Here is a 70,390-nt window from a genome sequence, read left to right on the forward strand (position 1 = left end):
CTTGAATGGTACAAAATTATCTCTCAAATTAATACAAAATTATCTCTCACAAATGGTACAAAACCAGCCAAAATAGACTCAAATTCCCTAAATAAACTATATTCGGTTTGATCCAGTCAAGAGTATTTAGGCAATCTATACTTAAATTTAGGTTCAACCGCAACTAAGCCAAATCTGTTCAAATTTCTCATAAATTAATTTCATATACAAAAATTCTGAATTAATTTCTCAAATCAAACCCTAGGGTTCTAAACCCTATCCAAATTATTCAAATCACTACCCAAATTACTTACATCACTTAAATGGGTCACTTACCCATTTAATTCCCAAAAACTTAAAAATAAGTGTGGTTTGATCCCGCAATGGGTACGTAGGCAACCTAACAAGTGTGGGTGCAACCGCAATCACTAATAAATCTTACAAACCTCTAAATGTCAAACACTTAACCAAATATTCATTTCAATGGGTCATTCACCTATTGAAAATCCAAATATCCATAAGTGATCCGTTGATTTTATTATAGTTAGAATCAAAGGGTTGTTCCTTGTACCAAGGAATCGTAATTGAGAGATACACTTATTCTTAAATAGGTCGTACCCAAAATAATAAAATCCCTATTTTTTAAATGAATTTTGGTAATATTTTTCATTTGTCCGTTACACAATTTTGTTCAACAATGTTCAACTGCAAATTTGTGTTCTTTCATGATGATTGTTTTCCTCTGAAGACCAAGTGAACATATGCATGCTACAAGTTAATGTTTGTTTGCTAAGACATGTCCTTGGAGATCTGTGCCCATCAGACCAAGCAAGTTCCTTGTGGAGTTGTCCTTGGCCGGTTATTATAAGAGGTTATGGTCTAACAACCGTCTTTGACAAGTGTTCTGGTTTGAGTAGTCAGGCCTGCCATCTTTAGTCCTCCCATAAAGTCATAAACTCTTCCCAAATTCAAATTTGATTAAAAACTCACTCTTCTCTAAACCTTCCCTAAATTTGAGATTTTCTTTTAACATTTCCCCAAATCAAGGTGTTTGAGTTCAAATTTTGATTTTACCTCTTCCCAAATTTGGCTTTATAATTCCCATTTTATCCTAAAATTAGGCATAATTGTTAAAGAACAAAAAAAAAATTATTTTTCCCTCCGATGTTAGCCAGAGGCGTTTACTATATCTTTATGGTGTCTGTAGGAGGAAAAAACTTACATAGTTACATATTACATCCATTAGGCACTTTTGTTGAGGTAGTAGTTTGTGAGATTCACTTTACATTGTAATTCGATAATTAGAGTTGCTTATTTTCAAAGTCTCTATACCATAATCACTTCAACAAAAATTTACACAAATTAGAAACCATTAAGACATCCAATTATGACCAAATAAATAAACAAATATAATAATTTTGATAAACACTTGAAATGATGATCATTTAATCAAATGATTAAATAATTTTTCATTCATCTAATTTTCTTTTAATTGAATTGAGATTTAGAAAATAGACAATTTTGATCATCAAACTATAATGCAAAATAAATTTCATAAGTCATATCTCATTATGCTTAAAATAAAATATACCTCATTATGTGTTGAGTCTATATAATTTGAAATATAGACATGTAAGGAGTATACGCTAGTTCCAAAATTATACTCATCTATACAAATGAAGTGAAGTGTGCAAGAAAATTGTTTAAGGGTACAATTGTAAATAAACAAAAAAAAAGAATATTCGGTCAAAAAAGAAAAGAGCAAATAAAAAATCTCATATATATATATATATAGCTAGTAGCTACTGTCCCACGCTGCCATCTTGATAAACATTTGTTTTGTTCTCGAGACAAAATCCCTAGCTCTATGTCTTAAAATCCCCACCCAAATAAACCCTCCTCAACCAGAAGAAGACCCCAAAACCCTCCATGGATCAGCTTCTGAAACCCCCCATGTTCCGGCGCCAGAGGGACCGAAGATGGGAGGACCTCGACGCCGACTGTTTGGTGAACGTGTTCGCAAAAGTCGGCATGGAGTCGCTGCTCCTCTTCGTCCCCTTCGTCTGCAAGTCGTGGCACCGAGCGAGCCTCAACCCGGAGTGCTGGCACCGCATCGTCTTCCCGGACGCCACCGCCGGCGCCGCCGATCCGTGGACCCTTGACCACGCGGACGACTGCGATCCCTGGAGCTACGAGAACCAGATGGAAGGCCTCGATTTCGACCACTTCGCCAGAAGGTTCGCGCGCGAATTCGGGATCAAGTGGGAGGATTTCTCCGTCCCCGGGTTCGTGAACAAGGTGATCGATCGCAGCGCAGGAAACGCCCAATTTCTCAAGCTACCCGGGAGGGTTACTCACTACACCGCCGCTGTGGAAACGGTGCTCGAGCACGTCGGCAAGAACTGCAAGAATTTTCTGGGGCTCCACGTGTCGAATGGGTGGATTGGGAACAGCCAGGCGGCGGCAATTGTGGGCTTCGTGCCGAAGGTGAAGTACTTGTGCTTGAGGAAGGCGAAGATCGCGAGGGCAGATCTGGTGATTATTCTGCAGGGCTGTGCAGACCTTGAGGTTCTCGATGTCAGGGAGTGCCGTGGTTTCGATGAGGGCGATCAGGAGATTCTCAGGCTCGCTCGTCGGATTCCCAAGTTTCAGTGCGGGGGTTCCAGAGTCCGCCCCGGTGCTTGTTTTGAGGCGGTGGTGGTCATTCAGCTTGAAGACGACGATTTTGATGAGTGACACAGAGAGAGAGAGAGAGAGGGTAGTTTTGTAATTTTATATCATGAAGAATCTGTTTCTGTTTTGGTTCTGCATAGACTGAGAGGGTAGTTCGAGTGTAGGACACACTGCATTTTGGCAGGACAGGAGGGCTGGTTCAGTACGTTGGTTCAGTACTTTGGTTGTATTGTCTTCGAATGTGGTCGGTCGTGTTCTTACAGCAAAAAGTAATTTTCTTTTAGAATAAATTAATAAGTAAAATTGTTTTTTTAGGATATGACACGTAGATTTGGGCGAGCAATATCTATGTGACATGGCCATGACCCATGGGCTTTCATCGTCCGACTTTTTCTAGTACATTGCGGGGCCAGAGGCCCAGAATGAAGAAACTAAGCTCAAATTGCAGTGGGCCTACAACTTTGCACCTCAAGCTCTTGTGTTCTAAGGACAACCCAAAATGACATGTGGTGTGTACAATGGAGCTAAACCACTTAAAAAGTTTAAAATACACTTTCTCGGACGTGTTACATGCTATTTTTCTAAAAAAAATTGACCAATTTAAGGATGTGCCTTTGATAGTCCTCCTATGAGCATGCCCTCATTTAAGAAAAGTTAAGGCAACTTTGTTGGAGTGCTTCTATGATCTAAACTATTCATTTTTTAGTTAACCATCTAAGAATCATCCATACAAAAAATCAACTAATTTAAAAATGGTTTAGCCTTTTGATTATCATTTTGATCATTTTTATGTTTAATCGAACTGTTATATTTGTCCATTTGTTTGACAATAATTAAAGAGCATTGCTTAGGTACTCATAAATAAGTATAAGCTTATCCTCACAACCAATCACATGAGCCCATAAAGGGGTATTTATTTCTGAATACCCAAGCATTTTCCATAATTAAATGACTAAACAATTTTAGATTTTGTTGAATTTTTACAACAATGATCCTCGATGGTAAATCCAAAACATAGATGGTTCGAATACTCTTGCTAAAATACATTGTAGGAGTGGTCTTACAATAATATCCTTACTTTTCTTAAAATGAGGACATCCTCATTAGAGAAGTATATGTGTCTTTGAATTGCAACAATTAATAATAAACTACGGGCCCTTGACATTGAAATTAAACTATAAAGATGATAAACGTAATGTGGTCGACATTAAAATGTCATTCATTATTATTTTTTCTATGGGACTGGATCAAACTTTTTATATATCTTAATCGTGAGTTTGTAACTCTTTTTTCACCTTCCCTCACCATTTTTTCCTGATATAAATATATATTTTTTTAAATGGAGTGCTGTTATTTGCACACCATATTTCCTCTCTCTCTACACATCCCTATTTCACTACACACCCTTCTAATGTTTTAAAATTTCTAATTTCTCATAACACACCCCTCACATTACCAAAATACCCCTATTTCGTTCATTTCACTAAATTTCTCATTACACACCCCACCCCCTAACACTTCCAAACACCACACACTCCACTCCCTCAACACTACCAAACTGCTACCAGCAACACAACAACACAACACACGCCTTGCTAGTATTTTGCCGTCATCAACACATGCCTTAAATTTTTTTTTATTCAAATGTAAATTTAAGGTTTTTTTTTTTTCTATCTAGTTTCAATTGTTAAATCCATCCCAACCCTTTTTTTTTAGATGATTTGGACCGTGGGTGTTTAAGGTTTAAAATTAAAATTTTGTATTGGGGGTTAAACATGTTCATGGGTCATTCGGCACTCGTTTGCTGAACCAATAGAAAGTGGTTCAGCAGGTATCTATTGAAATTTTTAGAACCATTCGGCCCTGGTTCGCCGAACGAATCGTGACCATAAATGAAAGAACACGAAAAGAATTAAAAAAAAAACTCAAAATTTTACTATCATATCTCATTTGAAGACGAAAAAGGGACGAGTGAAGGTTACATTCATTAAAATTGATATACTTTTCTACAATATTATTACATATATAGAATAAAGAGAGAATGTTTAGGGTTTAGTAAATGAAAGATGAAGAAGTTGGGATATTAGAGGAGGGGGTGTGCCTTAAAGATTGGGGTTGGGGTTTAGGAGTGTTAGGTTTGGGGTGTGTAAAGAGAGTTTTCTTTTTTTTCAAATAATATGGGTTGTCTTTAAATGTCTTTTTACTTTGTGTCAATTATGTCAATTCACAAATTAAATAAGAAAGGTGTGTAGTGAGAGGAAATTGATTATTTTTAATATGCAAATGGTAACACTATTTTAAATTTCTTTCCTGGATTAATTTCTCAATCGAAAGAGTAAATTATAATGAAGTTGGAGGCTGATGGACTTGGGCTGGGGCCCATTGCTGAATCTGAGCAGATAAAGTTGGTCTTAGCAGCAAAGAAGGAAAGCTTACATAGCTTCATTCCTCTTTTAGCTCTGCTTCTCACAGACATAGCGTTCATCCTCACTGTAAGTAGTCTTTTAGCTCCCAATCTCTCTTTATATAATGCCTCCTTCGCCTTCTTCACGCCTTTAGGTTGACATTCATTAGATAATTCATGTTTCTATTATGCTTGTTTCAATTTTCTATGCTTGTAGAATTCGAGTTAGTGTGCGGTCTTGTGCTTCAGTATTACTACTCTTCTGTATATCAAATTTGTCCATCTCAAAAAACATTTCTCGATTAGAAATCGAATGATTGAGTTGTTGAGCATAAGGTGTTTGTTGGAATGCCCAGTTGAAATTTTGGGTCAGACTTATCTTAAACTCTTACCATTTTTCTAACTAAACTTGTCTGAGCCCAAGGTGGTTGTGTTTGGTCTCTAGAATCTTCTTCCAACAGCACCCATATTTACTTGTTGAGTATGTTGTTGTCATTATCTGGTTTTCAATATAGGCCAAGTAAATTTAATGTTTTGTGGCCTCTACTTAATCTTGCAATCTGATATATACATATATATCTCCCATTTTCCATTTGGTCTGAACTATCTCTAACTTTCTTGCAGATATGGCTGTTCCTATTCAATTGTAGAGTTTCTTCCCAAATTTACTTAGCTAATCCTATATAAATACAGGGTCAAAACTTCTACAAACATTTCACACTATGCCCTGTCCCCTTTCGTAACTATTAGAGGTCTTAGACAAACAGTAGAGCTAAAATGTTATTTGTAGTCACTTCATCCTCCATGGTCACCTCCTCTTGTTTTGACCGCCGTAGGGTTTCTGAACTTAGAGCTTGTGAAAATACTTCTAAAATTCCATACTTTCCCTTTGTTCATTGCAAAAGTCCATTTTGCATTACTGAAAATATCCATACAACTTTGAAGAGAAAACCAAATGGTATCTTAACATCCACTGCAATGAATCGCACCAAACCTAATTATCAGTCCATTACTGGAGAAGACACGGTTTTTCTTGATTTGGGTGATCAAGAAAAAGAAGATATTGAAGACACAGAGTCACCCTGGGAAGGGGCAGTTATTTACAAGAGAAACCCTTCGATATCACATGTTGAGTATTGCACAACGTTAGAGAGGCTTGGGTTGGGAAACCTTTCAACAGAGGTCTCTAAATCTAGGGCTTCAGTGATGGGATTACGGGTCACCAAAGCTGTGAAGGATTATCCACATGGCACACCAGTTCAGATCTCCATTGATATAACAAGGACGAAGCAAAAGTTGAGGCTCGATGGGATCATTAAAACTGTCATTTCACTGGCTTGCAGCAGGTATGCCAATTGCTTGTTTGAATGGTGCTTGCTATGCCAATAATGTACTATATTTTTGTTGTATTTCATTGTTGCACTCATATTATGTTTACTTTTTTAACACATATACGTGTTTGTGTTTGCAATTTTTTTCTCCTTTGTTTTTTACATGATTATAAATTCCTCTGTCAAAATTACTTTTGTTATTGCTGTTTTCTGCCCCTCTTGATGTGTTATATAGGATATATTCTGAATCAAATACCTGTGTGTTGAATCGCTTTAGTTTAGTATGGTAATAATAAAAGTACATTTTGGATCTAGAAAATAGGGGGTGTGTCCATCTGAAAACACAAGGTATGTTTGATTAGATGCCCCACTCTTCCATTAGATCAGCTCTGTACATACAGATAAGTGCAAATAGTGAGGTGATGATTCACTGTTAGAAACCTACCATTTTCCTTGGTGGGAAGCCAATCAGCTTTAGATGTTACATCAGAAAAGGGGAAAAAACTAAAATAAAAAGACACCAGGACCCACTAAGAGCTCCTGTTGGACTTCTACTTTTGCATTCCCCTCTCCTGGCAATCAATGTTGGTCCTATTTTCCAACAACTGAGACTGGTTCTATGTTTTATGCTTCTTTTAAGCAGGTTGGTGGAAGTATTGATAATATTGATTTTTCTCTGATTTAAGATTTTGTGTTTATGTTGAAGGTGTGGTGAGCCAGCGGCTGAGTGCATCTTCTCCAACTTCTCAATTCTCCTAACCGATGAACCTATTGAAGAACCTGAGATCATCAACATGGGAGTGATATATGGGGACAAGGTCAGAACTTATACCGGAATTGGTGATGCAGAGGAGGAAGATGATGAAGCTGCAATTGATTTTGAGGATCAGCTGTATTTTCGCCCTGAAGAAAAAGAAATAGACATTTCAAAGCACATAAGAGACGCAGTGCATCTGGAGATTACTATCACTGCCACATGTGATCCAAGTTGCAAGGGCTTGTGTCTCAATTGTGGTACAAATTTGAACACTAGCAGTTGTAATTGTAGCAAACAGGAGGTAAAGAAGAAGGGCTTTGGACCTCTTGGAAATTTAAAGAAGCAAATGCAGCCAAAATGATATATATCTATACTTTTTCTTTTTGAAAATGCAACCAAATAATTTTAGTTGAAGCAGTGTGAATTCTAGTAGTATTTCCATTGTTTAAATCATTTTAGTTTTGGGCTTTGGGTGATCTGAAGGAAAATTCATTTCTTTTTAATTTTTTAATTTCTTTAATCAGTACATTCAGACTTAAAAGAAATTTTGGAATTTTTTTTGAATGGTGGGTGTACTAAATAAATTCTTGGCCTTCGGACTCAATCCCCAGAAGAGGTGTGTCATGTGGGGGGGCCTTGGTTGATTTGGGCCTATTTTGATCCGGCCCAGTGGCAAGCCCAAACATTCACACCCGTTTCTCAGGCAGAGAGAGAAATTTAATTTGATCCTAAATTCCTAATCCCAATTCCCAAATGAAGAAGCGGTGGATGATGGCAAGCGTGGTCTCGACAGCGAGAGGAGGCGAGTCTGTGAAATCAACGTTCAAGAGGTGGGGGAGGAGACACCCATTTATCAGATACGGCCTTCCGATGATCTCACTCACTGTGTTCGGCGCGGTCGGACTCGCTCATATGATACAGGGCACCAAAGACATCGCCAAGGTGAAAGATGATCAGGAATGGGAGATTATCGAGTCAAGAAAAGCACTTTCGAGAACAGGACCTATAGACGCCTATAACCCAAAAAAGACAACACTGGAGGAAGAGCTCAAGGTATAAATAAGCCATAATAAGTGCTTTTGTTGCTAACGCATTGAATTATTGATATACCCAGATGCCATTTGTAGCTTATTTGTGTTGGAATTTGCACTTGTTTCTAGGCTTTGCAGCAGAAGGTGGACATAAACAACTACGACTACAAGAGAATTCCTCGCCCAAATGAACAAGGCAAGTGAGGTGTTGTGTGGCATTTTGAGCATATGCCATCATGTAATTTTGTAATGACTCATTGTAGGGGATACAAGTTTCCATGAATAACAGTTAACACCATGTTTACATGCATGTTGTGCAAGCCTGCAAGTGCATTTGTTTACATAAATAGACCACAGGTTGTGAATAAAAAGAAAACAAGTAGAAATTGACATTGTAGTAGTAAATAGCTTACCTACCATGACCTCTAAAGGGGTTCGTAGCATTTAAGGGATTAGCCGGCCTCTAATAAGAAAGGGCAAAATGTGCTGGGTTTCTTGCTTGAAATGTTTAGTCAGCTGCTCGAATACACCGGCCACCTTCATCTTGTTGAAGAAAAAATAAGTGTTTTTCTTAGGAGACCCCACGCTCATGGGCGTCTTCCAAGCGCAATGCATGTAGATCTCATTGTACAGTTAACATGTTTCAATGGCTAAAAGTCTCGCATGCACGGAAACATTAAGTTGTTGCTAACATATCCCATAAAGAAATGCACCGTTAAAATCCTTGAAATGTTGTCTGGTTTGACCTTCTAAGCCTTCTATGCAGCTAGCGCTATATTTTCGGGTAAATAATTAGATCCTCAAATGGCTTCCAAGTCACATTCTGTGGCGTGCCTTGGGGTAAGAAACATGGTAAACAAGCGCACAAACTAGTATGGTCATTCCATGCATACTGCACACACACACAGACTTCAAATCAGAGTTGCACACGAATTGAACTAGCAAAACTTTCTCCAATGAATTGAGAGCAGGTCAATTATACATAAGGTGAAGAGCTCACCCAAACCATTTTGGCAATTACAAACTTGCACCCATTGCTTTCAGAGGAAAACTTATGTACACCACCCCCACAACACAATAAAAAAAGGGATATGTTATAAACCCTACCTAATGTTCCTTTCTTCTTTCCTTCCAATATACCCTTTACCACCATGTCATCTTTTTCTTATTGATTTACATATATAAGACAGGAGCAAAATCACAGCCAAAAAACCCTCTCCTCATCTCTTTATCTCCCTCTCCCAAATAAAAATTCAAAATAAAGGGAAAAAAGGGTAAGCACCATAAAAGCTATTTGAGTATGACTCCCCACAGCAATCCTATTTGATCACCTTGGCCTTGGTTGTGAACATAATGGTCGGACAAGCCTCTGGGCTGATGGACTACCCAACAACATAGCCTGAGATCGAGTAAGCATCTCAACCATTGATGGGGTTTGATAGGCCTGAACAAGACTTGAACCATCAGTGGAGTCACCTCTTGCTGTTGCTCTTTGCCATGAGTGTGAGCTCAGTCCTGAAAGAATATATGCTCTCCCAGATGCCTCATACACATGCCTGCTTGCCATCCTCTGTTGCATTTCCTTGAGCTCGGCATCCAAAGCTATGCACAGGCGGTCATGAGATTTTGCTGACACGGTCTCTGACAATTCCCTTCGGCAATTTTCAAGGGTTGAAACTGCACCGGCTAAGTCTCCCTGCTCAGCTGCAGCTCGTGCCTGTGCCATTGCCTCAGCTGCTTGGAGCCTATTACGTTGCCTGTCCACTTCTATTGACACTACTGCTTGTATAGCCAATTCAGGTCTTTCAATTATAACTTCTTCACTTTCTAAGGTTGTCGTTTCTTTAGTTAAGGGATCCTTGTAAATGCATCTCACCTTTATCAATGATGTTTGATTGTCAGAAGACTCTGCTGGAACATTAACTGAAACCAGAAAATCCCTCTCTTCATCAGCATACAGATCTCCAACATCAATAAACCCTTTACGCCCATCAACCATCACACGACTCGGGTAACTTCCTGCTTTTAGTGAACCAAGGCAGAGACTTGTGTTCACACACTCAACTACCACTTGCAGCTCTTGCACCACAACACTCAAAAGCCCCCCAATGCACTGTGCAAATGCATCCTGGATGACAGCTTCAGTCTCAATGAAAGAAAAGGTCCCTCCAGATATCTCTGAAATTGAGTGCATTGATGAAGCATCGTGATCTGCACCAAATCCAAATGCATGCACTGGAATCTGGAAGCCTGTATTGTCACCACCATGAATAGACAAAGGGAGAAGCAACTGATAATTCGGTTGTGGTTGGTTAGCCCCAGAGCCACTGACAGTATAAGTGTCCTGCCCATCAGACAACAGTATTATACTGGCAACGGGATTCTTTCCCCTTCGATCTTCCAATACCTTGCCACCCTTTCTTAGGCCCTCAGCAATGTTGGTCCCACCATTTGCAACCAGAGAGTTTACAGCTTGCAGTGCCTGCTGGCGTCCAGTGTCAGTCATTCGGCGGAGGGGAAAGAGGCGACGGGCTGTTGAAGAGAAAGCAATAACTGAGAGTCTGTCATTGGACCCAAGATTCTGTATTACAAATCCCATGGCCCGTTTTAGCAGTGCAAGCTTGGTTCCTGCCATGCTACCACTGATGTCAAGCACTGTGACTAGGTCTACTGGAGCACGGCGAGTCTGAGAAAATTGTGGCAAACTGGACTCGTTTCTGCTAGGATTTTGTCTTGTAATTGAAGTAGCAGCTTTCAGATGGACCAAAACAGTAAAATTGTCGTAGGAATTGGATTTTGGAACAGCTGAAACCTCTGGGTATGTTTTGATCTCCATCGTTCTAAAATAATTGTCATCTGCAACATTTTTATTGCAAGAGCTTCTCTCAGCAAACACAGGTTGGTGATCCAAGGTTTCATCATCATTAAATACGCCTGGCTCGGGGCCCTGAAACAGTGGCACGATGTGCCGTTGATTCAAGTCTCTTCGAGGAGGAGGTAAATGGCGGACCACAGTCATCAAGGCATCATTTTGAGGCCAACCTACTGGACCAACAGACACCCTTCCAGGGGGAGGATCTAGACTGGGACCCTGCACTGGGATTTCTTTCCATTTTGCCCTGCAAACTGGGCATATTTGGTTGCCATGTTTTACATTTGATGTGATGCAGTGGAAATGAAAAGAATGTGAACATTCCGCGGTGAAAATAGCATGGCCACCTCCTTGTTTCATTTTGGTTAAGCATATCGAGCAAGTCTGCTGAAATAACAAAACAAGTGCAAGAAAGTAAGCATAAGTAAGACATATCAATCGCAAACCATACACTATGGTGTTCTGGAAATTAAAGATTTAATAACAACCAACAACATAAAAAAAAATTTCATTTATCATCGCAGTATAAGGATTCCTAATAAATTTGAGGTATTCAACAGCAATGAACCAAGTACAAGAACAAGCTATAGTGTTGAAATACAATCATTCCAGAAAATGAATTAATTTAGTAAAAAATTATTTTGTATATATACTGTAGTTAGATAAGTGAGTTAATGCCCACCTTATAAAATAATAAAACCTTTTTCTTAGTTCTTATGTTAAGAGTGTTAACACACATATATCTACATGCATAAGCATACTCAAACAGACACAGAGACAGGTTTTTTTTTCATCAGTTTTGTGGTGCGTCTGCTGCTCATTGTCATAAGAGGTGCCTTTTAATAAAGGGTAGGCTAAGCAGGTAGAATTATCACATAACGACAAGAAAAAAAAGGGAGTGATAGACCTTGGTAAGCTGAAAAAGTCAATGTTAGGTATCCAATATAGAAGGGGTATAATGGGAAAGAAGGGAGTTAGAATAATCATGGAACCAAGTGCAATACAGGGTGATTCTATTTGAATTCCACCAAAAATTTGATCATTTAAACCCCACTTTGTTTTGTTACTTTTTAATTTCGATGTTTACTCCTTAAAAAAATCAAAACACAAAAATTAAAGAAAAAACCTCTACTTTCTATTTTCAATTTTTGAACTTTAAAAAATAAAATAAAAATTAATGAGGGGATTACAAGAGTAATCAGCAACCAAAAGAAGAAACTAACTAAACAATTTTTTGGGTTTAAATTTAAAAAAGACAAAAAAAAAAAAAAAAAACAGTTTTTTTAAGATGCCATACTATGGACCTTAGCTTTCAAAACCGCCAGAGAAATCAGTTTACCAAATAAGTTGCTTTATGACAATACTTTCCCCTTTCTTTTACTTGTTTGATGAGAAATTTACTGCCAGAAAGCTTGCAGATTAGCAGTCAACAGATGAGGCCAAACAAGTTACTTTCCTCTCTTTTTTTCCCTCTCCATGGGGAGGAGGAAAAGGAAAGGTAAAATCTTTAGTCTTCTTTTACTATTAAGGCAAACAAGAATGGCCCCGATTCCTGATAGGGACTTGTGCATTAACCCCACATGCTCAAAGAGAGGAAAACAGCATGACATAAAATTCTCGTCTATAACTTATGGTGCTCCTCAGAATCTGCTAAAATATGATCTCATCAAAGACATGATGTGTAAATTCTCGAAATTTTTGTCCTCAACATATGCAGGTTAAGAAGCATAAACCATGGACAAGGAACAACATTATTCGTGAAAGCTCATGTAGTTTCATCTATATGTAGATGAAAATGATACATCAATCATTATTTTTTGAACCAAACTCCAAATCACATTTAAACTTTAAAGTCAGAGCAGAAAAGAAATGGAAGCGATTTCTAAGCTATCTCATCTTTCTATGCCATTGGAAATCACAAATGAATGCTCTAAGAATCCTAAGCTCCTGATTGGTTGCTCAACCATGTTGGGAAAGACAGGAAATTAAATTTATGAAACACAGATTGTTCATTTATTTGAGCAAAATGAACACAAAGAAACCAAATAAGGAACCATAAACTAAATTACATATACAACCATATATGACCAATAGTAACCATTTAGCTCAGCTGAGCTGAAATTTCTGCTTTACTTCTAAAAAACCACAAAAAAGACACAAAACTTCATTTTCTTTTTTGCATCATCCATTTTCTCAGCATATAAACAGAATCAAACTTAAAATGATCAGCACCCATCAATTATAAACACAACCACAAAAGCACAGAACCCATTTTCGTTTTGGATAATAAGATGTAAAGACAAACCTTGGACGATTTGCTCCCACTTCTAGAGAGCTTCAAACTATGAGAGGATGGCGTTGGCGTGGTGGGCCTGGACGAGCCCATGGCCCAATTGGCCGGTGAGAGCAGAGCAGCATCGGACAATCTCTCAGCTGAGTCCAGAGAGGAGGGAGGTGAGTCATCTAGTGTTCTTGGAAGATACACACACAGATTCAGTCCCAGTGCCAGCTTTGCTTTCCTCCATTTGCTTCCCATTTTTCACTTGAAGATATCAAGCTCAAAACCCAGTAGCCAAAAACTAAGCTTTGAGCTCCTTTGCTAAAGAAATTTAAAGAGGAGAGCCAAAAGACTAAAACGAAAGCAAAATTCACAAAACCCAGATCTCAAAGTGCTTAAATTAAGCTGCTTTTGCTCTTTTCTCAAGCTGAGAGAGTTCTTGGAATGAGAGAGAGAGAGAGAGAGAGAGAGAGAGAATGGGCTTTAAGAAAAGTTGAAATGGAGCACGAAAACAGAGAGAGAGGGGTTTAATGGAGGTGTTTTAGCTAGAGAGAGAGAACAAGAAGAAAGGGAAAATGGGGTTGGGTTATTCAAGCTGAAATGTCAAAGAAGAGGAACTAGCTAAGTCGAATGGGAAGTTTGAAACGTTGAGACTTGTACTAGTAGTCTTCTTCATGTTGCTGCTCTTGGCGGCCATGGGAGCTAGAGAGAAAATTGAGTGCTTTGCTTGGTCTTAACATAAGGTAGTGTGTGTGTGGGGGTTTTTGAGGATGTTGACCTTGGAATTGGATGTTGGGTTGAAGTAGAAGCTTTAGGCCTTTAGCTTAGCTGTAGACAACGGTAAAAGCACATTAATAAAACCACGTTTTGGTTGAATACAGAAAAGTTGTTTCTTTGTATTTCTCTCACTTTCTTTACTTCCCCTTTGCATTTCCATCGATTTATCATTAATGAACACTTTTTTTTTTCCTCCCTCTTTCTCTCGCTTTCTTATTTTTATTCTATACTTAATTAGTTAAAGGCATAAATTCAATTTAAACACATAACTATATATATTATTTCAACAGGGTCCACGAATTTTCAAATATTTCAAATATACACCTAATTTATTATCTAAATTGAAAAATGGACTTCCGTCCATCGATTTATTGAGATATCAGTTAAATGTCAGCTTGAATTTTACTGACAGAGATTAATTAGCGACGTGGCGCCAACTCAGCATACATTTCCCGCCAAATGAGCGACACATGTCTGTTGAGAGTAATGTGGAGCAATGTCCCACATCGAAAAATTAGAGTGTAGCATATGTATTTATAAGTCTTGGGTCTCTCCACCTATTGCCAATTGGTTTTGGGTTGGATACTCTAATTATATCATGGTATCAGAGCTTGGTTATTCGCGTGTAAGGCCCAACGGCCACACGTGCTCCCACGTCACCCAATACAATTTGTTCACGTGTAAGGCTCAAAATATCGCCACACGTGTGAGGGCGTGTTGAGAGTAATGTGGAGCAATGTCCCACATTGGAAAACTAGAGCTTAGCATATGTGCTTATAAGTCTTGAGCCTTTTCACCCATTGACAATTGGTTTTGGGTTAGATACTCTAATTCTATCATGGTATCAGAGCTTGGTTATCCGCGTGTAAGGCCCAACCGTCACACGTACTTCCATGTCACCCAATACAATTTGTTCACGTGTAAGGCTCAAAAATCTCGCCACACGTGCGAGGGCGTGTTGAGAGTAATGTGGAGCAATGTCCCACATCGGAAAACTAGAGTTTAGCATATGTGCTTATAAGTCTTGGGCCTCTCCACCAATTGCCAATTGGTTTTGGATTGGATGCTCTAATTACATTAATGTCCACCTAACACAGGCCCACACACCCATCATATTTTTTCCGCTCGTCGAACTTTCTTCTGACTATTTAGTCTCCAAAAAACATCACGTTTTTCCCCAAATTCGAATATAAATCTCTCACCTGTGTTCGACGAGCGAGAAAGAGATGATGAGTTTGTGGGCCCGTGTCAGGGGTTAGGTGGACATGTGTCACCGTGTCGCTCATTTGGCGGGAAAAATTTGCTGAGATGGCGCCACGTCGCCAAGTAATCTCGATCAGCAAAAGCTAAGTTGATATTTAACTGATTTCTAACAAATCAATGGATGGAAGTCCATTTTTCAATTTAGATAGTAGATCGGGTGTATATTTAAAACACGAACCCCGTTGAAATGACATCTGTAGTTATGTGTCTAAATTAAATTTATGCCATTAGTTAATTTCCTTCTAGTTTCTACTTGTTATTATTCATGAGAATTTTCCGCAAAAAAAAAAAAGGGGCAAGAATCATAGTTAAGTCCTAAACATGCCAGGCTAAGTTAGGCTCATTGTACTTTCATGTCATGCTCGTGACGGCTCATATAACTAAGACTTAGACCCGACATAACCTGCAAACCATTTTTGCTCGTGTTGTGCCTTAAACGAGTCAAACAACATGCTTTTTTTTTTTTTAGGGTGATAAAACTAATCTTATGATAATTTTTATTTCTTAAAATTAAATATTAACATCTTTTTCTTAAAAAAAAAAAAATCAAATTTCCTTGTTGAAAAGTTTTCTAAAAATGAAAAAATAATATTAAATGAGCCGCGCCTAGTTCAAGCTCATTTCATGCTCTTGCCATACTTGGTTCATGTTGTGTCATGTTTGATAGACTAAAAACTTCGGCCTGGCCCAACCCATTTATTTGTGTTGTGTTGTGCTCGTGCCGGTCCGAACCGTTTGAAACCTCTAGTCCTAATACATTTTCCTTAACAATAATGGCAAGGGATGATTTGGAAACTATATGATGTATTTGTAGTCAGCTTTACATAGACTTTCATATATTTCTTAGGGAATGATTTTTGCTTTAAAAGAGAAAAAAATAGTACACAGTTATAACTATCTCTAATATCTTTTAGGAAAAATGTTAGCAAAAGAACTTTAACTATACCCCTATTTTTAGTTGAGGATCTCGTTTTCACTTTAATTCAATAAATGACTATTATTAATAATTTGTTTCAATCAAGGATTTCTGTCAATTCCGTTTTAATTTTCGTCAAAAATTGGTCAAGTGCAAAGCATGTGACTAATTTTTAGTTGAAATAACGAGTTTAGCCCTAAAAATTGGTTACTTGCTTTGAGGATATGTAAAGAGTTACACTCTATTTTATTATGATGTAGTATATAACTCTTGTAGAGTTACACTATATAATTTTGTAGAATTACACTTTGTTGAATGATGTAGTATTTTTTTAATGTTTAAGCATTTAGAGTTTATGTTTTATGACTTCATATTTAAGGTTTTAGTCTTTTAGAGCTTTAGCCCTAAATTTTAAATATTATACCATAAATCCTAAACTCTCAAAAGAATTTTTTAAAAATTAAACTAAAACTTGGGTATGCTTGAGTTTAAATAGTATTGAATGTTGCATATTTGATTTTTCTTGAATTGTGGCTTAGAAATATATTTTTTGGTTTAAAAATAAATAGATTAAAAGTTTGGATTTATAACTAAAAATGTTGTATGTTGTGACTTATTAATAAAAACTCAAAAAAAAAAAAATATACTACCAAAAATTAGTTGATATATTTGAAATTTTAAACTCTAGAATTCATCGTTTGGACGATGTAAATTGACATAATATTATCAGGTAATCACCATTACTTAGGAAGATAACTTTTGTTAAAACTCTATCGCTCCCTCTAATTATATTACTCTTAGTAAATAATACAAACTCATGATGTCTATCCTGCTGCCTTATTTGATAAATGTTAAATTTCTTAAAATATCATATATTTGATATTTCCTAGTATAGACAAATAAAGTAAGTATTATGTGGTCCTCCCTGATTCTTTGTACCCTTGCCACCTAGATCATATATATATATATATATGATTCACAGTATATATATAAATCATATCCACAATAGTAAAATTCTATAAATTAATTTATGTTGTGAAAGAAGAATCACAAGGTTTTGTTGTCTCTCGTTATGTCAATTTGAGCATTAATTTGGTTGATTGGTTCTGCATGATACGTGGTTTTAGTGGAACATAAAGGGTCTGCTTCATTGCATAACATATATACCAGATAATGATAACCAGTATATATATTATTGATGCTATCACAATGTGTATAATTACCAGTTCCACACTTCCACCTTAGTGTCAGTGGCTGGTTGTCAAATCTCCCTTTCTCTTTACTTTGGCCAATAAATAATATTCAAAATGTTCAGTGGATCATGCCATAATCCTTTATGGAGGCCCTCATGATCATAATTTATTTGACAAAAAAGAATACCCCATTACAAGACATGAAAGCAATATGTATATATAATATGGTAAGAATTTGTTTACTTACTAAATGATGTTTTAATATACAAGTTAAAATTTTATATGCTAAAAATAAATAAAATTTAAAATGAACTCAAACTCGAATAAATGACATGTCATTTTGTTATTAATTTGATGAATGAAATTGAGTAAATAAATTTGATGAGTGTAGCACTACTCTCTTGTATATGGGTGAGTATAAATGTATTAGACATGATGAATGGGTTGGGCAGATGGCCCCTGTGGTAGTTGCTATGCATCATGATGATGAATGATTGTTGGGCATGCATGAGTCAAATGGTGCTATTTTTCTAATGATGCAAATTGAATTTCTTTAGAGTATTCTTTTCCCCCACTGCCCACATGAGGTGATCATCATGATAAGGTTGCCACACGTGCACATCATCACAGCAGTCGTTTTGTGGTTCCCATGTCAACCCTGTTGACATTACGACTCGCTAGATCTTATCACATGCATCACTTTGATTCATTTCCCTTTTGTTTTCTATTTCTATTTTTCTATATAATATATTTTCCAAATATTAATTGCTTTTCCTTTTTCATTTTTTCCTCTTTGACTTTTAAGACCCAGGAAGAATTAGCACAAGTGAAATTGAAATCTAACTACAACAAACAAAGACCACCATATAAATGATCTTGGGCTTTTGAGTTCATCTGGGTACTTGATCTTTTGATGACATTCCATTTGGATATTTCAGAAAGTAAATGGTACATTTTTAAGGAAGAATTTCAAAGACAAATTTGGAAATATTCCCCAAAATGTTTCATTTTCCTAAAGATAGTAGATCCCTTTCAAAACCAAATGGGCCTTCGAGGACTGTTTTTTTTTCTTTCTTCACAACCAAAACAGAAAAAAGAAAAGGAAAATAGGAGTAACTTTGCAGGACAAAAGGCTTGGCTATGTCTATAGGTAATCATCTAGGGCTTTTCCATTTCTTAAAAAAATAAAAAACCCTTGTTTAACTTTCCTGGTACAGTAAAGAACTGTTAAATTAATTTTCACCTAAAACCATGTGTTCAAACCTTGTACTACTATAATAATGAATAGGGGTGGGCGTGGGTCGAGTCGAGCTCATATCGGTCAAACAACCGACTTGATCCGACTAACCGATTTGACCATTTCTCACAACTAACATCGGACTCAATCATTGTAAGTTGGTTACAAGTCACTTATCGATAATGCCGATATAAGTGGATCGGTTGAAATTATTAAATCAACATTTGATCAATTTCAAAACTAACATCCAAACTAATTTTGATGGATCAGTTGGTATTATCGGCTTGACTTAGTAGATCGGTTGTTAGTAGAATTATCAGCTAGCTAAAAATGGGTCGGTTGGTCGGTAATGACCTGTAAAACTAAACCATGCCTACTAATGACTGTGATATGTATTCATTTTACATTTTTAAATGTTCCTAATGATCTTGGTGCTCTCATCTATGTTTTTCATAATCTTATATTTACTTGGTTTTGTGTGCATTTTCAAAACATACAAAATCTTGGGGGGATGAACCATGCACACATATGATATATCTATATATAATTATATATATATATGAGCCTCAGAATTGGCATTACTCAAATTCAATGGTCAAAAACTTGCACTTGGGAATTGTCAACATAGCCTACTATCTATAACCACCATGGGTTGATGAATCTACAACGACTAGTAGGCTATGGCCAACCATGTGTTCTTCCAGAAAGCTCGTGCTTGAAAAGTACAATGATGCTGCTGCAAATGCATAATAAATATTTATATATGTATATACTCTTCTTGGAAAGCTACTGAGTTGACCAAGTCATTTGTCTTGATATGCTATACCCTTCATTTCACTATAGGGAAATTTTCTCAAGAAAATTTTGGGTCCGTGAGAAAGTGTAAAAAATTCTTTGATGCCTATTGGTTTGGTGGGAGTGCAACCAATAAGAGGGGGGGAAAGGGTTAATATTAGATTACATGCAACATGTGGAGTGTTGGTAATAGGACAATTTTTGAGAGGAAGAACAGAGGATTATTTATTCCCAAATTAATGGATCATTAAAATCAATGAGGTTTACTAATAGAGTGAGAGAGGCCTTGGTTGAAATTGGGTCAAATATTCCTTCCCATTATGTTTTGGAATAGTATAGTACTGTAGGAACATACAGAACAACTTTGTTCTCATCAAATCAAATACATTCTTCCATCTCTATCTAATCTAGAGGCAATTGGGGATTGGAGGTTTGAAAATGGGTTCCACAGAGGGCTGAGTGAGTGGTGAAAGAATTTCTCTCACTCTCTCTCTCTCTCTCTCTCTCTCTCTCTCTCTCAATCACATCAATTCACAAGAGAGAGAGCCTTAAAGCCATGACACCAAAGCGTTGTTCCTGAAATTGAGAGTGCACACTGCACTGTCCAAGCATATGATCAATAAGCATCCATACCAAACACTAAATCCAAATCTCAAGACATTATAAGGATCCTAGTGAGGAGTGAGGTGAGTGGAGTTCCCTATTCCCACTTTAATTACTAGCTATTACCCTCCCTCCCTCATGCACATATATGATATATCAGAAGACAATAGCTTTTAAAAGGAAAAATGCTGTAGCTTTTTAGAATGCAAAAGTTATTCCTCTCCCCCACAAAAGAACATCAACAAAGAACCAAGAAAGTGACCCCTTTTCATTTCACCCCTCCTTTTGAGAGCACACATGCCTCACACAACTCACTCAACTAGCTACCTATAGTGAGAAACAGAGAGAGAGAGAGAGAGAGAGAGAGAGAGAGAGAGTAATGAAGGCTTCCTAGCAATGAGTGGAGATCCATTAACAAAGAATCCTCATAAAAACCCTTTGTGGGGAGGGGATAGGATTCCCTTTACTACCTCTAAATTTGCCAGACTTTCTGGGATAAGTCAACCACAAAGCTGACCCTTTTTTTAATTATGTTCAAGGGAATCCCTCGTAACTCTTATGGTGCTCCCCACTTTGGATGTGAAAGTGATTAAGGGCATGCCAATGTCTAATATCTTGCACTTCGAACTACTCAAAAATCATGCATGCATTTCTTAAAGAAATAATTAATCTGTCTCTAATTGCATAAACTAACTGAAAATCAACGGGTATTAGACATCACGAAAGATCAAAATTCCTGATTAATCAAATCTAGAAGGACCTTATCACTAGGAAACATTATGCTGGAACCAGGTTTCTTCACCTCTCATGGAGCACACAAACACATATTTATTTTTGTGTAAACTAGACTATAGAGAATATTTATAATGCTCCATATACTTTAGTGGGGAGACAGATTATGTAGCTAGCAATATATATATATTATACAAAAGGTAGATAATTTTTTAACTTGGAAGAATTGGAACATTTTTTTTTTGGCCAAGGGAAGAATTGGAACATTAATTATTTACATGTATGCATTTCTTTTGCTGTATACTGTTTGGGATATATTATCTAACCAAGCATATCCACTACAGGGAACAAGTAGCCAGTAGCTTTCCTTAATTATGATGTCACATGTGTTGATCATCAGCAAGTCAAACCTAATCCATGCATCCACTGGGCTCCATATGTTTAAGATCATCTTCTAATTGGGGTTTGTGCAAGTCACTTTCTAACTTTTTCTCTTCTCTTTTTTTCCTTTTTATCAATTTTTCATTTTTTAATTGGACCACTTGCAAATAAATCAATAAAACTTTTCACAATTATATATTACTCAATACACTTTTTTTATAATTTCATTTTAATCATTATTGATCCAAATAAAAATAAATAAATTACAATAAATTAATAAACATATATAACTATTCAAATTTAGATTTATATTAGGTTTATATTTGACTACTACGCAGCAAAACGGCTTAAGGTTTAGTTTCTTGATTTTGGGCAAACCCGAGACCTAAGCCCTAAGCCATAAACTCCAAAACCCTAATTCTAAACTCTAAAACCCATTTCTAAACCCAAAACCTCATTTCTATACCCTACACCCTATTTCTATACCCTAAATCTCATTTCTAGACCCTAAGTAATAAAAAAAAAGATGAGCAAATTGATATTTTCCAATGCACTAAAATACATAATATCATCAAATAAATTAGGCTTAGTGACTAAAGTGAAATATAATTTCAAAAGTTATTGACCTTTATGGGAAAAGAAAATTTACATCGACCATTATATAATATTGAAATATTTTATTGATTTAAATGTAATTTGCTATTTTTTTATATTTGTATTCATCATTCATGTACGTGTATGTGCTTATGTACAACTGTACAAGTATGATAAACTTAGGATCTAATTTGACAAATAAAATAAAAGGCCAATTCTTCAATATAAGATTTTTGGGTATAGTGGGTTTTCGGCGTATCACTGGGTTGGGGTAGGCTTGTTCTATTTGGGGCATGGTCTGGCTTGAGCTTGCCAAGGGTTTAACCCAAACTCAACCTCTTCCAACTGGCATTATATGCCTTAGCTAGCCCTAACCCAATTAGTTAAGTTGGGCTACGTTTCAAGAGGAATTTGGATTGGGAAAGAGCAAGCCTCTAGCCCAGCCCTACCCAAAGCAAAAAATATAAAATCACCGAATTTTTGTTTTGTACTATGCAGCTTGCTCTTTTTCTAGTGTGGATTTTTGACCGTTTAAGTTCATGTTGTAGTTGGGGCTTGTTGTAATTTACCTTTTCATTTATCAGTTCATGATTGTCAACTTAAAATGCAATTGTTAGGTTTAATTAAACTCCCATTTAACTGTTGTTATTTTATTAGAAAGTGTACCAATTCACCAAAGTTTAAGATGAAAGTAATTTCAAAACTGCATTTGATACAAATGACTAGTCTAAAGCTTGAAAAATCAAAACAGTGCGTGAGGTTCAAGAATCTCTCTGTCTCTTCTCTTCCTATCATTTCCTCATGTAATCCTCTGTAGTGAAAATCAGAAAGGTCAGTTGTGAATTGGGATTACTTGCAACTCATCTTTTTCTCATCCCATGTCTCAAGCCTTTTTCCAACTTAGCTCTACATGTATCCTTCCATTTCGTGAGTCGATTAAATGGTACTTGTTGTTGATGCGTCCATTGTGTACCACATCAGTAAGATTAATTTCCACATATCCCAATGATTCCTACACATAAGGAGATGATATAGAATTTGAACATTGCAATGTGGAGAAGAGTAGTGCATATATAAGAAGGGAATAATGGCAATTGCATTCATACCTTTGTTCGGAAACTAAGGCCTCTGGTTTTGCTCATGACCTCGATACGAATCTTCTCCTCCAAAGGAGGATCATCAAGCATAAATTGGAAATCTTCATTCCAATTTGGATTGCGAGATTTTTTTATCATCTACAAAAAGAAAAAGAAAAAAAAAAGAAGAAAGTACCATAAGTTAAGAAAAAGGTAAACTGAGCCATGATATATGTGGCACATACTTGCTAGTTTTGCATATATATGTGGCAAAGATGAAATTACTTTTGAATCTATCTTTCCCTTGTTTGTATTGTGATTTGTGACACATATCTATTTCACATCTCTGAAAATCTAGCTAATGATAAAAAAGAGCTGATAATTATCAAAGGGAAAGCTCACCTTTGTTTTCTTTTCTTCTCCTCTAAAGCAAAGCAAAGCATAAGGATTGTTATGATGCCCCCCTTCTACTTCCTCAGCTCCCAGGATTGTAACCGATAGTAAACCTGCACTATCCAGGGTCTCATCACTGTCCGAAGACCTACTAATTCCACTTTCAATTCTCCCATATGCACCACCAGATCCAATAGATTTACTACTGTCTGATTTGAAAGGGACAAAAGTAAGCTCCACCACAATTTTCCCCCTACGCTTCTTGTTTTGAGGATCGTTGAGATTTGTGTTCTTGACCAAATCCAGCATCAATTCCTTTGTCTCACCGGGTGTTAGCACTTGTAAAGGAACTAACTGCATTCCCAATCTGTCATGCCTGCCAACCTGTGAAGAACACAGAAAAGAAGACCAACCCAAAATTGAATCTTGTTTACAAAATGCAAAAACTAACAAACAGAATCTTTCCCACACAGCTTGCCTCAGACTCAGACAATATTTAAGAATAACTCATAGAATGACTAAAACCAAAAAGATATTGCAAGTCTTTTCACTATAAAAGAATGGTGAAAAGACGTAATGTTTTCAGGAATATTTATCAACAACAACATATCTTAAGCAACCCTCCAGAAAGTCCTCCTTGCAGTGGCATGCATGGTTTTTGTAAAAGTTTAGTAATGACCGATTTTGTGAGAACTAGCATGTTGAACTATGGGGATATTGGAAATTATTGCTCCTTGAATTTGTTTTCTAATAACATGCTTGAGACTATGATGGGCTCTAGAATCAATAACAACTTAAGAGCAAGGGCATCCTTCAGCTAAAAGGGCATGGGATTTGCATAATTGACATTTCAGACTCCTCACCATTAAGCAGAGATCAAACTAAGAAGGTTTCACATAGTTGTAGTACAATTGTAGGGAAAAAAACAACAGGATTAAATATCACAATTTCATAATTTAGTATCAAAGACAAATGGTGAGGGAAAAACCTTGTCCCAGTCATAGACTTGTAACTCGAGGCCTTGAGTTTGGGGGTCCTTCACAAGAAGCTTGAACTTCTCATTCCATTCAGGATTCAACGATTTCATCTTGATAGTGGTTTTCTTTGCTGGCAACCTCTCTTCAGTAAGGCTTAGTTTGACGTAAGGATCAGAAGCTCCCAAAAAGTCCATCTTCAAAAGTTTCATTGCTCGAACCACCTTTACATGAAGTATCCCTACAGGCTTTTTGATAGCCAATCTATTGGAAGATTTGAAAGGGAAAATTATTTTTGTAAAGAATGATTTGAAAGAAGAGCTTTCATAAATTTACTCGAAATGAATGAGTATAAGTGTGCCAAAGCAAAAGCTATATCATCTCATAATTACTTACGCTGAAGCATCAAGAACAGGTATTTCAAGTGTTTGAGGCCAGAGGTAGAGCCTTGCGACTTGTTTTTTGATGGTCTCCTGCAAGCATGTAGAACAATTAGTTCATTCAAATCAAACCAACCTCTGAGTTCACCTAACAACCATCCAAACTCAGATAATTTATAGATCAAAACCAAAATCCTACCCAGAATAGAATTACTGGTGTAGCACCTGAACAAACTGATAGAGGCCTGGTATGGACATGATGTCCCCTCCCAATATGTTGATTCCAAAATCTACATGTGGCTGCAGAAAAATCAGAGAAAATCAGCTTATCAATGTCACCAAAATTAAAAGGAGAAAAAAAAAGTGAAAAGAAAACTATGCTCTTCTGAGACCTTCTGCAATAAAGACACCACAATGTTTGCGAAACATGGAAAAGTTGGCACAAGAGGTTTCAGAGTTATCCGTGGTGCTGCAAACACTTGCAAATCCACCAACTGAGGAATAAGCACAATCAGTGTTCTGAAAATAATGCATCAAATATAGCAGGAAATAAATAAACAGATTCTTCTCTTTGAGGATTGTGTCTACCTGAATTGTAATTCTTAGAGACAACAACTTTAGCACCAGAACTATGTTGGGATTGCCAGCCCATCTAAATTCCGGTTCCATGACTAAATCTTTCTCATTAGTCTCACAAACTTTCAGACCTGAAAGATTCGAAAGAGAACCAAAATGATAGCAAATCTACAAAGGTTAATGCATGGTGTGTCATATCCAAATAAATTTTTCTTAGATTGTGACCATGATTTTGAGGGTCGGAGGGGTTTACAAAGTGCTAGATTGGAAATCAATGCGAGTTGACTAACCATAAATTATGGGTGGCAGAGTTCCAAGACTGAAAGTGTCAAATTCAATAGCTTCAATGTGAAACTTCCCAATGTACTCTGCGAATATAGGTTGTGCCATGCTTCTTATTGTACAACAAATTGCCTGCAAACTAATAAATTGAGTCTCAAATATCGAACAAAATAATAAAACAACTTTTGAACTATATTATCACCTTGTCAAGGTAAGGCCACATATCCGAGACAAACTTGTTTAGCCAGTCAACCTGCATTGTGAAGTGTATAGCAATACAGAGAGATGTGAAGACTTAGCAGCAGTAAGAGAAAGAAAGAGCAAAAGTTCAATGAAATAGGATTGAAAGATGATACTAACTCGATCATAGTCGGGGCATTTTACCCACAATGGAATTTCAGGCAGAAGATCTTCCAAAGTACTTATATCTAATTCATGTAGTGGCCTGATTACTGGATCCTGCAACATTAAGTATTTTGAGCACTATTCAGACTTAAAACTTCTATGCAGAAATCCTCGGAAATAGACTTGAAACTTACTGATTGTATATGCATTAGATTTGCTAATTTCTTCAGAGTAATTTTGTTTAGCGGTGTTTGATGTTTATAGACTCGACACCAACAGGCAACCAATCTTACTCACGATAAAAAGGGGAAGAAAGCTCAATGAAAAATGAAAAATGAAAAATGAAAAATGAAAACTTCACCTGATTATACTCAAATCCCGGAAAAATAAAAATTAAAAAAAGAATATCCAGATGTGAATCATCCTCATGAATTAACAAAATGAATTGGATAGTGATTCCATTATTCGACGCTTAAATAGATATACAAGTCAATGCACCCGGCTTTCTGATTGCAGAGAAAGATGAACAAAAAGCTCAAATAGAGAACTAGTCTGTTTGAAGATTTCATAGCTCCCCATACCCAAAAGATATGCAGATGATACCAACAATTTGTTCAATCTAAAATTTGTAAATATAAAATAACCGTTTCAGTAAATATCATGAACAAGAGTAAAACACTGGATTCAAAAGTGAGGACCTTTTCTTATACATGCATCACCTAAATGACCCACTAACCAAACGCTCCAATAAATCCTTATAAAGAAAGATCAAACAAGAAATACATGTAAACAAAGCTGATTAATTAAGGAGTTGGTTCACCTTCACTTTTTTGGGTTCTGAATAGATGAAGAGGAAGAACCCCACCAAGAGCCCAATAAGGCCTCCAATGGCAAAGCCAATAATTCCCAAGACAGTGCTGAAAAACCCCATACTCTGAAGCAGACTAATTCAAGAAGCAGCAGTAGTACTGTACTATGCTTTCTTTGAATGAGTTAAATTAAATGAGAAAGAAAATGAAGAATATATTCCCAACAAAGTTTAAGAAGGGCAGCCCGCAGACACACACAGAGAGACAGAGAGAGAGAGAGACAGAGAGACAGAGAGAGGTGGGTTTTAACTTTTAAGTGAAAAAATGAAGTCGGGTTTGGGAAGGAAGCGAAAGAGCGCCAAAACAAAGACAGGGTGTCGCTTCCAACTCCCTTTGGCTTTGCCTTTGCCTGAAAGGAAGCTACTGACAGAGCCTCTCCGTAGTCACTACGTGTTGTACATGAAAGTCTTAAACATGGTTGCATTCTCAACGTTCGTAATGGCATTTCTACCCTTCTTTCTTTATCTCGTAGAAGCCAATACTAATTTTGCTTTGAAATTTAAATACAATCCTTTTCATTTATTTATTTATTTATTTATATGGGGTAGTCTTGATGATGAGTAATGACTAACGAGGTAGGGACCATATTAAACACCAGAGGGATCTTTTGCTGTTAATAATAGTTGTATTTGTATCGGATATCAAATTATCAATTCAATTTTATTCCTCATTTTACAATATGACAAGATTTTTAGTTAAGTTCTGACAGGTTTTTTTTTTTTTCCTCTTCCATGTATTAAATATTTCATCCAAAATAATGTTTGCTTTTACAAGTTTACATACAAATTACATGAGTCTGTCAGTGCAATGCACATATCATTATTGTCCTTATCAGTCTTTTTATCCAACCAATAGCTACTCACTTAATCAAACTTTTTTCGCATTCTGTCTCCTTTATGTTTGCTTTACTTCATTTTAGCATTTGTTCTCCATGCTCAAATTCCTTTTCTTTCAATTTATTTACAATAATAATAATCATTATATATAATTAGTACAAACCAACTAAATGAATGTGTTCCCAATTGTGATTTTAAAAGAGTTTGTAGATTTCATAGATTTTATAGATTCTTATTGACTTTTATAGAATCTATCAAAATTTAAGAGGGAAAACTGTAATTTTCATAGTCTTTGTTATTTGATCCAAATCCATCCAAATTCACCACTTAATGAAATTTATGAGTTTTTTAGAACACATGAATTTCTAAGAAATCTATTAAAATCCTAGTTAAATACACCTAAAAATCTATTGGAATTCTAATTAAAAATACCTAGATTTTGTTAGATTTTTAAAATTTATTAAAAATGAAGTTGGAGACACCCCCCACTATAACATTTAAAGGTTATTCAAAGTTCAAAAACAACCTTATACACTCCTCATATGTGAGAGTTAAAAAAAGTGTGCAAAAAGTCATTTTTTGAGTACCAAAATAATCTCCATTAAAATAATATATTTTGATGAAAGTCATGACCTCAAAAAGATAACCTTCATAGAATAATACAATAATATGCATTTAGTTAGGATATCAAAACAAGTATCATATGTTAATTAATTTGCAGGTTGCAGGTTGCAAGTTGCAACCACTTTGAAATGTTATGAATTGAATTAATTATATGGTTAAGAAGATAAAAATTTGTTAAGATAGGAAAGTAAACACAACACCCCAAAAAAAAAAAATTAGAAGGTCAAAAAAGGGATTTCATTTACCTTACATTTGTCAGTTTTCAGTTTAATAGAGCAACCCAAGCTTCACATTAGTGGCACGAAGCATGCTTCTGTAATTTTTGCCATTTTTGGCCTTTATGCAAGGACAAAAGAAACTGATTTAATATATATTTTGGGCTTAGTTCAAAACTTCAATGCTTCTTTTTTTTTTTTTTGGCCAAAATAGTTTTATAGTTCAATGCTTCTTTTAATAATACATAATCTTTTGGCTAACTAATATACTTTCATTCTGTGCTGATTTAGGTGAATGAAGATAACAGCAAGAAAGAAAAAGAAAAATGGGAATATGCTAGTGACTTATAGCATCTCCAACAATCTTTTCAAATGATTTTGGTACCCTATTTGTTGGGCGTGCCACGTAGAAAAAATTTACTCTAACAAACTGTTCAAATAAACTCTTCAAAATGGGGATCCAATATCAACTAATCAAATTTAAAGAGTGAATTAGGCTCTTCAAATCAAATTTATTATTAATCTAAAAGTTGTTTAACATTTAAAATTTAATATAATCATAATAAAAATCAAATTTTATTTAATTTTGAAGAGTCTATTAAAGTGAATAATTTTAACTCTTCAATTTTCACTATTCAAACTGCTATATAGATCAACAAAGTGAGATTTTAAGAATCCCTTGGAGATGCAGTCACATATTGAATTTGAAGGAAATCTTCAACTTTAGGAGAGGGAAAATCCCTAATGCAAGATGGGTTTTATGGGATTACAGTGAGATGAGTTTTTGGGATTAACGTGTGTTGTGATACATCGAAGGAAATCAAATTTTTCACCTATTATAATTTTAACTCATTTTTTCACACTCTCTCACTGCTAATCCCAAAAACTTATGAATTTTGCTGATCCCGAAATATGAGACGCCAATTCGCATTAATCCCGCAAAATCCACTTCCATTAAAGTATATATGATGAAACCTAGGAAATTGCCAATGAACCAATTAACTAAGATATCTTTACATTATTCCATCTCAATGCTCTATAAAATTGAATAATTAATTAGTACTTGTTTAATTTCTTTTGGACAACTATTACCTAGTGCGTCTGTTGCGAACTTGCAACAACACAAAGGGTCATGCCAAAAGTCGCACTTTAATTTGATTGCAATCTTTAAACACCTTTCCAATTGGCACGTTCAGATGGGTTTCGCAGTTGGCTACCTAACATATCAAGAAATAATAATATTTTAGGAAAAGAATAATACAGTGGGTGGGTGATTAAAAGATGATTAGCATATATATTATTAACCCGGTATAAATTTAGAATTCAGTCCATTTTATAAGTTTTTTTTTTAAATTAAGACTGGTAATGATTATGATTTTTAATCATGTTATTTTATTTTTCTTATTTGACGGATTTATGTTAGGTTTTAACTTCGAAATTTTGGGCACATGCAGTCTTTATAAAGTCCATTCTACACCTTACGAAGGGAAATATCCTTCAAATCGGGGGAAGACTTTATTATGAATCAAAAAAATTTTATTATAAATTTTAAAACATCTCCGGTTTTTATCTAAAAACTGTTATTCTAAACAACCCAAGCCTAATTATCTCTAGATTTTATATGATGGAGAAGAACTTACTTGTCCATGTGATAGGAACATGTGGTATCACCAAAAAAAAAAGAAAAAAAGAAAGGGGGATGCCAGGTTTCTCTCTCCCTCCCTCTGATACTACATGTTACAAGGACAGGTAAGTTCTTCTCTTAAATGATTAGCTTCTTAGAAGTACAAGATGCTCCCCCAAATTAAAGCTCAAGATTAATCAAATAGTGAATGCAAACACATGCAGTGCTGGTAGCGCCTAATAAATTTTGGGGAAAAAATTAAGAGAATCATGGTCTCCACGTGAACATAAATAAGTTAATATTTTAAGAATGGAAGTAAGTTTGCCGAACCACGTAAATTTGCTTTCTGTTTTGATTGAGTACATTGTGTAGGTCTTTCCACAACAAAGAAAACATCGATCCTTGTACTAATAGATAAGAAGAATCTAAAGGCACTTGGCCAAAAAAAAGAACCTAAAGGCAACAATTATTACTTTAATTGTAAAAATAAATTTGTATACATTTTCCGTACCAATTGGTATACATTTTTGAGTATAGCACTACTCTAAGTTTACAGCTTCATCTCTAGTATCAACTATCATACCCACCTACCCTCTCTTCTGAGCTCTGCATCCAAAGATGGAATGGAGCACATAACATGGAATCAGCCATATAATAATTAAAGAGATAAATTAAAAAAAAAAACCTTTAAAGTATTAAGTACAGAACATGATCTATTACCTCATGGATGAAAGACCTAATGGCAAATAATCCTCCCAGCACCTATGGTCAAGACCATATATAAGAGAGACCATGCACTCTAGCTTGTGGTGCATGCTTTCATTCAGAGAGTGAAGACTGCAGAGCAGTCTAGCTTTGCAGGTTCCATATTCCTCAAACCATCTTCCAGCTTACCTCAACGTGTATCACTCCATTCTTTGAATTAATTAAGTGGTATTTCTGGTTGATCCTGCCGTTGTGCACAACATCTGAGAGATTAATTTCAACATGTCCCAATGGTTCCTGCATATGTAGTCAAAGACAATTACAAGTTCAATTGTTTAAAAATTGTGTGCAGAGAGACTACGTACTAGCTACTATTACTATCATGGAAGTGTAAAGGGTTGAACTCTCAACCTTTCGCCGAAGACAAATGCCTGTCCGCTTGCTGGTAACCTCAATATGGATTTTCTCATGTAAAGGAGGCTCCTCAAGCATGAATTGGAACTCCTCATTCCAGCGCGGGTCACGAGTCTTTTTAATCATCTGAAGAAACCAAATTGTATCATAAATCGTGTATAAGGGCGACATGGACCATGAGAAAGCTTATACACTTCATATAGAAATACAAGCATAGAATGGAAAATGTTGCATATCCACTAACCAAAAGACTGACAGTAACAAAGAGTTCATATTTACCAAAACCAAAATTTACCTGTGTTTTCTTCTGTTCTCCTCTAAAAATGACCATAGCATAAGGATTGTTGTGCCACTTCCCTTCCACATCCTCAGCTCCTTGGATCACAACTGATAGTAAACCAGCTCCGCCCGGGGTCCCATCATCTGATGACATACCAATTCCACTTTTGTTTCTGCTAAATGCATCCTGAGATCTCAGAGATCCCAGAGATCCTAGAGATCCACTAAATCTGCTCATGTCTTCTCTGAAAGGCACAAAATTTAGCTCAACCATAAGTTTCCCTCTTTGCTTCTTGCTCTGAGAATCAGCTATAATTGTTGTGTCCTTGAACAGATCAAGCATAAATTCCTTCGTCTCATGGGGCGTAAGCTCTTTCAGAGGAACTAACTGCATTCCTAGCCTATCATGTGCCCCAACCTTGAAGATCAAAAGCAAATGAGAAACAGGTGGTTGATATATATGGTCATTGCAATTTCTATTGAAAATTTTTTTGTAGTTATCAGAATGGCAGTGGAAATCAGTATAGTTTTTAGGAGTATGCATGTTTATTTCTATTGAAAAGAAGTAAAGAGGGTAAGAGAGAAAACGTACCTTGTCCCAGTCAAAGACTTGTAATCGAAGAAGTTGGGACTTGGGATCCTTGACAATAAGCTTGAAGTTCTCATTCCACTCAGGGCTCAAGGTTTTCTTCTTGATAGTTGTTTCCTTTGCTGGTTGCTGATCTCCAGTCAGGCTGAGTTTGACGTAAGGATCAGATAATCCTAAGATATCCATCTTCATCAGTTTAACAGCGCGAACAACCTTCACATGTAGTATTCCCACTGGCTTATTTATGGCCGCTCTGTAGGAATGAAAAGAAAATATATGAAGTACACAGTTTTCTCAGAATTGCTCTCTTTATATATTAGGTCAACTAAAGCAACAATCCAAAATAATACCAAGTAGATATCAGACAGATGAAAGATACTGGGAGAACATAACATATAAATTTTGCAGAATATATCATCTCAAATTAACTTACGTTGAAACGTCAAGAACAGGTATTTCAAGAGTTTGGGGCCAGAGGTAGAGGCTTGCAGCTTGCTTTTTAATAGTCTCCTGCGGCAGTTATATTTCATAATTTATGCGTATCCAACCAACCATCCAATCGTCAGACAGTTAAATAAAAATCCAACTCCTGCAAAAAAGTATTACCAGTGCAGCACCTGAACAAACCGATAGAGGCCAGGTATAGACATGATATCACCTCCCAGTACTTTTAGTCCAAAATCTACATGGGGCTGCAGATAGTTTAGAGAAATATATCATACAAAATTGATCTCATTTATCCGATCTTTTTAAGGCACGAAAAGAAATACACTTTAATTAGAGTCTCGATCTGCTTACCTTCTCCATCAAAGATACCACAATGTTTGCAAAACATGGAAAGGCAGGCACAAGAGGTTTCAAAGTAATCCTTGGTGATAAAAATATTTGTAGATCTGCTAACTGAAATGAAGCTTAATCAATTTTCTGAAACAAATGTTATACATTGAAGAAAATAAAAGTTTTCATTCTTCTATCAAGGAATTCTTCCTTAGGCTCTTCTTACCTGAATTTTAATTTGTAGAGACAGAAATTTTATCACCAAAATAATGTTGGGATTGCCAGCCCATTTAATTGATGATTCCATGATTAGTTCCTCCTCATTGGTCTCATAGACTTGAAGACCTGAAAATTTGTAAACCACAATAAATAATAACAAGGACTAGTGAATGAAGTTTGTTTGCTACTAGGATTGTATTTGTTCCACTATGATGTTGTCACAAATAATTTGAATTTTGAACGAATCGCTTCTAGCCTGTTTCTGATGAATTCATGACAAAGAAAAACTTATTGTTCAATGGAGGTTCTTCAGGAACGAATACGTTCAGAACTTCACGAGAGAACTAAAAGTGTTTTGATAAATAAAAATTTAAACCATTTGCACGGATAAATTATGCAGCAAACCCAATTAGAAGATGCTGGGAGTAAGCTCACCATAGAAAAGAGGAGGAAGAGTTCCCATACTTATTCTCTCAAACTCAATCGCTTTAATCTGAAACTTCCCAATGTACTCTGCAAATATAGGTTGAGCTATGCTTCTTATTGTACCCGCAATTTCCTGTACATTTATGTTAAGCTCATATCTCAAACTTAAAACAAAAGGAATAATGACTAATGGACTAGAATACATTACCTTCTCAAGGTAAGGCCATAAATGTGAAATAAATCTATTCAACCATTCTACCTGCACAGTTGTGAATATAACCAATACAGAACGATTAATGAATACAGGTTACGACGAGCGGCAAGAGAAACAATAATAGAAATTCTACTGAGTGAGGAGACTGAAAGGTGGTAACTAACTCTATGATAATTAGGGTTCTTCACCCACAATGGAATTTCAGGAAGAAGATCTTGCAAAGCACATGTATCTAACTCATAAAGTGACTTGATAACTGGATCCTGCACCATTATGTCAAGTTATTGTAATTTATGCAGACATAGCTAGTAACCATGAATTAGCTTTGTTCTGTTTCAATTTTATTTTTGGTTATTTAGATTTTCTCGATTACACATGGCATTAAGTTTAATTGAATTCCTTAAAGTAATTTACTGAGTAAGATTTGATGTCTGAATACTCCAAATGAGCCAATCACATTCATAGTTGGAATGAAAAAGTAAAAAAGTCAAGTGCTTATAATTGATTTCAACAAATATTGGAAACCAAGTTTAGACATCCCATATAATATATGAAACCACTCTACCATCTTTTGCATAGTCTTTGAAATCAGTTCAGCTTGTTTCTCAACTTCCAAAAAGAACCATTTCCATTGCATCCTCAGAACATGATTTAAAATTTGAAAATTTGGAGCTTCACAACATGTCAAATTTAAGACTAAGCAGGTGAAATCAAACAATGAAACAATTAGCCACGAATGCATCAGAAACTCACAAGTATTGAACTCTAACATGGAAAATAGAAGCATGATCAAGATACAATTGAATTGCCTGTCTGGAAAAATCAGAAACTGACCGGAAACCAGCTAAAAACTCAATTCTTGATTACAGCAAATGTTAATAAGACCATTACAAATGCAAATCTACAACTGCATATATATAAAATTGTCATTGTCCATTATAATAAATTCATAAATCAGAATTATATATGCAGGGGAGAGATGTAAGTTATTCATTGTTGGAATTCAATGCTAGCTTCAACAAATGATCAAACAAGAACAAGACGAAAATGGGGTTACCCACTACTAGAAAATAGCTTATTTACCACATTAATTCTACCACGGTCAAGAAAAGTCCATGGTTAAAAATATATATCTACCACGGTCAATATAAGCCCGTTATAAATAAAGTTATACTACCACGGTCAATAACGGGCCCGTGGTTAAAAGAAGTTAATTTATCACGGACATTTAATGCCCATGGTCTATAATACAATCCACCACGGGAAATGAACGTGGTTAAAAATATTAATTACCACAGCGCATTTTTCTATTCCACCACGGTATATGTATGTGGTTAATAATTTTAATAACCACAGCGCCTTTTTTTGATGTACAACGAGATATGTACGTGGTGGAAAGATTTTTTTTTTTGTCCTAAATTTTTCCAGTCCCGCGCCCTTTAATGAAATTTTTTGAGATTGGCGCGCGCCCTATACTGAACCCAGCAAAAGAGAGTTCACTTTTGCCCTGATCTGAAGAAGAAAAATTTGTTGTGACTACTCTCTCGATCTTGGGTGGGTTTCTTGGATTTTCGTTTTTTCTTGGATTTATGTAAAATTTGTTAGTTTAATTTTTTTTTTATCCTTCTAGCAGTGACTACTCTCTCGATCTCTCCGAAGCACGCCAGCACCAGTAGCTCCATCTTTGGCCGTTTCGGTTCGGTGAGCGATCTCTCTCCTTCTCTCTCTTTCGATTTGTGGACAAATTTAGATTTGAGAAAAGAAATTGATATTGATATATTGTTTGCTACCAATATATTACTTGATGTTAATATATTGGATGCGTGGTTTTGTTTTGGGCTGTTAATTTGTGTCATTCCTTGATTTGAACTGAAAATGTGTTGCAACGATGACACTTTTTGTTTTGTCTATGTACCATCTTCGATGGCCAATAGCTGTAACTATTCATATACGCTTAATTTTTAGTTTAGCTCATCATCTGACCAGTTAATTGCATTTCAGGGGCTATAATATTGGGATTCGGTTAATTGATGAGTTTCTAGCAAAATATTGGGATTCGGTTGACTTCAAAGAGACAGCTGAAGTAATTGCAAAGGTTTGTCATTGACGTCTGGTTGATTTCAAAAACAAATATCCTGTCTGTGACTCTTAATTGTTCTAAAACCTGTTAAACTGTTCCTTTTGTATATGATATTGGTCTCTGTTACAAATTTCACTCCATTTATCACCTGTTGCTTGGTAGTTGGAACTTCCCATAACATTTTCAAAATTCAACTGATTGATATCATCATCTTTCACTAAACATTACTGGAAATGTAATGTACTCTTTTTTTTTTCCCCCTACTTGTGGGTGTACAGGAGGTTTGTCAGTGAAAACAACGAATAAGATACATAGTTAATGGTTATTAGAGTTGGTATATATGCATTGATAGAATAGTCACGTCCCTTTGTTTAAATTTTAGCTATTTTTTGTTTCCATGTCAAAATGCAGGGTGCTGCATTCTTGTCCACCAATAATGCATGAAAGCATATTACTAGGCCTAACAATATCCAATTTATAATCATTAAGAAATCAAAGCAAGCAATATATTAGTAGGCATAAAAAAGAACTTATTCGAGGCATTGTAGTTTATATATTATACAGTTCTTACTTCACCCTATAAACCCAAATCAAACATATGCCCACAAAAATGGACGCAGAAAACAGCCTATATACAACTCTTCCCTCTGCTCTCTCTGACTCAAACAATGGCAAATGCCCTGCCTTCCCCATCTTATATATGTCTACCAATCTCATTTGCAATTGAATGTCTAATTGTATCAACTCTTCCCTCTGTTTTTTTGATGTAAAGGGTTCATGAGTGCCATGTTTTTTTGCTGAAGTAGTATCAACATATGTGTAATTATCTCTGAATCCTTTTTAATATAGTATGGACACCTTTTATATAATTTCACACCTTCAAGATGCCTTTAATTGAAGGTGTATTGTATAGTTTTTCTAGTAAATTAATTTGCCGTACTGTCATTTAATAACACAATAAAGGTGGGCAAACTTTAGTTTATAATATTTTCTCTCTGAAAATGAATTTTTTCCATATTAGGAAGAGGTTTATCCTTGAAAATCTTGTGGAATTAGACTGATTTTGCTAGTTTATAATTGCATAAGTTCTTTAATTATTAGATATAAAAAAATAAGTGCACACTCATGGTTCTTTCATAGTCATTTGTGTAATAATATAGGTTTGACTGCACTCAGTGAAATGTTACTATCTGGGAATGGGATGGAATTTCTTTTTGCTTAGCTTTATTCTTTGGTTCCATTGTTCTGGCTCCTAATTGATTAGGGTTGTGCTTTTGTTTGGTAATGAGTTGTTTGTTTTTCGGTTGAGAAAATGGGGATCAATTTCTTGGTTGGTTTGTTCCTTGGTTGAGGTCAATGTGCCGTGGTTATTATGGATTCATTCAGCTAGGCTTGACTTTCATCATTTAGTAAAGATTGCTGACATGTTGTGGCACTGTAAAATGTTGATAAGATTTTTATTTTTTTATTTTTTTTATTTCATCATTATGGATTCCTTTTGCTGACATGTTCTTGCTTTCTTTTTGGTATTTCATCGGAATTTTTGATTTTCTCCACGACCCTTAATTCACTCTTTTCTCTTTGTTCTTTAATTTGTTTTTGACTTGAATTGTGGACGATTTTAGGATTATTCCTTGTTTTGGGTTATTAATAGCAAACATTCATTATTTATTTGGCTAGGTGCAATGGACAAAGATTGGCTAACATTTGACAGGTTATATTACTTAACTTAGTAAGGAGTTGTTTAGATGTTATATGTTGAAGGTAATCATAAATTAAGATAAAAATGTTAATTCTTAATCCTGCCACTAATATTAATACCTCATGAAGTCTAACTTTATTGAAATTGTAGATTCATGATACAGGAGCTAAGGGTAACAATGTAGGTCATAATGATGTGGTGCATGCTTCTACAAATAAGGCTCAGGTAAAAACATATATGTCTATTTAAAACATGTGTCATTGCCCTGGATTACTGAACTCTTGTTTTATTACCTCTTTTTCATTTATTGGATATTTGTTAGTCATCTCAACGAGGTAGTACAAATATTCAAAGAGCTAAGAATGATGGAGGGCAAGTTTCTAAACCTACTCAGCAGGTAATGTAGTCTGATTCACTACTTGTTCACTGGATGATTTGTTTGTGGATGATTTATCATATTTTAATTGAGTGCACACTAATTATTTTATTTTATTTTTTATTAGTTACAACATGATATAGCAGGTTTAAAAGGCAGTAATAGTGGTTCGAAACAAGCTTCTAAAGATAGTGTCCAGGTACATTTTTTAATTAGTTGCATGTTTTACTAGCTATATATGATTGAAAACTCCTAGTTTCTGATATGCATTACACAAAATATGTTCCATTGTCTATGCTGCCCATGCTGAGAATTTAAGATGTATTTCTGATTAGGAGGCCTTAAAGGTTTATATCTGGGGAGGGTCAAGCAATGATTTGGCTCCTTTTTTGTTCATTTCAATACTGCTCACAAAGTTTCAGCTTCATCACATGAGCATTTGCTTTGAGGGCGAGTGTTTAGCTTATTTTTTTTCGTATACCATATCAAGTTACTGTTGATCCTAAACAATAATAATATCAAAAGTTTTTTTCGTATGTATGTTTTTATGTCTCATTATGGAGCAACTCAAGAGGTGAGATGTTGTGTGATGTAATTCTATAATTTCTATTACAACTACTGGAGTCTCTGTGAGAGAATATTTGACTTGAGGACTTTCATCAATAAATATATTGATATTTTGGCATCATAGTTGCAGTAATATTTTTTTCATTTGATTGGCTTAGATTCTGTAGAGGTTAGAAGACTCGGGAGGATGATGGATACCAACCATACAGTCTATGATTTATGAAGAGCACATGATCTGTACTTTAAGTCTGTACTTTTAATTTTTTTTCTTTCAAATTTTGTAGTCACAACGATGTGAAACAAGTCTGCAAATAGGTAGGAATGATGGAAGAAAAACTTGCAGAGCTACTTCCCAGGTAATTCCACAACAGGGTAATATAATGGTACTTAAGTATATATGGTTTTATACTTCTGAGGCTGAATTAATGGTACTTAAATTATCATTTTTTTGTTTTTTGTAATGTGTCAATTTGTTTGATGCTGAATATCCTTCTGAGGCTGATCTAATTGTTGTTTGCATTTCACAAGTGATTGCATTGCATTGCATCCATAATAAGAAACCCAAAACGAAGGGGACTCATTTCTTGCATTTTTTGTTTTTCCTTTTTCCCCTTCAAGCCAAAACATGTTGAAAACAGTGAGGAGGAAGTGTTTTATTAGACCAAGGCAATGCATTGGGCAGAAGAATCTTGATTGCCATAATGGTTAAGATACTGATTTTGCTGAATCATTTGGGCAAAAAAGTGAATGGCAACCCCACTAGAAATAACAGAACCTCTGCATTAGTAAACCAATTTGTTCATATATTGAGATTTTTTTTTTCTTGTTGGTATGTAGCTGCAACCTCATGCTTCAAGAGGGTCTAAATGCAAGCTACTACATTGGTTAGGAACTGGAAAAGTTGTTGCAGAAGGAGACATAGAATCTACAAATCCTGAAGCTATGGTTCATCATATGGTGCTTGGTCCTGATTGTTGGAAAGTTTGGGTAAGGAAAGTGAAAGTGGAGGGTGTCTCTTTATACCGTGCTACGAGTGAATTTCATATTCTTGAAGATGCTATAGCGAGTACGATTGCGTGGCCATCAAAATACATTAGTGTTGAAGAACCTTAGTTATTAGTTAGACTATATTTTGATGTTAGTCAACCACTTGGCTTTTATATTATCCTAAGACTTATTTGGTTTATGTCAAGACATATATATGAAACTAGTTTAATTAATTGGTAGCTTTAATTGTAATGACTTATAATATTGATTATGATATTATCATTTCTTATGTTATAATATGTATTCAATATTTATATATTTATTTTTCCTTTATATAGTCTATTTTGACAAATAAAATTGCTAAAATATTATTTAATATATTTTATTTTTTTTTATGCTTATTTAACTTTCTTCACGGGCATTGACCGTAGTTGATAAGGTAATTTACAACGGGCATTGATAATCTACAACGTGTAGTGTCCGTGGTCGTATGTGATAATCTACCACGTGTATTGTCCGTGATCGTATATGATAATCTACCACGTGTAGTGTCCGTGGTGATATATAAGAATCTACCACGTGCATTGTCCGTGGTCAATATTATATTCAACCACGGACATTGCCCGTGGTAGATGACCGCGCTAATCTACCACATCCCAATACATAACGGGCGGCCCGTCCGTGGTTAATTTAAATTTACCACGGACAATGTCCGTGGTAGATGAACTGTTTTTTAGTAGTGACCTCTACTTCCTTGGGCTTCGAATAAATAAAAAGGGAAAACCCCACCAAGAATCCAAGAGGAATCCCAATTCCGAAACCAAAGATTCCCAAGAAACTGCTCAGAAATCCCATGTTCTTCTAAAACCTCAACGAAACTCAGAGAACGTTCATGCATTGATGGAGAAGACAATGAAGGATTAATTGTTTTCTTTTTTCTTTCCAGCAATTAAAGATAGCCAGCAGCGATAGATTCTAGGAGAATGTACTTACAAACGTAGCGAATAAAGTCCCAAGTAAAACGCCAAAACAGAGATTACGTTTCTGAGCAACTTGGTTCGGTTCGAAACAACCATAAAACCTGCATACATACACATAGGTTTACGGTGTTGTAATAGATAGAGCTGCAACTCTCAACATGAAATGACTTAATTATACCCACGTTGCTTCTTCTGAATGGTACAAAGCTTTCATCAAACTCTTGGTGCACGTGTACGTGCTCCACTATGCGAAAGCCACGTAAACATTCTTTCCACCCCACTTAACTATCATCTCACCCACCCATTTTTTTCCATAATCCTTTTTTTCCTTAAACTCTAATTTTACTCCGCTATCAAAACTTAAAATCGATTATACTATTTGTTTGATGCCCATACATCTATTAATGTATGATTACCCTAAACCTTTTTTTTATTTATTTAAAGTTTTATATCAATAATTCATTCTTTTTTAATGATTCTATTGATTTAGGAATTGAATATTAATTTTAGCGATTTAATTTGGAATTTAAGAATGAATTATAGGATAGGTATAAGATTCTTTTTCTTTTATTTAGAAAAAAATGAGTGGGTAGAATGATAGTTAAGGGGGTTGAGAAGATGTTTAGTAGGTGAGTATTTGAGTTGGTATATCTAAGGGTATTACAGGAATAATGGGTAGTGAGTATAGTGTTTTTATATTTTTTCAAATTTAATAGTGAGTGTAAAAATAAAGTAAATGAGAAAATAAGACATGTGAGTGAAAATATAAGCACTCAAAATAAAATATAAAAGCCTGTTCTAATGATTTTAGTTCTATGGAGCTGGTTTTAAGTGCAAACGTCTGCATATTGTAAACTTTAAGTGAGCATTTGAAAGCTCAACATTTGGTGACATTTTCGTATAAATTATTAGGATTATTATTATGATCATCCAAAATTAATGATAAAATATAAAACATTCTATTCAATACAAGAATTTCTCCCAATAAATTCAATTAAAAATAGCATTATTCATATTAAGTTATGCATAATCATAGGCCAAAAAATTATATGCACCATTTCTTTCTTGTATATATGTACTTGGAAGCCAAGAGAAAAATGTATGTCTGCTAATGCCAAGAACCAACTTGCTTTATTCTTTTATTCTTATTCTTGCCATATTAGTTATTAATAGTATGAGTACAACCCAACCTAGCTCCAACTGCAGTGGGCCTCTAATGAATATTTGGACATTAGTCTGAGATATACATCAGCTTGGGCTTTACATTACCTAAAGCCTGTAGTCATGAATTAGGCCTTTTGTTTCTAGGAAAACCACCAAGCATTCCCTTTTCTTGTTTCTTTTTTAATTCATTTTGGGTTTCTAAATTTTGTTTTACTCTGGCTAACTGGTTCCGATTTGAGAAAAACAAACTTAAAAAGGAGGTACCAAAATTACTGTACTCATAGGCTTGGGAGATTTCGAAGTTAGTACCTCTCGTACCAAAGTTTTGATACCATGTTAGATTATTCGGATATTCAAAAATTGTCCGAAAAATAGACCAACAATGCATATCAGCTAACAAAGACTCTTAAGACATTATCGAAGCACATGACAATACTATCCAAAAAATAAAAAACTTCGTCTGTTTTCAGAGCACTTAAAAATGGTCATCTTTGTAAGAGCAGTTGGAAGTTGGAACCAAGTAGTTTATTGTAAGTACTTGACCATTTTCTCTGAACATTACTTTTTTCTGCAAGAGACAAGAGAGCATGCTTTACACATTAAGACATGATTGATTGGTTTCCCAGATTCTCAGCTGCTGATTGGTTTCTTTGTATTATAAAAGTTTGAAAAATATGGATATGACTGGTGTGTGTGGACTCATAAAAGTGTATGACCGAACTCATTAATTAATTTTCACATAATAATATATAGTATTATAAAAACCTGAAAGCGTGAGTCCACGACAACTTATGACAAAATAATGCCATGGACTATGGTTATGAAGAAGCAAAATACTTATTCTATATGAAAATTCAGTTAATTAGCGTAACATTTTTAATCAAATGATATCTATTGAATTAAGTTTTTATATATATCTCTTACTTTAGATAGTTGGGGAAATTAAGAAGATGAAAAGGAAGGAGAGAGAGGGTGAGGGGTTGGAAAGAAAAGAAGAGCTAATATTACTTTTTTGTTGATCTGGTGTACGTTGGTCAATGGTCATGAGTCATGACTCTAGCTACATGCATTGCTTGCAAAATGCAAAGTGGGTTGGTGAAAACGCTTGAATACCACACAATATATATTATAAAGAAAACAGAAAAAAATAAAAATAAAAATGACTAGCGTCATTGGATAATATGAAGTCCTGGACCTCCTGGTCTTCTCCAACTTCCTAAGATCCTTCCTCTACACTTTTGGTAGGTGTGCCTCTCTCTTTCTCTACTGTTCACACCCACATCTCTCTCTCATGAGAAATTGGTTGATAAATTGGATTCTTTCTTGGGGTTAATATTAGTTTTCCCTAATCTCTTTTACTTGTGTGTTACGTTGCGTCAGTGTGTCACTGGTAAATTATCAAAATAAAATTATTTAAACTTCATTGTTCACTCTCTTCTCCTCTTCACTTACACGGCTATTCGTGTTAGGGACTAAGGGGAAAGGGGTTTTTTTTTTTTGTTGAAGAAATAGATATTTTTTATACTAAATTTCAACTTAAGTAAGATTAGTGAGTTGAAGCTAGTAGAGAAACAATCATGTCGGAGGTCAATGGGAATAATTTGTTCGACCTTGCAAATAGAATTAATGATGATGAATCTATCAAAAGTTATCGGTCAAACATGTCTCTAAATAATGAAAGATCTTCACTTTCAGGTACGTTCCATCGACTGCATTGAATTATTTATTTGTTCAAATTTCTTAAGAAGATATATTAACTTAGAAGTCAATGGAGTTTTGGTCGGAACCACATGAGTATCACATTTGAAGCGTATTTCGATTCGAACTTGTAGGGATTTCAATGAAGTTTGGTTGAGCATTTCAGTTGGTGATTTTTGCATCAATAATAATGAATCTAAGGAGGTTTAATGAATTTTAATAAATTTTAAAAGTCCAACAAAATCTAGGTGTTCTCAATTAGGGTTTTAATGAATTTCATAGAAATTTAGGTGTTTCTAACTCGAATTTTAATAGATTCTTTAGAAATCTAGTTGTTCTAAAAAACTCATGAATTTCATTAAGTATTGGATTTGGATGGATTTTGTTCAAATAGCAAAGGTTATGAGACTTTCAACCAATTTCTCTTGAATTTTAATGAATTTTATGAAATTTGTAAACTCCTTCAAAATTTATTGAAATATCAGTTGGGACACTACTAAGTTAATGAATATAAATATCAAATTATCTTGATGTATTGTAAATGCTGTAAGTAAATCGATGTAAAGAAAAAATCGCCTTGTTAGTTGAAACTTGAAAGAAATGGAATTGCAGAATTAGGGCTAAAGTTAGAAATAAAATCCGGTCTGATTCAATTTTAATTAAGAAATTAAAATTGTTTTTGTAGTGTAGAGAAATTCAATTAGGAGATGGATGACGTGGCGCTTTCGTGCCCTTCAGGCCTTCCTCACCAACCACCCCCTTGGAGTGATCATTGACAAGTAAAGGCCAGCCCCGCGTTTTTGAACCCCACCTAAACAACACATGATAGCTCAAACAAGCTCTCATCTGCCACGTGCCGCCATCCCAACGGCTGGAATCACGTAGATCCGACGGCCCACTGCAGCTCTCAACTAACCCATCGGCCTACCCACCCAGCACTCGTTGTGGGAACTCCGCTATATAAACAAGGCCATTATGGGTGAACAAACTCAGGAAAATTTCCACTTCTGCTTCACTCGAAATTTTCCACCCAATTTTACAACCAACCCAAACATATCTCTCTCTCTCTCTCTCTCTCTCTCTCTTTTTCCATTCACATACAAATTCAAATTCCTTCATTTTTTGTGTTCCATGCAACTCAGCTTTTGAGCTCAATTTCCTCATCTGGGTCGTCCAATTCAACATTGTAATTTCATTTGTTGGTGTTCAATTCGGCAACAAATATATGGAATTGTGCAACAACCAAAACGGCAATGGCAATGGGTTATGCGTGGGACATGACCCACTCAACTGGGGGATGGCAGCGGAGTCGCTCAAGGGGAGCCACCTGGACGAGGTCAAGCGGATGGTGGGCGACTACCGGAAGCCGGTGGTCCGGCTCGGCGGAGAGACCCTGACCGTGGCCCAAGTGGCGGCAATTGCCAACCGGGTCAACGGTGCCGGCAGCGCCGTCAGGGTTGAGCTCTCCGAGGACGCTCGCGCTGGGGTCCAGGCCAGCAGTGACTGGGTCATGGATAGCATGAGCAAAGGTACGGACAGCTACGGTGTCACCACCGGTTTTGGTGCTACCTCCCACAGGAGAACCAAGCAAGGAGGAGCGCTTCAGAGTGAGCTCATCAGGTAATTAACTCATTTACCACCGCGTTTACTTCTCAGTTCTCACACAACCATCTCATTTCATTTCGTCTCTATTAAAATTATGGTTAAATAAATATATTTTGTTATAAAATAAAGAGAAATGTAGGGAGACCATAAGAGAGAATTGGGGAGGAATGAGAGTGTCTTTCTCATTCACACAAGGCCTCTATTTATAGGCTCTTGGATGACCTGGGATAGACCTTAAGTCTCCTATTTTACAATGAATTGGACTCCTCTTAATTATCTATACAATTGATCTAGATAATACATGAGATAAATATTGAACATGATAATGGACAGTCACATAATTAATAATATTTACAACATTCTCCTTTGGATGTCCATTGAATATGACAATTGCCTCATTAAAAACCTTACTAGCCAAAACCATATAGAAAAAAGACTAGCTAAGGAAAAAAGTACAATCTTCATGTGTTTCTGATAACTACAATGTGTGCGCGACACTGCTTCATTAAAACCTTGTCAGGAAAACCCAATGGGACAAAAAAACCTTGGACGAAGGAAAAAGAGTATAATGCTTGATGGCACGTTCCCCCTGATGCTGATATATTTCTCCAATCAGTGAAGGTTGTCTCGTTAAAACCTTGCTTTGAAAAACCCAATGGGACAAAACTAAAGCGAAGGAAAAAGAGTGCAACTTTTGCAATATCACTGCTACAATGTTGGATGCGCTTTGCCTCATTAAAACCTTGCTAGGAAAAACCCGATGGGACAAAAACCTAGTCGAAGGGAAAAGAGTACAACACGCAAAATGGTTGGATGCTCTTCCTGATAACAACAAGCTTTAATTTGACTGGCTCAATAATCCAGCAAATAATGATATCTCACATCTCATCTTCTAGAGAGTGGAGTTTGACAATGCCTGTATGAACATGGCTTCCATACTATCAGGGGATATATGTTTGTCATCATATGTTGAAATCCTGTTGAGATTGGAGCAATACAAACAAAACATAATTCCACTAAATAAAGTGGTTAGAAACAATTATCTTTAAAAGAGATGAATTATTATGAAAATACTTTAAGTATTGAAAAAATTATATGACACAATCACCGATGCTATATTCGGTCTACTGCATTGTGTTTAAGTTGAATAAGGCACATTAAGATATGGTGCTTCTGGACCATAGATCTTTCTTACATCTTCCTTAGGAAGCAAGTAATCATTCTTAGTGCCAATAGATTGAATAACCGTTGGGCATAAGAATTTCACTAGTACAGTACTCGATTTGCAGCTCGAGACACTATTTCATTTCCCAAAGTTATTTATATCAAATCCAATATTCAAGCATTCAATAATCTTTTGAGCTCTTCAGGAGCCTTAATAAATTCATAACTTCTTTCAAAAGTTTGAAATATGTTGCAACAATTTCCGAATTCGGGTTCTAATCAAAGTACTCAATAAGGCAATTTTGACCATATTTATAGTGTTAAAGTTGAGTACATAATTTGAGCTTCATGCTCTTTCAATCATTCAAGGATTTGCTTCAAGCACATAATATTTCATGGCACTTTCAATTTGATATTTGACTTAGTAATTTGTTATGTATCTTGTAGGAAATCGCTTCTGGCAATATATATCCTTCAGGAATTTCATAATCTTTAAAAGATTTTCTCCACATGCAATGAACACATTAAATTACTAAATTTGTTAAAATGCGGTTGTATCTATAACAAGAGAATATATAACCACAATCTCATGTTTCTTTAGAGAAACATTATGCCATTATAAATAGTGATTTCATTCACTTTATTTCAAACACCCTATAACCTTCAAGGTTAACATCTTTGGTGTCTGAACTATAGGTTCTCATTATTCCACGTTTATAATGATGTTCAATTCTACTGGAATTGCCTCTTTCCATTTTGGTCAATCATTTAATTTTGTTGACATTTATAGTAAACGTAGTTTCACATTATTATAGCACATGATGATTTTTAGTAGCTACCATAGACAAAACACATCATCAATATATCAACGATCTCATAATTCTCATTTGCATGCTTTAGATATAAATATATATCTTTGTAATCGGTACACATGCCTCTTCAGGGGCTTTTATAGTCTCTTCAGAGACTGTCATCTCTTCTAGGATGATTTGTGTACATAATGTGGATCTTTAAATTTAATTAATTGGGCTTGTGTGGACCATTTCATATACTCTCCACTTCTTAGGAGCTAAACTTTGGAACCTATAGATTTGTCACGCTTCAAGTGTGAAATAAACCATTTTCCGCCAAATTAATGGATTACCATGTTAGGACATCAATCTATGTTGACATATATAAAACTTCCATATGTGACTTTGCAGTTTCGTTGTATATATATGCATCTAGCTTTCAAATAAATGCATTCACTAGGTTTGCATTATCATTCATATTTCATTCCTATATTGAATGGTATGAAAAAGACTAGTATATGCATATTATACTATTTTCACACCATTCTTCAGGAACGGTCATTTCTCCCCCTAACGGCGGGAAAATTTTCATAAGTGCATATATAAAAATCAATAAAGTGAGTAGTTATACAAACTCAAATGCTTATATAACTTCAGGTTATATAAAGACGAAACATAATTAGGTTTGCAATGCACATGTAGGTATATGAAACTTCTGGTTTCAAATAATTCTTCAGCATCTAACTTCAGGTTATAATAAGAATCAATAAATTAATTATGAATAAACTATGAACATATACGCCATATATGTTCAAAATTGAAGCTATATGAAACTTTCAAGTTCATTAAAAGCCATGAAACTTCAAGTTTCTATACAAAATATAAGCAGAACTTCAGGTTCTTAAATTTTGTTAAAGTATCGAACTATAAGCTCATATGAATAAAGGCTTCCGGCTTAATCTAAACTTAATAAAAAACTTCAGGTTCATAAAAAAAAATTATGGAGTTGTGAAAAATTTGAGTTCTAAATCATGGAATGATAGATCAAAGAACTTCTGGTTCAATTTGATTCTATAATATAGAGCATAAAAATCAAGGAACTTTAGGTTCTGACTTGATTAAGCAATGCACATTGAACTACAAATTTTAATCAATCATAAGAACATTACGTTCTATCGCATCTCCAAATTTCATCCACTTTTGATAAAGAAACAAAATGTCAAAAAACTTCAGGTTCTTATTTGACTGTAGAACTATATGTTCTGATCATATTTTTCAAAAACTTCAAATTTCTCAGGTTTTGAGTAAAACCAAGGAATAAGGAACTTGACGTTGTATGCGTTAGAATATCAATTTCTTTATAAGTTTGATCTCTCCATTCCGTGATAGGAGGCATAAATACAGTATAAATCAAAGATTTAAAACTTCAAGTTCTATTTAAAGAAAATGATGTAGCCAACTAATAATATGTTCCCATGTATTCCCAAAACCTCAAATTTGGAGTAAGTTAGAACTTTCAGGTTCTAAATATTTGCTCTTCAAAAGTCATAACATGAACATCATGTCACATTAACATATTTCTGAAACTTCAAATTCCAGAGTCAAAACATGGGAATAAATTTAATTTAAAACTTCCGAGTCTAAAATGTTCGAGCTTTGAACTTCAGGTTCCTATTTAGACTTCAAGTCTTTATTTTCTTTATGTCTGTACTATGTTAGAACTTCTGGTTCTTAACAAGATTTATATATTTTGAACTTCAGGCCAAAAATGATTTGCTCAAAACTTCAGGTTTTAAGTTGACTGACATAATTAGAAATTCAACTTAAGGTGATATATATACTTGAAGCTTCTGGTTTGATGTTTGAGACTGTAAGTTCATATATAAATCTAAGAATTAAATAGAACAATCGCAATAGTAAAACATAACAATAAGGAAACTTCTGGTTCCAATAAAAGAAATCAAGAAACATAGAACTTCTGGTTCCATTGATTTTAGTAAATGTGAAGATCTTCTGGCCTTCAATAATTTGATAAGAATTGAGACACTTTGCACTCATTCAATTGTATAAGAATTGAGTCACTCTACTCTCATTCAATTGTAAAAGGATTGAGGAACTTCTGGTCACTCATTCAATTTCATGAGAATTAATTAATTTAATAAGGATTGAGGATCTTCAGGCCTTCCACCTCTTACTAAATGAACTTTTGGTTCAAGTTTTAATCAACAATATTAGAAATTTAAGGAACATCTCTAGTTTCAACTTTATATAATAACAATAATGAATTGCAATATGCCAATGAAGCAACATATATTGATATAATAGGATTTAGCTCATATATATATATATATATAACACATATTACAATATATGAGAAAAATTCAACAAAAAGTAATTATGGCTATCATTGCATATTGTTCCAATGTTGATTGATCATCGTGAAACAATGAGTTTCGATTGGATCACGAAACTTCAAATTTCAATTGGATTATATGATAAGGAACTTCAGACCCTTATAATAATTAGAATCAAGGAACTTCAAGTCCTTGTATGGATAAAGGAATTTTGCCCTAATTTAATAATACAAAAACTGAGGAACTTTGGGCCCTCACTAGATTGGTTAAGAAATGAGGCTCTTTAGGCCCTCGTTCAATTTTATAAGGATCTTTGGGTCCTCAATTGATTTTCAGAGGATTTAGGATCTTCTGGTCTTTAATTGATTTTAATTTGAGGATCTAGCAACATTCAGTTCTGACTTCAACAATAATAATAATCACATATGAAATCGTATAATCAACCCAAAACTCACAATTGAATGCAAGATCTATATATATTGAAACTTTTGATGACTAAACTCAAAAAAACCATCATGACAAGAAATTGATAATATGTCATAGGGAGCCGACAAGTTAGGGGGAGATCATATATGTTGAAATCAAAGTCATTCAACAAAAAACATGTAAACTAACAAAATTGATCCAACCCAATTAATAAGAAAACCCCATGATAGCAAGAGGCCGGTATAGATAACATATACAGGTGCAAATATATATATTCTCTTTTCTGTATAGGCACACGAGACATAATTGATCAAAACTTATAATTATACATAATATATTAAGTATGAAAGCATAATATATAAGCCAATATTTCGTAAAAGAAACTCATGATTTTGTTCTCTCAATATAGGAACATTCACGATGAATTGAATTGAATCAATGGTTTTAAACCTGCATGTCAATTCATAGGGTGAAACAAAACAATATGGAAACATGGAATATGTGTTAGCTTAAACGATTATTAGGTCCCCACTGTGCACAAGATTATGATATACTTCAACCTGCAGTATCAAAAATACTTCTCCTATATATATATATATATATTAAGTGGAATAAAATAGAAAAGTGTGCTTCTTATTGGAGCCTTTAACTCATGTACCTCGGGTAATTCAAAGAAGGCAAGCTAGTAAACTCATATGATATATAAGTACTCATCAACTTATTTGGAAAAACTATCAACAATATCTACGCATATATAATATATATATATATATTAAATAGCATATAACAAGATATAGGAAAACTAGCAAATATAGAATAGACAGTTGATGCCCAACTGAATCAGATCATTCAACGTGAGAATTAAGCATCCATATTGAAAACACCTATCTCGAAGCACTCGTGTATAGATAAGACACATATCATGGAGGCACAAGAAGAGTATAACAGATAAAATATATAAATAGTACAATTCTAAGATCAAGAGTATTGGTCAAAAGCAATAAGGTTGCACCATATGACTCTTAGATCTAGAAGAGTTTATAAGAGAGACTATCGTACTGATAATATGTTATAAAATAAAGAGAAATGTAGAGAGACCATAAGAGAGAATTTGGGAGGAATCATAGTGTCTTTCTCATTCACATAAGGCCTCTATTTATAGGCTCTTGGATGACCTGGGATAGACCTTAAGATCTCCTATTTCACAATGAATTGGAGTCCTCTTAATTATCTATACAATTCCTCTAGATAATACATGAGATAAATATTGAACATGATAATGGACAGCCACATAATTAATAATATTTACAACATATTTAAATTATTTCAATTTACCATTAATTCACCGAGAAAAACTTATCTATTCTTCATGTGATACTACAATATCTCCACTCTTTATTATTGGCTCTCTCTTTTCTCTCTTCTCTCATTCTCTTTCTCTCATTTCTTGTCTCTATCTCTCTCTTTAAGAGATGTCACATCACTACAATATGAAAATAAGTAATTTTTTTTTTAATTCACACGGATTTATATCATTAGGCCCCATTTTTATTAGAGAGATAGTAAATAATAATTAATTATGAATTTACTTATGATGATTGGGTGATTATTGACTTACTAATTTAGATGGCCGTTTTTGGAAATGGATTGGGTCAAAACGATTTATGGACTTTTCCTTTCCTTTTTCTTTTTGGGAAAAAAGACTTTTTCTTTCTCTTTCTTTTTTTATTTTTGTGTTTCTTGGTGGGTTTTTAAATTCATTAAGGACATTGGATATGATTGAATTGTATATGAGACATCATGGTATGGTCGTGCCAGGATACCATGATCGTGCGTTGATTCTTTTTAGGTGAAATTATGTAGTTATTGATGTAGGTGATGTATTTAATTGCATGTCCTTTACCAAAAGAAAAATGAAAAATGAAAATCTAGAGTGAGAGAGGAAATGACCCTTCTCAGTTCTCACCGTAGATGTTTAACAAGTTTTTCTCTCTCCCTGATTTATACAATTGGATTGTATAAAGAATTAATTACTCTAAGATACATGACAAACATTTTATTTAACTTCTACTATACCTATTGTTCAAATTTAACAATAAGGTCACATTTGTAAGTTATGATATTAAAAAAATATGTTTAAAACCTTAGATATCCTTACCACTTACTTACATCAGATGGATGCGTTCTGCTTAAGAGAGCGAGATCTATTGAATCACTTTGCCATGGAAGTGTCACAACGTCAAAAACAAGGAGACAGCAAAGAGTACTCAGTCATTCTGGTGAGTGTTTCTTCTCCTTACTAAAACTCCTCCCTCTCTCTCTCTTTCTCTCTCTCTCTCTCTCTCTCTCTCTCTCTCTCTCTCTCTCTCTCTCTCTCTCTCTCTCTCGATCCACACTGCTCCACACTGCTCCACACCGAAGCTTCTTGCTCCGGCCTTCCCCCAACGAATGGCGACCACCGGTGTGCTCCCTACACCGGCGCCGACTCAACCCACCCTCCCCGCTGCCGGCTGGCCGCCACCTGCAGCAAATCGATGCAAGAAAGGGGAGTAATGCCACCGACTTCCTCTTTCTATCTCTCTCTCTGTGCTTGATCGAAGCCTTCTAATGGATCTGCAGTTTCACTTGCAGTTTTAGTAACTGCAGTTTCTGAAACTGTAAAATGAACTGAAACTGCAGTTTATTTGAGTTGCAACTGCAGTTTCAGAAATTGCAAATGAATTGAAACTGCAGTTTCAGAAACTGCAAATGAACTGAAACTGCAGTTTATTTGAGTTGCAAGCTTGCAGTTGCTGTGTAAGTGAAACTGCAGTTTCTGAAACTGCAAGTGAACTGAAACTGCAGTTTATTGGAGCTGCAGTTACTAACTGCAAGTGAAACTGCAGTTTCTGAAACTGCAAAGCGAACTGAAACTGCAGTTTTTTTGGAGTTGCAGGCTTGCAGTTGCAGAACGATGCTTGTGAGTGAAGATGAACAATTGGCGATTTGGTAAAGTTGAAGAAAGAGATCGATTTGGCAAAAAAAAAAAAATATCAGTTTTGGGCTGTTTGTGTAGTTGGTTTGTTTATGATGCATTTCTTTTGGAAGGTGTCCGCATATTGTATTTTGGGGGGCTGGTAGATAGTGTCCGCAAGTTAATAAAAATAGATTGAGTGGTTTTGGTTAATATTTTGCTTTGTCAGTACCTTATAATTAATGGACTCTTGTATAAATCAGGGTAGATTTGAATTAGTGCAATTTAATAGCTCCACTCATACACTCCCTCCCAAAAGTTAGGTAGCTGTCATATGCAAACTAGAATAGAAGGAAATTTTAATCTACTTTAAATTTTAACTAGGGTTGTGTACTTGTGTAGTAAGAACAATTAAGGGTGATTTTCATTTATTAGATAATGTAGCATGTTTAGTGTGTAAGATAGTTTTATCAATTTGACAACATAACTTGTTAAATTGTCCGACAATAAAAGATTTCTAAATAATTCTCAGCTCTTCAAATAAAACTTTCTAGTCTTTCCGCAGTTAAAAAAAAATAAAAAAGCTCCCTAAAAGATGATTGCTATTTTGAGTCTTTGACGACTTGAATAGGCAAATTTTGTTCTCTTGCTTCTCTTGTATGCATTATACGACTAGTCAAAATTGTTGTGGGTCAACACGTCCATACACACATAGTATATACTATATACCAATAATAAATATTTATACATTTGTAAATTAATAAAGAGTGTATTCTCATTTTTCACAATGTGCCAGCACTTGCAATGTACGAGCATAGCACGTGGTTGCAAGGAAACAATAATCAACGTCTTGTTCATTTTTGTGCACATAAACCATGTATTTGTTACTGGTCCCATATGGGCTAATTTTAATGTATGCAATAATTCTAGTCCTCAATTCTTGAATTCTGAGTCGACCTGAATGGGCTGCTGCACATAATGGCCATGACCCATAAACATACATACCTACCTCATTGAAATCCTAGACTACACATCTGTCAACACAAAAATAAAGAGTGCTGCTATTTGCACACCATTTTTTTTCTTTTTGCACACCCTTTTGTAAAAAAATAATAAAAAATTAAAGAAAAAGACCACACTCACCCTCACCCAACACACCCCAACTCCATTTTTTCTCTTTTGCACACCCCATCAACAGACAAAAAAAAACACACACACCCAGCCACACACACCCCCCTTCATCTCCCTCACCCGACCACACCCACCCACCCACGCAGCCCTCTGTTTTTTTTTCCTTCCAAGCCCGGCAGCCCCTTTCTCCTTTCTCCTTCTAATCGAACTCTGTTAAAGTAAGGGGACTCAACAGCAGTCCTTCTAATCGAACTCGTAACAAAGCAAGCTTGCGAATTTATTTGAGTTTTTACCAGTACAAAGACGAGGAAATTCAATCAAATTGCAGCAAAAATAAGCAAAAATGTAAAGGGGTTGCCAAATAAATATATAGATCAATTTGAAGTTTTGAGGAAATTACAATTCTTCACTCTCTGCATAACATTTCTCAGCACTACCAAGCAACACTGCTCCACACTCAAAGGAACAGATTCCGGGACAGAAGCAAACGAGCTTCCATTTCATTCTTTTCTATTACACCTGAGTCATAGAACAGAAACGCTTGATCAGAATTCAATAATCAGGAAGCTACTCAAGGCTGCTAAATACAGAATTGGAGCAAACTTACTGTTCACATCTAACACAATAACAATTTCACCGATCCCACAAACACCTGCAATCATGGCTGGTTCTGGTTGTCCGGTGTTGTCCGTCGTCGGATGCGCGCACTGCGCCTCCTTGCACCTGAATCACCATCAGAAGAGTCATTATCCCCTTCTCTGGAAGAAGAACCAGTTTCACCATCATAGCTCTCCCCCCAAAGCCTGGTAGCTCTCCTTCTGATACTAAGTTGTGCTCTGGTTCTTGTGGTACCAGACCCACTGCTGCTTCTCGAACTGGACCCAGGACTAATGGTTTCGGCAAATGACTGCCGAACGAAACTGACAGCTTCGACGGATGGCTACCGAACGAACCCGCCGGTTTCGGCGGATGACTACCGAACGGCCTGCGCGCGAGGAAGGTCCGATGGTGGTACTGCTGCGAGCAGGGTGGTGCAGAAGGTGTTGCGCGGGTGTGTTAACAGAGAAAGAGAGAGAGGGAAGGAGAGAGAGTGGGGCCGGGGCTGGGTGGAGGGGAAGGAGGTGGGCTGGAGGGAGGGTGCGACGGGGCTGAGGCTTGGTGGAGGGGAGGGGTGGTGCCGGAGAGAGGAGAGGTGGTGCCGGAGAGAGGAGAGGTGGGGATGGGGTGTGTGGGTGAGGGAGTGTGTACGGGGGGGGGGAGATGGGGGATGGGATGTGTGATTTTTGGGTGTGTGTTTTTTTTTTCTGTTTAGGAAGGGTGTGCAAAAAGAAAAATAGATGGGGTATAAGGGTCTTTTCCCTTGAGGTTTTTTTTTTTTTTTTAGGAAAGGGTGTGCAAAGAGAAAAAAAGGGTGTGCAAATAGCAGCACTCAAAATAAATGAAAGGTTATCCAGCATCCAAATTTTATTCCCATTTTACTCATGAGGTTGTTGCTCTTGTGACATATTTTGTGGTATTATGTTCGTTGCTACTCAAGCTTACTTGTATGCCATTAATTTTTTGTTGGACAGGTTCTTGAATGCTGGAATCTTTGGCAACAGCACAGAATCAAGCCACACATTGCCTCAAACTGCAACAAGAGCAGCAATGCTGGTGAGGATCAACACCCTCCTGCAAAGGTACTCATGCATCAGATTTGAGATCTTGGAAGCCATCACCAAGTTCCTTAACAACAACATCATCCCATGCCTGCCTCTTAGGGGAACCATCACCGCGTCCGGGGACTTGGTCCCTCTCTCGTACCTTGCCGGGATTTTGATAGGCAGGCCCAACTCCAAGTCCATAGGGCCCAATGGAGAAACCCTCAGCCCTGCTGATGCCTTTAAACTAGCTGGAATCAATGGTGATTTCTTTGAGTTGCAGCCCAAAGAGGGCCTTGCATTAGTCAATGGCACTGCAGTTGGGTCTGGCATGGCTTCTGTTGTTCTGTTTGAGGCCAACACTCAAGCAGTCCTCTCAGAAGTACTATCAGCAATTTTTGCTGAAGTCATGCAAGGAAAGCCTGAGTTCACAGACCACTTGACACACAAACTGAAGCACCACCCTGGCCAAATTGAGGCTGCAGCCATAATGGAACACATTTTGGATGAAAGCTCTTATGTTAAAGAAGCTACAAAGGTTCATGAATTGGACCCCCTTCAGAAGCCTAAGAAAGACAGGTATGCTCTTAGAACCTCCCCCCAGTGGTTAGGCCCTCAGATTGAAGTGATCAGAGCAGCAACCAAAATGATTGAGAGGGAGATAAACTCTGTCAATGACAACCCACTGATTGATGTCTCAAGGAACAAGGCTTTACATGGTGGAAATTTCCAGGGGACTCCTATTGGTGTTTCCATGGATAACACTCGCTTAGCCATTGCTGCTATTGGCAAACTCATGTTTGCCCAATTCTCTGAGCTAGTCAATGACTTTTACAACAATGGGTTGCCTTCAAATCTTTCAGCGAGCAGCAACCCAAGCTTGGATTATGGGTTCAAAGGTGCAGAAATTGCCATGGCATCTTACTGCTCAGAGCTCCAATTCCTTGCCAACCCTGTCACCAACCATGTGCAAAGTGCAGAGCAATATAACCAAGATGTCAACTCCTTGGGCTTGATTTCTGCTAGAAAAACATCAGAGGCTGTGGACATATTGAAGCTTATGTCATCCACATACTTGGTTGCATTATGCCAATCTATTGATCTAAGGCATTTGGAGGAGAACCTAAAGAACACAGTGAAGAGCACTGTGAGTCATGTGGCCAAGAGAGTCCTAACCGTAGGCCTCAACGGTGAGCTTCACCCCTTCAGGTTCTGCGAAAACGACCTGCTCAAGGTAGTCGACAGTGAGTACCTTTTTGCCTACATTGACGACCCATGCAGTGCCACCTACCCATTAATGCAGAAACTGAGGCATGTCCTGGTTGAGCATGCATTGAACAATGGTGAGAAGGAGAGGAGTGCAAACACCTCCATTTTCCAAAAGATTGCAGCTTTTGAAGAGGAACTGAAGACCCTCTTGCGCAAAGAAGTAGAAAACACAAGGGCTGAGTTCGAGAATGGAAACTCAGGAATCCCAAACAGAATCAAGGAATGCAGGTCTTACCCATTGTACAAATTTGTGAGAGAAGAGTTGGGGACTGCTTTGCTGACAGGTGAGAGAATCAAATCACCGGGTGAAGAATGTGACAAGGTGTTCAATGCAATGTGTGCAGGGAAGCTGATTGATCCTCTGCTGGACTGTTTGAAGGAGTGGAATGGTGCTCCTCTTCCTATATCTTAAAGGGGTTTTGGTTTTCAGATGAAAATGCTCAAGTTTCTTGGGTTTCAAGTTATGCTTTTTATACAAGGCTAGGGCCTTGAAACTGAAAAGTGTGTTTTTTTTTTTGTCTTCTAATTTTGTTGCTTATATGTAATGATCCTTATAGAAGTCCATCAAAATGTATTGTAGACAGAAGTCACAAAAAGTGTCTTTATGTTAATATAACTCTCTCTGTATGAAGTTACTTCTTTTGGCCTTTTGATGCATGAGCTTCTACTAGCTACTTGGTTGGGACAGTCTTAACAAAAATTGCAAATACAATATTGAGCAAGTAAACATGAGAAAGGTACTGCGCTATAAATATTCTAATCTCTAATTAGCACAACTTGATTAAGTTAAAAACAACTGAATTTCAACCTAATCCCAAATTATATTGGGATTAAGTAGATATCAGACAGATGAAAGATACAGGGAGAACATAACATATAAATTTTGCAGAATATATCATCTCAAATTAACTTACGTTGAAACGTCAAGAACAGGTATTTCAAGAGTTTGGGGCCAGAGGTAGAGGCCCTCTGTACACATTTTCTGTTTCAATTTTATTTTTTGTTATTTAGATTTTCTCGATTACACATGGCATTAAGTTTAATTGAATTCCTTAAAGTAATTTACTGAGTAAGATTTGATGTCTGAATACTCCAAATGAGCCAATCACATTCATAGTTGGAATGAAAAAGTAAAAAAGTCAAGTGCTTATAATTCATTTCAACAAATATTGGAAACCAAGTTTAGACATCCCATATAATGAAACCACTCTACCATCTTTTGCATAGTCTTTGAAATCAGTTCAGCTTGTTTCTCAACATCCAAAAAGAACCATTTCCATTGCATCCTCAGAACATGGTTTAAAATTTGAAAATTTGGAGCTTCACAACATGTCAAATTTAAGACCAAGCAGGTGAAATCAAACAATGAAACAATTAGCCACGAATGCATCAGAAACTCACAAGTATTGAACTCTAACATGGAAAATAGAAGCATGATCAAGATACAATTGAATTGCCTGTCTGGAAAAATCAGAAACTGACCGGAAACCAGCTAAAAACTCAATTCTTGATTACAGCAAATGTTAATAAGACCATTACAAATGCAAATCTACAACTGCATATATATAAAATTGTCATTGTCCATTATAATAAATTCATAAATCAGAATTATATATGCAGGGGAGAGATGTAAGTTATTCATTGTTGGAATTCAATGCTAGCTTCAACAAATGATCAAACAAGAACAAGACGAAAATGGGGTTACCTCTACTTCTTTGGGCTTCGAATAAATAAAAAGGGAAAACCCCACCAAGAATCCAAGAGGAATCCCAATTCCGAAACCAAGGATTCCCAAGAAACTGCTCAGAAATCCCATGTTCTTCTAAAACCTCAACGAAACTCAGAGAACGTTCATGCATTGATGGAGAAGACAATGAAGGATTAATTGTTTTCTTTTTTCTTTCCAGCAATTAAAGATAGCCAGCAGCGATAGATTCTAGGTGAATGTACTTACAAACGTAGCGCATAAAGTCCCAAGTAAAACGCCAAAACAGAGATTACGTTTCTGAACAACTTGGTTCGGTTCGAAACAACCATACAACCTGCATACATACACATAGGTTTACGGTGTTGTAATAGATAGAGCTGCAACTCTCAACATGAAATGACTTAATTATACCCACGTTGCTTCTTCTGAATGGTACAAAGCTTTCATCAAACTCTTGGTGCACGTGTACGTGCTCCACTATGCGAAAGCCACGTAAATCTCAAGGCATGAATGATTCAATTTTCATTTTTTTTTTTGGCAATTATTAATTTATTATAGAGGTTAAGGCTTGTTTTCAAGCTTGCAAAAGTCTATTTTCAAACTTATATTTCCACCTCTGTCTTATTTCTCCACCCACTTTATTTTTACACACATCATTAAATTTGAAAAAAATTATAAAAACACTCTTCCTACCTCCTATTATTCCTATATAAATGATATATTAACTCAAACACACACCTACTAAACATTCTTTCCACCCCACTTAATTATCATCTCACCCACTCATTTTTTTCCATAATCATTTTCTTCCTTAAACTCTAATTTTACTCCGCCATCAAAACTTAAAATCGATTATACTATTTGTTTGATGCCCATACATCTATTAATGTATGATTACCCAAAACCCTTTTTTTATTTATTTATAGTTTTATATCAATAATTCATTCTTTTTTAATGATTCTATTGATTTAGGAATTGAATATTAATTTTAGCGATTTAATTTGGAATTTAAGAATGAATTATAGGATGGGTATAAGATTTTTTTTCTTTTATTTAGAAAAATATGAGTGGGTAGAATGATAGTTAAGGGGGATGAGAAGATGTTTAGTAAGTGAGTGTTTGAGTCGGTATATCTAAGGGTATTACAGGAATAATGGGTAGTGAGTATAGTGTTTTTATATTTTTTCAAATTTAATAGTGAGTGCAAAAATAAAGTGGATGAGAAAATAGGACATGTGGGTGAAAATATAAGCACTCAAAATAAAATATAAAAGCCTGTTCTAATGATTTTAGTTCTATGGAGCCGGTTTTAAGTGCAAACATCTGCATATTGTAAACTTTAAGTGAGCATTTGAAAGCTCAACATTTGGTGACATTTTCGTATAAATTATTAGGATTATTATTATGATCATCCAAAATTAATGATAAAATATAAAACATTCTATTCAATACAAGAATTTCTCCCAATAAATTCAATTAAAAATAGCATTATTCATATTAAGTTATGCATAATCATAGGCCAAAAAATTATATGCACCATTTCTTTCTTGTATATATGTACTTGGAAGCCAAGAGAAAAATGTATGTCTGCTAATGCCAAGAGCCAACTTGCTTTATTCTTTTATTCTTATTCTTGCCATATTAGTTATTAATAGTATGAGTACAACCCACCTAGCTCCAACTGCAGTGGGCCTCTAATGAATATTTGGACATTAGTCTGAGATATACATCAGCTTGGGCTTTACATTACCTAAAGCCTGTAGTCATGAATTAGGCTTTTTGTTTCTAGGAAAACCACCAAGAATTCCCTTTTCTTGTTTCTTTTTTAATTCATTTTGGGTTTCTAAATTTTGTTTTACTCTGGCTAACTGGTTCCGATTTGAGAAAAACAAACTTAAAAAGGAGGTACCAAAATTACTGTACTCATAGGCTTGGGAGATTTCGAAGTTAGTACCTCTCGTACCAAAGTTTTGATACCATGTTAGATTATTCGGATATTCAAAAATTGTCCGAAAAATAGACCAACAATGCATATCAGCTAACAAAGACTCTTAAGACATTATCGAAGCACATGACAATACTATCCAAAAAATAAAAAACTTCGTCTGTTTTCAGAGCACTTAAAAATGGTCATCTTTGTAAGAGCAGTTGGAAGTTGGAACCAAGTAGTTTATTGTAAGTACTTGACCATTTTCTCTGAACATTACTTTTTTCTGCAAGAGACAAGAGAGCATGCTTTACACATTAAGACATGATTGATTGGTTTCCTAGATTCTCAGCTGCTGTTGGTGCCTCTAAATTTCAATGCCCACACAGCAAAACAACCCAGACTGTGTCCACAAAATAATAGCAGACTGCAAAATTGCCACATAAGAAAAGCTGCTTTACACTTTCTGAAATTCTGAATCATGAAAGTACATGAGACAGTGCACCAATATAAGTGACATTAATTGATCAAGCCATATATTTGAGGCCAAGAAAAATCATATGTATAATTCATATTGGTGGTTCCACCACCCTTGCAAACCAGGTCAAACGGGGTAGCCCCACATTCTTTGAATTAATGGAGCTATTTGTAATGGAGATCAATACCAATCCACGTTAGCTTTAGTTCTTGATCATACTCATTTATAATGTGAAATTGAATGGAAATGAGAAAGTAGTGCACTTAAATTAAACAAACATTGACACTAGTAGCCAATTTGGGCAGGGCCACTCATAGTTGATCCTAGAATGGTTAAAATCAACCCCAACACCAATAAAACTTTTTATCAAATTGGAAATTTACTGAATTCTTCATTTGTGGAAATTTTTATTTGTTTATTCAGCTTCCACTAGACTAAACAATGTTGTCATTGAGTACAGATTTTACAGTTGGCTCTGTCATTGTTCATGTCTCCATGATTGTGGGTTTTAATCAAGGGTTAAATGCAAAAATGATCCACAAATTTTACAGTAAATCTCAATTTGGTTCATTAACTATAAAAAGTGTCAATTTGGTCCACGAACTTTCCAAGTTGTATCAAACCAGTACAAATGTTAATTTTCATCAAAAAATTAACGGAATTGGTCACATGAAAATGTGATGAACGGACTAAAATGTCTTTGAAAATGTGGTCACTTACTGTGCACATGACTAGTTTTTGTTAAATTTTTCAATGAAAATTAATATTTGTACTGTTTTGGTACAACTTAAAAAATTCGTTGATCAAATTGACACTTTTTATAATTAGTGGACCAAATTGAAATTCACTGTAAAGTTCATGGACTATTTTTGTATTTAATCCTTTAATTAAATACTACCTATTTGCATGCTTCTTTCTTATTTTACTGCTCTACTAAACTAGCCCTTGACCTTGACCTTGACCTCAAGTCTAATTGATGGTAAAACTTTAAGTATTTAGGAACTTAAAAAAGATTACAACACTAATTAAGTGTTTAATTGCTTCCCATTTAAGAAAATTTAAAGCTCATGAGTTTGGTTCCTTCTGGGAAAGCCAATCGCCAGCCAACACAGACAGAGATGTATATATTCAAGTTGCAGCTTTTTAAAGTTGTTTTGCTGAGCTTGAAAGGACGTTGCATAGAGGACATGATGTCATCTCCTTGACAAGGTCTCTAACAAGTAACAGGTTGTGTGGTTCTGACAAAGTCAATATAATCAAATTTCATTTTTTATTTGGTCAACTCATAAATTTGGTCTTTGAATAGTTCTTAATTACACTAATATCTGTCATTTATAGCCTTCATTATAGGTGGTCTTGGAAACATAATTGCATTTAGTCTACCAGAGTTTGGCTTTAATATATTTCCACCTAATTATTATCATTCATAGACTGCAAGGTAAACTAAAAACAACCATATATTTTCAGTACAACCTCTACATCTAGAAGTAGACCAAAAACCAATCTAATTTTTATTATTATATATCCAAAGCAATTGGATAATCCATCTTAAATTCCCAAGTCACAGTCAGGATCTATACTCATTCTTATCTCACGGTCTCACCCAATTCTTCAATACGTACTGCCTAAGATTCAAACAGAATTAGTCTAAAGAGTGTGTACGTGGTGGACCTGTTCTTTGTGTTGTAGTTTGCTAGCTATAGCTAGCTACCACTAAATATATGTAGCCTTCTAAGAAGTAGTGGAGGCCTAGATAGTGGTTAGTACTGCACAAAAGCACAGGTTTATGCATACATGCATCTCCAATTCTCCATTAATTAGGTTGAGATTTTTCTTTTTTTGGCCATTAGGTTGAGATTTCAATCACATTGCAAACAACCTATTTTTGGGTCTACCAGTCCCATAATTTTTTAATAAGATTAATTCTAGTGGTGAGGGTGAATGAGTTAAGGGTTATAATTGCGTACATGGTTCAAATTCCTCTAATGTAACCAAAAAAAATCATATCTTTTAATTCCATTGTTTGATCCTCAAAGAAAATTAGAACCCAAAATATAATTATAATTAATAAAGGCAGTAGAGTTAGGAGTTAGGACCCAGAAAGGTACTGTTTGTGCTCTTAATTAAATGATGTGAATCATGAAGACCACATATCTAAATTCCCAACCCTGCAAAATTAATTCTGCAAAACTAATTTTAAAAAATAATATTATTTTCTTTCTTGCATCGATCCTTATTTATTAATCATTGACTTTGTGAACTTTCCTTATGCTTTATACATATATAAAGATATTCTGCTCCATACTGTATGAACTATTTGATTTATATATAGGAAACTATATATATATGTGACCAATTGATAATAATTAAACTGAAATTAACTTGTAGCATGAGATGATCATGATGTATATATTTGAATGTGTGTGTGTGTTTAAATTTTTAATTGCATTCTTCGCATCTAGAATGTCGGCATTATATCAACTTCACACCCCGCACATCCCATACTCTTATATTCAAGAATTAAGATTGTAAACAAATTAATTATAAGATGTGCGGCAATCACCATGTTTGTCGTATTCATTAAATCCCAAATTTTGGTCAAGTATTTTACTTTTCATACCCAACAAATTACCAACGAGATTAATAAAAGGGACAAGATCAAAGCTAGCTACTATTTCATTGAAGGATATGTGTATACACTGTATAGGGTAGTAGTGGGTACCCTACTTGTTTGGTAGAATAGGTCACCAGCCTCTAGAAGGTATGCATAGGAGGGATTAATAAACATGCATTATTTTTTGATACGAACTAATTATAAGTTGATAAGTTGATTTATAAAGAAAGATTAAATATTAAAAGAAAAAAAAAATGAACCAAATCTTTTGGGTCAATGAATTTTTTTTTTTTGGTCAAATATTTTGGGTCAATGAAAACCAAATATTTCATTTCATGATCTGTGATCAAATTTTATATCTACAAGAGTATTTCATTTATTTTAATTTTTTGGTTTTCTTTGAGGAGGAGTTGTGAATTCCAATTGGTTTGTAAGATCAACGAAATTGCAAAGAAGCTAGAGGTGTGCAATTGTAAGTGTAAGTGTGTAACGTACCCTTTTTATATGCAATTGAGATCGATGTCAACATCTTAATTTCTAGGTAGTTCGATCCCTAGCTCTCTAAAAAAGCTATGTAGCTGTCGAGTTTCCACCACCTTATTGAATATATCCCAATTAAACGCACTAGCTTCTGCTTTATTCATTATTCCAAACTTGTCATTCATTAAATTTGCATGTATAAGTAGCTAGGTTTTTAAGGGAGAACTTAGCCAGGAATTTCGGCGACATTATAAATATTTGACAACTTGACAGCAACTTTTCAAAATTAATTAATCATGGAAAGTATATAGGCATCTTCCATTCAGGTATATTTCAAACTCGCTTATTCTATCACAATTAGATGTTTTAATAGTTTCTAATTTACCTAATTTTTTACAATAATGATCATTGTATAGAGACTAAAAATAGACGGCTTAAATAATCGAATTACAATGCGGAGTAGGTTTTACAAACTATAACTCATTATATTTAAGATGATATATACCTCAACAGATGAGCCTCTATATATATATATTCTAGAATATATATATATTAGAATATTAGAATATATATTAGAATATATGTATAATATTAGAATATTAGAATATTAGAATATATATATAATATATATTAGAATATTAGAATATATATATAATATATATTAGAATATTAGAATATTAGAATATTAATAATGCATGCATGTTTCTTTTACACACACATGCAATTTACTTATTGATCACTTCATACAGTGAATTAGGTTGTCTGTAAGTTCATATATTGTTGTTGATTATATATCTTGTCATCAATTTAATTAGTTAATATGGACTGTGATTCCACTTTAACATGGCAAACTTATAATTAGGAAAATTTTAATTAATGTTCATGATATATTGGTCAATTAATTAGAAGCTGTAACTGCAGGTTGCCCACTGTTGAAGTACGTATATGCACTATCATGTGTACTTTTGAAGTTTTGACTGAAGAGGGTCCAGGTTGCTCTCTTCGATCAAGCATGTGCCTCTTTTGTTTTTTTGTTCAAATTCCAATGGATACGTTATATATAACTATTTGACCAACACATATATAGATGCATACGTTATAACTTGGGAGGTTTTTTTTTTTGGTCAAGCGTTTCAATCACACCATTTGTGCAGAGAAAGTGGCTAGATTCCATCAATGTATGTAATTCTTTATTTGCAAATAATTAAGGAGTTATGCATTGGTTTATGAAGAAAGTAATCACACACATCAACCTTTTGGTAAAACTCCAATTCGATGTATACATGTTTATTTGTACAGTAGTGCTAGACATCCCACATTTTTATACCATAATTTTATACCACCTTATGTGGCAACTTACATGACATTCATGCATTAGACACTAAAAAATAAAATAAAAAATAAAAAATAAAAGTTTGAAAAATATGGATATGACTAGTGTGTGTGTGGACTCATAAAAGTGTATGACCGAACTCATTAATTAACTTTCACATAATAATATATAGTATTATAAAAACCTGAAAGCGTGAGTCCACGACAACTTATGACAAAATAATGTCATGGACTCATGGTTATGAAGAAGCAAAATAGTTATTCTATATGAAAATTCAGTTAATTAGTGTAACATTTGTAATCAAATGATATCTATTGAATTAAGTTTTTATATATATCTCTTACTTTAGATAGTTGGGGAAATTAAGAAGATGAAAAGGAAGGAGAGAGAGGGTGAGGGGTTGGAAAGAAAAGGAGCTAATATTACTTTTTTGTTGAACTGGTGTACGTTGGTCAATGGTCATGAGTCATGACTCTAGCTACATGCATTGCTTGCAAAATGTAAAGTGGGTTGGTGAAAACGCTTGAATACCAAACACAGTATATATATTATAAAGAAAACAGAAAAAAAAAAAAAATTACTAGCGTCATTGGATAATATGAAGTCCTGGACCTCCTGGTCTTGTCCAACTTCCTAAGATCCTTCATTCTTTCCTCTACACTTTTGGTAGGTGTGCCTCTGTCTTTCTCTACTGTTCACCCACATCTCTCTCTCTTATGAGAAATTGGTTGATAAATTGGCCTTTGTCAAAGTAAACGAGGAAAAAGTCATATCCAAATACCCAATATAAAACAACATGCAATAATAATAATTTTATTGATTTTTCTTCTTTTTAAAATAATTTTTCGTTGCGTTGCATTCGTTTGTGTTGGGTAATCTCCACCAATAATCATAGTTACAAGTTCTTTGCAGATTGGTTTCAATCATATTACCACAATTAGCCAATTAATGTGAGAGTAAGATTAATTAGAAGAGAACTTAAGTTAATATTATATTTAGTACAAGTTGGCCAATCAAAATTCTGCTAACCACAAGTCTACAATACTCCAAATGGATGGATGGGTCCCCAACAAAAAAGAGGTACCATTAGGTGCGGACGTTTGCCGGCCCGGAACAAAATAAATTTTTTAATATATCTATGCAAAAAGTCTTTTTCAGTCTTTTACTTAGGACGACCCACCCAAGTTTGAGAAATTGCAACGAAAATTATCATATGACAAATTGAAGTACTATTACCGTGGAAAATCTAATTCTCCATGAATTTCTCGTTGGTTTCACCTTTCACCAACCCCCCAAAACAAGTGGTAGTTGGTAGCTGGTGGGAATATGGCTTTATCCAAATCGACCCTATTTAAGTTTCGTTTTTTATTTTTTGTTTTGTTCTTTGTCTTTCCTCACAGCAATTCACGCATTAACTTTAACAACACTTTTGTTTTTGTTCATGAAAAAAAAAAAAGAGAAAAAGAGAAAAAACACTTTTGTTTTTATTTTTTCCCATATTGTCTTTTCTTTTTTGATGTTCAAAATTCTTTCGGTGAGCTTTGCCTAGTCAAGGACTCAAAACATTAATAATATTTTATAATATTTCTTGGTAAAATTTTTTTTTTCAATAATTATATCCAATACCTTCACGTTAGAGCTAGGGACTTGATGAGAACGTGCAATGCCCAAAAAGAAACATTTTTGGGTATTGCATTCATGTTTAACATGGATCACGTGAAGTAATGAAGTAGCACATGAACTTTGGCTGAATATATATACCTTAAGTTTAAGGAAGTGCATGTTCTTAATAATGTTTATTATATATGCTACAATACAAAATATGGCGATGCTGTATCTTTCTTAATAAACTATTTTAGAGTTTTTTATTTTTAATTTACAATTTAATTATATTTATATCTAAATTATCTAATTGCACGTACTTGTGCTAAATCTTTTTTTTTTTTTTTCTTTCATAGCTTAACATTTTATTGGTAGGGCTAATATTTTATGAATAATGCTAGCTAGATTCTTTATTCATTTCTGGCCTTATAAGTCAATTACAATTAAATACATGTTAACTTATACAAAAGAATTGAGAAAAATGATAAAAAATTAAATGCTTGTCAAATTGTAATTAGCTGGAAAACAAACATAGTTTATGTTTTCTTCTTTCTAAAGGATTTGAAATATATAATAATATTGTAATTTTAGATTGTGAATATACAGCATTGATCAAGTTGATTGTAGACTAAATATATATATATATATATATATATATCTCTCTCTATGACAAGAGCAACATGTTTCAGGCTATTTAATTGATTGTACAGTACCATTATATATACATATATATGAGGTGTATTTACTATTTAATGCGCATTTACCTAGTTACAGGCTAAGAGATAAGAATAATAACTCTTGAATGCTGTTGATGACTATTAATTTACCCTCTTGCCAAATTCCTGTCCAAATGTAATATGCATGCAAAGCTGCCTCCTTAAAATTATGCACAGAACATGCCAAGGGGCAAGGGGGTGCCTCATGAATACTGTGACATTAATAAGAGGCCATATATCTCCGGACATTGGAATTAAATTTGAATTTTTAGATGAGATAATTATTTATTGAATATAATTAAAGAAAAAGGATTAATATTAATTATTATTCCTGGATCTGATGTGGAATTGAGGGATGAGAAAAGGCCACGAGAGACTCCATGCCAACATCCCACCAAACACAAACCCATACAGTAATTTAGAATGGGGGGTGGTAGCTTTTCTACTTACAGTTAGTGGATAAAAAAGAGATTTAAAGTTCAGTTCATTTTATGAGTCTTTCTTAAACTAAAATTGATTGTAATTTAGGGTTTTTAATTAAGTCATTTTATTTTTTTTCTTAGACAAAACCCACTCTATATTTTAGGAGGGAAAATACCTTTCAAATAGAGAAAAATACCCTTCAAATAGAGAAAAACCCTTCAAATCGAATAAAGACTTTATTGTGAATTAAAATGATTTTCTTAAAAATTATAAAGACTTTATTATGAATTAAAATAATTTTCTTATAAATTATTATGACTAAAATGATTTTCTTATAAATTTTAAAACACTCACAGTCTTTATCTAAAAACTATTTTAAAGGACCTAATCCTAATTATCTCTAAAAAAAAATTAGGGTTAATTTCAATTTAGTATCTCAAGTTTGCTTCAAATTTCAATTTAGTATCTTGATCATGTTTAAAATCTTGCAATGTCATACCTCATCTTTCCAATTTGTTAATTACAATGTCATACCTCCGTCCAAATGGCTATTAAGAGATCTCTTAAATGCTGATGTGGCACTTACATGACACTACCACAATGATGACTGGATGTCACGTGGTCTGATAACAAGCCACGTCATGCCACGTGACATAAAAATAATTAAAAATCTAGAAACATGGCACATAATTATTAATTTTTTTTCTTTCAATTTTTAAATTTTAAATTAATTTTTATGCCATGTGTCATGTTGTCAGACCACGTGGTATCCAGTCAATATTATGAGATCGAGTGTCACATCAGCATTTAAGAGATCTCTTAATAGTCATACTGACGAAGGTATGACATTGCAACAAATTGGAAAGATGAGGTATGACATTGCAAGATTTTAAACATGAAGTACTAAATTGAAATTTGAAGCAAACTTGAAATACTGAACTGAAATCAACCCAAAAAATTAAGAACAAAATTAAAAGGTACAAGAAAGTTAAAAATTAATTTCATGCAACCCAAAATTAAAATCTAATAATTATTCAACCAACCCCTGGCTGAAGCAAGATATCATCCAATCATGTTTTCTTTTGCCTATTTCTGTGCAAAAGTAGCTAAAAGCAAGGAGTAAAATTTCGGTTTCGAGGAAATTTTCGACGGAAATTTCGATTAAAATTTCAATTTCGATAAAATTGGACAAAACGACGAAAATTGCTATCAAAATATAGAAATTTTGAATGAAACTTGACAATATGTTTATTTAACATATTATCTACTACATTGATAAAAAACATTGAAGAAATCAAATAATATAGTAGATTTCATGTGATATATGACGAATATAATGCGCGCCGGAGACAATATTGTTAAAAAAATACTTCACTAATTAATAATGACATAAAAAAATTACACGAATAAATCACCAATGTAGCAACGGAAAATAGCAAGCTTACTCAAAGAGACTTGGAAATGGTCTTCGATAGTTAAATTAAGCAGAATTGAGTTAAAATAGAACCAATCCGATGACAGCAGCGGCAACAACGGTTTATCTAAAATTTCAATTTTACAAATTATCGTAATTGGAAAACCAAACATTAAGAAAATGAAACTTTATAATAAGAGGATAAATTTTTTTTTCATAATTTATGTTTACAACTAAACGAAACACCAAAATGACCAAATCAAACCCCAAATAAAATCCCAAACCTTTTTTTTCTTTCCAATTGCCTAAAGACTCCAAATCTCAATCTACCTTAAAAAAAAAAAAAAAAATTATTTCCTTTTTTTTTTCTTTATTTCCTTTCCTTTTCTTTTTTTTTCCTTTTCCTTTCTTTTTTTTTCTTTTTTTTTTCTTTCCTTTTCCTCTTCTTCCCCCGTGACGTGACTTCCTCTTTTTTTCTTTCCTTTTCCTCTTCTTTCCCCAGTGGCCTTCGACTCTTCGTCTTCTTCCAGTTCCAGTGGCCAGTGGCCTTCCTTTTTTTTTTTTTTTTTTTTTCTCCAGTTTTTCTTTTCTTCTCCTCCCTTCATAATCTTTCTCTTCCCTCTCCCTCCTACCTTCCTAATCTTTTCTTCCCTCTCCCTCCAGCGACGGTGCTCTACCTCCCCTCTCCCTCCGGTCTCTCCGGTCTCTACATCAAAAATTTCGCCGAAATTTCGAGAATTTCGGAAAATTTCGACGAAATTTTTCGAAATTAATTTGGTATGGTGTTAAAATTTTCATACCCCTAAAAAACGAAATTTCGAAATTTTACTCCTTGGCTAAAAGGCTGCCATATTTGCTTGAGATTTTGCTTTTAGGTGCATTCAATTGGACAAAATCTAAATATGAATACGTTAAGAATTGTGGATTAATTAGGTAATCTAGTTTATGTCAAATAATTAATTGTCTAATATTGGATATATTAAGTGGAACATATTTTTGAGTTAAACTAACATTTTTGAGATTCATAAAAATTTAAGCTACAATAACTTCAGTAAGTGATTAAGTTACAGACAATATTTTAGGTGAGTGTATTTAATTGATATTTTAATGAATTTTAAAAGAGTTATAGACTCTTGCAGATTTAATGGATTTTATGGATTCTTATTGAACTTCAT

General features: G+C 34.9%; 7 protein-coding genes and 2 long non-coding RNA genes across 13 annotated transcripts; 6 read left to right on the forward strand and 3 right to left on the reverse strand.

Annotated features, from left to right (window-relative positions):
- Positions 1-1,821: 1,821 nt before the first annotated feature.
- LOC147290231 (F-box protein FBW2-like) lies at positions 1,822-2,971 on the forward strand. The gene has a single exon (XM_086238004.1). The coding sequence runs from the start codon at positions 1,909-1,911 to the stop codon at positions 2,713-2,715; it is 807 nt and encodes a 268-aa protein (XP_086094130.1). The 5' UTR covers positions 1,822-1,908; the 3' UTR covers positions 2,716-2,971.
- Positions 2,972-5,012: 2,041 nt separating this feature from the next.
- LOC147290232 (BTB/POZ domain protein, putative (DUF177)) lies at positions 5,013-7,640 on the forward strand. The gene is made up of 3 exons (XM_086235354.1): positions 5,013-5,144; positions 5,681-6,402; positions 7,094-7,640. The coding sequence occupies exons 2-3, from the start codon at positions 5,834-5,836 to the stop codon at positions 7,503-7,505; spliced, it is 981 nt and encodes a 326-aa protein (XP_086091480.1). The 5' UTR covers positions 5,013-5,144; positions 5,681-5,833; the 3' UTR covers positions 7,506-7,640.
- Positions 7,641-7,768: 128 nt separating this feature from the next.
- On the forward strand, positions 7,769-8,495 carry LOC147290233 (uncharacterized). The gene is made up of 2 exons (XM_086235355.1): positions 7,769-8,197; positions 8,305-8,495. Exons 1-2 carry the CDS (start codon positions 7,898-7,900, stop codon positions 8,377-8,379), a joined length of 375 nt encoding a protein of 124 aa, XP_086091481.1. The 5' UTR covers positions 7,769-7,897; the 3' UTR covers positions 8,380-8,495.
- A 148-nt stretch (positions 8,496-8,643) lies between these two features.
- Positions 8,644-14,105, reverse strand: LOC147290234 (E3 ubiquitin-protein ligase WAV3-like). Of its 3 annotated transcripts, XR_015121067.1 has the most exons (3): positions 13,353-14,104; positions 9,176-11,434; positions 8,644-9,067 (listed from the first exon to the last, which is right to left on the reverse strand). XR_015121067.1 is itself a non-coding variant. In XM_086235352.1 (2 exons), exons 1-2 carry the CDS (start codon positions 13,581-13,583, stop codon positions 9,503-9,505), a joined length of 2,160 nt encoding a protein of 719 aa, XP_086091478.1. In that variant the 5' UTR covers positions 13,584-14,105; the 3' UTR covers positions 9,109-9,502. The 3 variants fall into 3 exon arrangements, 2 of the variants coding, with proteins under 2 accessions (XP_086091478.1, XP_086091477.1); XM_086235352.1 differs by lacking the exon at positions 8,644-9,067 and having other exon boundaries at positions 9,109-11,431; positions 13,353-14,105; XM_086235351.1 differs by lacking the exon at positions 8,644-9,067 and having other exon boundaries at positions 9,109-11,434.
- Positions 14,106-22,450: 8,345 nt separating this feature from the next.
- LOC147290235 (synaptotagmin-3-like) lies at positions 22,451-27,112 on the reverse strand. 2 transcript variants are annotated; one of them, XM_086236177.1, is made up of 12 exons: positions 26,663-27,112; positions 25,858-25,956; positions 25,700-25,750; positions 25,506-25,629; positions 25,228-25,346; positions 25,032-25,133; positions 24,865-24,939; positions 24,656-24,732; positions 24,274-24,523; positions 23,295-23,669; positions 22,923-23,051; positions 22,451-22,828 (listed from the first exon to the last, which is right to left on the reverse strand). In XM_086236177.1, exons 1-12 carry the CDS (start codon positions 26,771-26,773, stop codon positions 22,700-22,702), a joined length of 1,641 nt encoding a protein of 546 aa, XP_086092303.1. In that variant the 5' UTR covers positions 26,774-27,112; the 3' UTR covers positions 22,451-22,699. The 2 variants fall into 2 exon arrangements, with proteins under 2 accessions (XP_086092303.1, XP_086092304.1); XM_086236178.1 differs by lacking the exon at positions 26,663-27,112 and having other exon boundaries at positions 25,506-25,636; positions 25,858-25,917.
- Positions 27,113-30,464: 3,352 nt separating this feature from the next.
- On the reverse strand, positions 30,465-40,422 carry LOC147290236 (synaptotagmin-3-like). Of its 2 annotated transcripts, XM_086236469.1 has the most exons (13): positions 40,090-40,421; positions 33,798-33,896; positions 33,628-33,678; positions 33,429-33,552; positions 33,001-33,119; positions 32,796-32,897; positions 32,615-32,689; positions 32,431-32,507; positions 32,001-32,250; positions 31,425-31,826; positions 31,127-31,255; positions 30,731-31,012; positions 30,465-30,616 (listed from the first exon to the last, which is right to left on the reverse strand). In XM_086236469.1, exons 1-12 carry the CDS (start codon positions 40,198-40,200, stop codon positions 30,884-30,886), a joined length of 1,668 nt encoding a protein of 555 aa, XP_086092595.1. In that variant the 5' UTR covers positions 40,201-40,421; the 3' UTR covers positions 30,465-30,616; positions 30,731-30,883. The 2 variants fall into 2 exon arrangements, with proteins under 2 accessions (XP_086092595.1, XP_086092596.1); XM_086236470.1 differs by lacking the exon at positions 33,798-33,896 and having other exon boundaries at positions 40,090-40,422.
- On the forward strand, positions 35,054-37,508 carry LOC147290237 (uncharacterized). Its single transcript, XR_015121511.1, has 4 exons — positions 35,054-35,187; positions 35,267-35,334; positions 35,635-35,728; positions 37,394-37,508. It is a non-coding gene; the product is annotated as an uncharacterized LOC147290237 (long non-coding RNA).
- Positions 37,709-39,579, forward strand: LOC147290238 (uncharacterized). Its single transcript, XR_015121510.1, has 4 exons — positions 37,709-37,812; positions 37,919-37,990; positions 38,643-38,714; positions 39,196-39,579. It is a non-coding gene; the product is annotated as an uncharacterized LOC147290238 (long non-coding RNA).
- A 3,770-nt stretch (positions 40,423-44,192) lies between the features above and the next one.
- On the forward strand, positions 44,193-57,171 carry LOC147290239 (phenylalanine ammonia-lyase 1-like). The gene is made up of 2 exons (XM_086238034.1): positions 44,193-44,807; positions 55,183-57,171. Exons 1-2 carry the CDS (start codon positions 44,413-44,415, stop codon positions 56,930-56,932), a joined length of 2,145 nt encoding a protein of 714 aa, XP_086094160.1. The 5' UTR covers positions 44,193-44,412; the 3' UTR covers positions 56,933-57,171.
- The last annotated feature ends 13,219 nt before the right edge of the window (positions 57,172-70,390 follow it).

This window comes from Dryas octopetala, chromosome 3 (genome assembly GCF_963921425.1).
Source record: "Dryas octopetala chromosome 3, drDryOcto1.1, whole genome shotgun sequence".
In the NCBI taxonomy this organism is placed as follows: domain Eukaryota; kingdom Viridiplantae; phylum Streptophyta; class Magnoliopsida; order Rosales; family Rosaceae; genus Dryas; species Dryas octopetala.

What these genes read in the sequence shown, in the direction of transcription:
- LOC147290239 (XM_086238034.1), top strand. Translation starts at nt 44,413, where the DNA reads ATGGAATTGTGCAACAACCAAAACGGCAATGGCAATGGGTTATGCGTG. An exon ending in CTTCAGAGTGAGCTCATCAG is followed by an intron (nt 44,808 to 55,182) that starts GTAATTAACTCA and finishes TTTGTTGGACAG; the next exon opens with GTTCTTGAATGCTGGAATCT.
- LOC147290235 (XM_086236177.1), bottom strand. Translation starts at nt 26,773, where the DNA reads ATGGGGTTTTTCAGCACTGTCTTGGGAATTATTGGCTTTGCCATTGGA. An exon ending in TGTGGCCTTACCTTGACAAG is followed by an intron (nt 25,630 to 25,699) that starts GTGATAATATAG and finishes ATTAGTTTGCAG; the next exon opens with GCAATTTGTTGTACAATAAG. An exon ending in CTCTAAGAATTACAATTCAG is followed by an intron (nt 25,134 to 25,227) that starts GTAGACACAATC and finishes CTTATTCCTCAG; the next exon opens with TTGGTGGATTTGCAAGTGTT.
- LOC147290232 (XM_086235354.1), top strand. Translation starts at nt 5,834, where the DNA reads ATGTTATTTGTAGTCACTTCATCCTCCATGGTCACCTCCTCTTGTTTT. An exon ending in ATTTCACTGGCTTGCAGCAG is followed by an intron (nt 6,403 to 7,093) that starts GTATGCCAATTG and finishes TTTATGTTGAAG; the next exon opens with GTGTGGTGAGCCAGCGGCTG.
- LOC147290234 (XM_086235351.1), bottom strand. Translation starts at nt 13,583, where the DNA reads ATGGGAAGCAAATGGAGGAAAGCAAAGCTGGCACTGGGACTGAATCTG. An exon ending in GTGGGAGCAAATCGTCCAAG is followed by an intron (nt 11,435 to 13,352) that starts GTTTGTCTTTAC and finishes TTGTTATTTCAG; the next exon opens with CAGACTTGCTCGATATGCTT.
- LOC147290231 (XM_086238004.1), top strand. Translation starts at nt 1,909, where the DNA reads ATGGATCAGCTTCTGAAACCCCCCATGTTCCGGCGCCAGAGGGACCGA.
- LOC147290233 (XM_086235355.1), top strand. Translation starts at nt 7,898, where the DNA reads ATGAAGAAGCGGTGGATGATGGCAAGCGTGGTCTCGACAGCGAGAGGA. An exon ending in CACTGGAGGAAGAGCTCAAG is followed by an intron (nt 8,198 to 8,304) that starts GTATAAATAAGC and finishes ACTTGTTTCTAG; the next exon opens with GCTTTGCAGCAGAAGGTGGA.
- LOC147290236 (XM_086236469.1), bottom strand. Translation starts at nt 40,200, where the DNA reads ATGGGATTTCTGAGCAGTTTCTTGGGAATCTTTGGTTTCGGAATTGGG. An exon ending in TCTTCCTCCTCTTTTCTATG is followed by an intron (nt 33,120 to 33,428) that starts GTGAGCTTACTC and finishes ACAAATTTTCAG; the next exon opens with GTCTTCAAGTCTATGAGACC. An exon ending in CCTGTTCTTGACGTTTCAAC is followed by an intron (nt 32,251 to 32,430) that starts GTAAGTTAATTT and finishes TCATTCCTACAG; the next exon opens with AGCGGCCATAAATAAGCCAG.